We start from the raw sequence: 72,089 nt of genomic DNA on the forward strand, positions 1-72,089 counted from the left end.
CAATATAACCCTATGAGTTAGCTTTCATACAAAATTAGTTTCACTCAATTCGGAATTCTTTAGAGAGAGTTATGCTCTCTACAACACAGGCTGCTAGGGTGTATGCGAGCAGAAACATAGTGAACTTGCAGATAATCCTGGTACTGAACCAGAAATCCAAAAATTATTAAAATATTACCCAACATAACCTTATGAGTTATATTTCATACAAAATTGGTTTCACTCAATTCGGAATTCTGTAGAGAGAGTTATACTCTCTACAGCACAGACTGTTAGGGTATCTGCGGGCAGAAATAACCCAATTTTCCCCAGAACCTCAATTTCGCTCAAAATCAATTTTGCTCACCACATGTTAACACTCAACACAGTCTCTCAGTTCTGAATTTTCAAAGAAGTTGGGGGGTTCCTTCATGTTAAATCAACCTCTGTTATACTACAATTATACAAGGTAAATTCAAACCCTTACCTTCTATGAAGATCAAAGTCTAGGTTTTTTTCTCTTTTCTCCTCTCCTTGCTTTTCACGTGTTCTTTTTGTCTGCTAACTTCTCCAATTCTCAAATTCTGATTTCTCTCTTTCTAATTCTTCAATAGTCTTACAATGGGCCACACTCTCAACTACTCACTTAAAACCTAAAACCCTTATTTATCTATATCACATAATCACTTAATTACCTAATAAAATCACTTAATGACCTTATCATCTAATTAAATCACATAATCACATAATCATCTAATTAAATTACATAAATTAACAAATTACCATATAACATAATAATAATTAAAATAAAATAATAAATAACCTAATAACGAAAAGTGGGGTGTTACGGATTTCCACGTGACAGGTGTGGTTCTGAGTTCTAATAGGAGTTTTCGGAGTGACAACGGAGACTTGGAAGCCTAGGGTACCTTGTCTTAGGATGAATTGGTCATTGGGAATGTCTTTGAGAGAGAACTTGAGCTATATTATTCCTTTTGGGTTTTCTAGATGGTAAGGGATTACGTCTAGGAATTCCAACTGATAGATTCACCTAGGTTAGGGATAGTTAGGTGGATAGCACTCGGCATCATAAGTGAAATGAATATTTACTTAAATGTTTGAGTTGAAAGCAATGAGAAGATTATGTGAATGCATTCTGAATACACTTTCTTCTTTGTTATCTCTGTAAGCCTTCTTTTACTGCTTCCATTTATATAAAAACCATAAAAATAATTTATCAAACATCCTTTTATCCGCTCAGATCAATGTTTAACCGGTGGAACCGATGTTCACACAATCTCTGAGGACGATAAATCCGTATTTGCTTTACTCAGATTGAATCATAAGGGTTTAGTTCCAAAGCAGTACAAACAACGAGGAAAAAACCTTTATCAATGTATATTTACTGTGTATAAAAATTTGAACTCAATTGAAAATTACATATAGAACATGTTTTTCATTGCTTATTTCATGATAAAATTACTTTAAAAAAAAACTCAATTATATTTTTTGTAAGTTGTTTGTGTATGTTTGGGAAGAAAAAGCATAAATATAATTATCTGAATATTTCTTTAAACTATTTAGAGTGTGTTTCTTTCATTTTAAAAGAATGATTTTTAGTTTTTTTAAAAAAGATTAATTTTTAGATATTTTGAGAAAAATATAGGTTGATTTGTGTTTGGCTAGACTAATTAAAATCACTTTTTTCATCTTCTCTCCCATTTATAATGATAGATTTTCCAGATAAATTGATTAAAAGTGTGTTTGTTTTAGATTAAAAAATAATGATTTCTAACTCTCTAAAAAAATATTAATTTATTTAGATTTTGAGAAAAGCATAAGCTGATATGGGTTTGGCTACAATAATTAAAATCACTTATTTTTATTGTGTCTTTCATCTATCATAATATTTTTTCTAATAAACTAATTAAAGTAACTTTTTTAAATAATTTGTTTTTAACTTTTTTTTAAATAATAATTTTGTAAAATGTTGAAACAAACATCTTCAAACTTAAGAAAAATGTTTTTTTAATTAAAAAAGTTCAAACAAACGCACTATGAAGTATTTTTTTCAATTAATTTTCTTTCATTTTTTTTTAAATCATGAAACCCGGATCTTAAAAATTTAGAAAAATAATTATTCAATAAAAAGATGTTTTTTTTCTAAAAATAAGCTAAAACAAACGTGCTCGTTTGTCATTGCCTAAAAAGTGATTCTATTTTAAGTGGTTTTTTTTTTAAAGTAGAAATTCATTTATGTTTTGTCTACAAATATAATAAAAGTTTTCCCTTTAAAATGTGATTTTAAATTGTTTGGGTTCAAATATAAATAATGGGTATCTTTTTATTGTGTAAATTTTTTTAAAAGCAAAATATATTAATAGATAATGTTGGGAAATATCCCCTCTCAATATTTTTTTTAATAGGCATATCCCCTCTCAACATGAGTACTGTAACCTAACCAAGCCAACAACAAGTCGCCAAAAACCCAACCAATATAAAAAACCAAAAACCCCACAATGGCAAATCCCATAAGCATGACATGCCTAAGCGCCTAACAACACCTCAGGGTGACAAGATCGATCCGAGATCCACATCCTCTTTAAAGCACGAACCACAGTACTGGTAGGTGCAATTATAAAACCCAATAAAAGAACCATCAAAGAGCGTCAAAAGAAAAGCGATAGCGAGGAGCGACAACAAACCAAAACCAGCAAGAAGCACGCCGAACAAGAGATAACAACCCAAAGGAGCGAAAAACCCCGGCAAACCAAGGCCAACAACTACTCAGATGTAAACTGCCTCACGTGAACATAAGCAAAAGGAGCAGAAAGAAGCGCCATCAAATCCAAAGAAAACCCACAACACCAAGCGTCCAACAAACCTGACGCACCCACTCCACAGAATTGCCCTCCTCACCAGGGCTACAAATCAGCCACTGCAACTTGTGGAATGGCCTAGAGGGACCCTAACCACATCTAAAAATACCAAGCAAAACACACTGCCCCAACCAGAAATGCATATAGAAGATGAAATGAGACCCCACATACAATCTTAGTTACCGCCAAAGGAAGAAGAGAGCCCGAACCCACCTCCTCATACCACTCAAGTAAGAAACGACCACCACAACCATTGGCTTCCTACTTCCGATCGTCAACGGATCTGAACACAACGAACTAGAGAGAGACGCTTCGGAACATGGAGGAAAGCAAAAAAAAAAAAAATAGATATGAGAACAGCATGCCACTATCAAGAGAGTGTTCTGTTATATTTTCTTTTGTTCCATCATTTTCCTCAAAACAAAAGTGTCGCATTTCAACAGTCTTATATATTGTTTCGTTCAATCTTAAAAACATGACAAACAGAAAAACATAATATGTCTTGTTCTATTCCCTTCTCGCCTCTCTACCAAACACTTAGGTGTGTCATGACTCATGAGTGTCAACAAAACTTCAGTCAACACGTGTGTGAAAGCTGAATTGATGTATCTTGATCAGCTATAGTAGGTAGGTCCGTAGGTGAGTGCTTGACTGTTGACTCAGAGAGGTTTGGAACGCCATGCTTTGACTTGTGGCATGCATGGCATGTACGGGTGTGATCAAACTATCAAAGTCATGTTTGTACAAATATATACTCTGTAGACCCAACACTAACATGCATGTGCATGCATATGCATACATGTGCATGCATATGCATCATATGCATTATCAATAAACCACTGCATGTATGGCTCATGTAGTAACTGCTATTGATCACCAATTCACGGTGGGACATAATTGTCTGCGCCTGTCAATGTATACAAATTGTTGTTCTTGACTTCTTGCAGTCGCCGCGTTTGTTGATTTTTAATTTGTTTCAATTGATAAATTTGAATTTGTAATCTCAGAAGTCAGAACACGAATGTAATCGATCGAGGGCTGTAGTGTGTGATATGATATTGTTTACCTCTTGATACGATATTTGGGTTTTCCCACTAGGGTGGACCTTTTAAAAATTGGTCCAGTGCACCGAGGGCTATATCAGTAATTCATAATATATTAAAATATATCGAAAAAATTAAAGATGTTGATTCTAGTGGTAGAGCAGCTTTGTCTTCATCGCACCACCGCGACAACCTTCACGCGCGGCCGCCGCCGAGGTACGACTGTGTCGCCATGCCTTCATCTCTCTCCCTCTTTCTCTCGTATGTTTCCCCCTTTCTGAGTTCGGGGTCCTTTTATTATTTTTTTATTTCTGGAACTTCAAGCTGTCACCAGTCACCACCGTTCTTAGCTTCAAGATGCAGATCCATCAACAAAATCAAATCTCTCATTTTACACAAATTTGAAATCCAGAAGTAGGCATGCGTGGACCACATCTTCCATATTTCAAATATATAAACTTGGATGTCAACTCCAGATTTATCATGCTGTGGAAACCAAAGCTTCGATCTCATCCTTTTCCTTTTTATGGTGGACTCAAAGGACAATCAAATGAATTTGCAGATCCATTAAATTTAAGAACATCACGTGCAAAGCTTTCAACATGCAAGTAGTGACGCGGTGAGGCAGAGCGGTGGGAGTAGATCTCGATTGAGTGATTCAAACCCAGTTCTGAAGGGAGGAGTCAATCAAACACAGATCTGAAACCACCGATGCAATTCCTTTTCCTTGAACATGTTCAGTTTTTTAAGGTGTAGGACGATTCTCTTGTTGCAATAGAACTTGTCGACGTGGTTGATGCCGAAGAGGAAGATGAACGAGAGCTGCAGCAAGAATGGGTGTGGAAGAGGATGGTCAATTTACATTTGTACCCTTTTCTTGTTCACTCAATCTTAACCATCAATTTGAAGAATATTCTAAGAATCTTAGATCTAACGGTATTGAATCAATGGTGCACCGGTGGACCATTTTGATACTTGCCCACCCTAGTGGGCACCCGATATTTGGCATATAAAGCACAAGCTTTCTTGAGTACTTTTGTCATGGTGTATTGATGTTGTTTGCGATTGAATTGTATTTTAAAATATCATTAATTTAGTAAACATTCAACCTGATGGTCAAAATTGTTGAACATATGTTGTGGGGTTTCAATCACATCAACGTGTAACAATCATGTTTTTAAAGTACCTGTTCTCACTCAAAATGTTTGATTCTCACTAATGCTATGTTTGGTTGGAGGGAGGGGAAAAGAAAGGGAAAGAAAACACGGAAATCGATGAGTGAATTTGGTCTAAGGTTTAATCCAAGTTCACTCCTCAATTTCCGTGTTTTCTTTCCCTTTCTTTTTCCCTCCCTCCAACCAAACGAAGCCTAATGTATACTCCATCATAAATTTAGAAAAAAGAGAGGTTGAATTCAATATTGTTTGAATGACAATGTATTGTATGACGCAAGCTCTCTGCACTAAAAATAACACAATTGACCGGTATAAGATTAATCTTCTTGAGACTCTAATATCTTATATATTAAGTAAGACGACATATTTTATAATAAACTAGTGTTTTTTACCCGTGCGTTGCACGGGAAATATGTCTATTGTATTTGATACATTAATTAATACTTTGATTATTAAAAATATATTAAACAACGAATGAAATAGAAAAGTCAGAATTGATGAGTAAAGTGGACATAAATACTTCTCTTCTAAGCCCGATTGAGATCAAGAGGAACTCGTTTCACATTCTTCGTAAATATGAAGACGATAACACAAATCATAGATATAAGGAATTATCAACATATTAATCTTAAAAAAAATTAATGTGATAGTAGCACAAATCATGATTGTGTAAGATATATCATAAAGTATAACATTATTGTGTTTATTCCAACTAAGTAGGGATGACAATGGGTAGGTACTATAGTACCATCTCCATACCCGCGTTTTTAAAAATTACATGTACCCATCTCCATACTCACGTGGGTAGCAACTCGAAGCTCTCCACCTTTAGACAATTCAATGTCATTATAGGAAGCTATCCATCTTTGCCAAAATCTAAATCTATGAATGACAATGGGTATCAAAATCATAGGGTACCCGCAAAAAATACCCACTATGGGAATGGTAAAAACCGCTAAATGGGTATGAGGTTGAGTATAGATAATTACCCGCAAAATATAGAGGGTATGGGTGCGGGTATGGGCACTATAGTACCCAACCGGCCCATATCCGCACACACATGTTATCATTATTATTATTATTATTATTATTATTATTATTATTATTATTATTTGGGAATATATTAACAAATTAACTTAAGCTATAGCTTTCAAACTCACTCTTTTTAAAAAAAAGTTTGGGATATATTAATTAATACTCTAAAAATAAATAATAAATAAATTAAGATAAAATCAAGAAATAAACCACCTAAATCATAATCAAATCTAAAATTTTAAAATGTATTTTTTTTACTCTAAAAATAAATCAAAAATAAATTAAGATAAAATCAAGAAATAAACAACATAAATCTTAATCAAATCTAAAATTTTAAAATGTATTTTTTTTTATGAGAATTAATCTGAGAATGACACGTGTTATTTTTTTTTTTTCCAATTAGTGAATATTCTGCACCCTAGAAGATTTTCTTTTCCTCAATCCTTTTGCTTTTGATAAAGAAGAGAAAAGCAGGAATCCTTGAAGCATATGACATCTTACAATTAGTTGAAGAACAAAATCAATTCATGAAGAAGATTGAAACAGAAACCCAAAATGAAGTCTTGAAGAACAAAATACCCTCCTTCACCAATTTGAAAGGACTGTGGTGAAAGAATTGTATTTAGTGTATTTGTGAATCTTGGGGTGGAACCCTTGTGAAACAAAAAATTAAAGGAACATTTCAGTCAAGAGAAACAAAAAATTGTGTATTGCCCCATATGTGCGCACCCCAGCAAATTATTTATATATGTGAGAAAAAAACAAAATAATTCTCCCACCCAAAATAATCATGGTTACTTCACCAATAAATTTATACTAACAATCAATTTAAATTGAACTTAAGGAAATATATAAAGCAAAGTAAGATAAGTCACCCAATTGGCATACTAAAACATGAGTATATGCAAAACTAATGAGTTTGAGGAAAACATGAACCAACCTTAAGAATGGGCTAAACATACTCATGAAGATTAAATGTGAGCTCTTCATATGCTTTCATCAATTTGACTGACATGTGCATCATTAAAAAAAAATTAGTAAGTTGTGCATCATTCACATACAGTGCAAATAGTATGCTTATACACACAGCTCAAACATGATGAATAAAAACGTGTAAAATTTGAGAAATGAATATAAATTCAGGCTATCCTAAGTTTCGTAAATTTCTATAAATTATACCAAAATATGGTTTAGAATGACTTCACACGCATGGATTTCTACAAACTATACTAAAATCTGGTTTAAAAAAATACAAAAGCGGAAGAAGAACAATAGAAAAGACATTACATCAGAATCAAAACATTACGTCTTCAACAATGATTCGTTAAAGGGTCTATGCAAAAATTTGTAAACTTTTGTATCAAAACACACAAAATATGTGAAATTTAAGAATCCATGATTGAATTACGAACAAAGGATAAACTGAAATGACACAAACCATCAATCACAACATGATAAACTCTTCTTCACGTAACATCATCTTACGGCATACCTCTGTCCTGATCGCGACATGTGGCAGAGGTAGAAATAGCAGCTATCAAATCTCTGCGTGTCCATGGTAGCTTTGTGGACCCTCAGCACCAAATCAACTCCATTTTCTTAGAATTAGCATTAAATAAATAAGAAGATAAATTAAGATAAAATCAAGAAATAAACAACCTAAATCCTAATCAAATCTAAACTTTAAAAAGGTACTAAATAAAGATAGATAAAAACTACCAAAATCTAGCAAATCACAATAAAAAACTCATAAAATACTGAATTAAATAAAAATATGAAAATTCAATAAAAATAGCATAAAAATTCATTTATACTCTAAATGTAACTCAAAAATAAAATAAAATATTTCATGAAATAAAAATTTAATAAATAATAAATAAGGATAGATAAAAACTATCAAAATCTAGCAAATCACAATAAAAACTCATAAAATCCTGCATTAATTAAAAATCCAAATATTCAATAAGAATTAATTATTATACTCTATAAATAAATGTAAAATAAAATAAAATATTTCCTGAAAGTAAAATTAAATAAATAATAAGATAAAATTAAGAAATAAACAACCTAAATTCTAATCAAATCTAAAATTTAAAAAGGTACTAAATAAAGATAGATAAAAACTACCAAGTCTAGCAAATCACAATAAAAACTCATAAAATCCTGAATTAATTAAAAATCCGAAAATTTAAGAAAATTTAATTAATATACTCTAAAAGTAAATCTAAAATAAAATAAAGTATTTTCTGGATTTAAAATAAATAATAAGATAAATTAAAATAAAATTAAGAAATAAACAACCTAAATCCCAATCAAATCTAATATTAAAGATGGTATTAAATAAAGATAGATAAAAACTAACAAAATCTAGCAAATCACAATAAAAACTCATAAAATCCCGAATTAATATAAAATTCGAAAATTCAATAAAAATTAATCAATATATTCTAAAAATAAATTTAAAATAAATTAAAAGACCAAATCTTATCTTTTAAAATAATATCAATCAATTATTTTAGAATATATAAAATTAAAACATATATCAATTGAAAATTATATCTTATAAAATAATATCAATTAATTATGTTATAATATATAAAATTAAAACATGTATCAATTGAAAATTATATCCTCTAACAAATTGACACGTGGAATAATTTTATGAGAATTAATCTGGTGCTGACACGTCACTAAGAATTAATCTGGTCCTGACACGTCACTATGTAAGTTCTTCTTTTCTAATATATATTGATATTGATATTGATTGATTGATATTGATATTGATATTGATTTTTCTCTATACATATCGCTCAAATATCATACTTTAAATTAAGTGCTTAAAAAATTTAAATCTATCAACCGTGTTGGAGCTTTGATAAATAAATCACTAGTTTCAAATAAAAAACTTGATGCTTTTTTGGTTCCACACATTATTTTTTTTTGGTTCCTAGAAAAAATAAAGAGTGGGAATGTATTAGTACTCCCCAATGTTTGTTATAAAATAGTTACTTGTAAATATATATATGTTTGCTATTTTTCCTAGATTACAGGAGAATTTTTATTTGAAGAATACATTTTATTACTAAACTGATACAAGTAGTTCGAGTTTAAGATGTTTTTTTTTTCAAAAGATATTTTAATAATTATTTTTTACTTAATTAATCATTCATATCCCGCTCTCTGTTTCTCCCAATAAAATGGAAACTTAATGTGGGTTCATATCATGCTCATGTGTTTTCCAACTCCAATGAGAAAACTAAAACCATATAGTTCCTAATTTTGTCTCTGAGAGATAATTCAAGTGGTAATTAAGAGCTAGACAACATAAGGGTTGAGTGGAATGAAGGGTGAAGGGTCAGGGTTCGAACTCTGATGAATGACTAATTTAGTAATATTACTAACAACTAACATTTGTCTATGAAAAAAAATATAGTTCTTAATTTTTTAAAAGTGAGAACTTCATGTACCTTGATGAGGTAAAAATCTGTTCTTTGCCATTATCAGGTGCAATGAGAAAATCAGTTTCACACAATTAATTCTGAACTTTTTAAAGAATGTAGAATCTTAAGCAATTTTTGTTTTAGTTTGATCGAGTCCATTTGGGCCGCGAGGATGAGCCAAGAGAATCCTTAATAAAACCTATAACCCTGCAGAGAATCTAATTCTTTTTGTCACTCTTTTTTAATAGGGGGTAATCAAATGAAAATGTTTTTTGAGTCTTATGGGCCCAATCGTGTTCATTTGTATCCCAACTACAATTGAAAAAAAAATGAAAAAAAATCTATATTGTTCTAGATCATCAATAAATGAACCCTGGTGATGTTAATGACCTTTTTTTTTGGTGCTAGAGAAAAAACAAAAGAAGCAAAAGCAAAGAAAACAAAAAGAAACTAAGGCCTCAAAAAGGCGATACCAAGCGCATCCGTAGTCAGGAGCCCACCCAATGACTTAATGGTTTCTTATGATGTTAAAGATATTATTAATTATTAATCCACCATTTTAAATTCAGTCACACCACTTAATTTATTTGTAAAAAAATTAGATACACAATTAAAAAATTTATTGGCCAATTAATTTATGCATTCATATGTTGTTCTTTTTTTTTTGGTCGAAAAAGTTGGACAAAATATTCTAAAAATAAAATGTGACAAGAGGTCCAAACTCCAACCTAATCAGAAATGTATTTTTGCTGTATTTTTATTTAGAGAAGGAAATAGAAGAGTTGGGCCACAAGGCCCAACTACCCTCCAACAAAAGACTGAATCATCTAAAAATATATTGTTTTAATAAGCAAAAGAAAAGAAATGAATAGGGATGTCAAAATTACTCACACCCGTGAATACCCGTGGATAAAAATCTACTATGGATAAAATTACCTGCACCCACGGGTATCCACGGATTTATTTAATGGATATCTTCACTATCCATTTATTAATGGGGTGGGTATAGATATTAATATATTCATACTATAGATACCCACCCGATATATAAAATATTAAAATATTATATATATATATATGTATATTAAGTCTAATATCTAATGAATTTCTGTTTGATTTATAGTTCTTCTCCAAGCAAACTTATACAATGATAATGGTAAAAAAACCCTTGGACTCAAAATAAGTAGAAAATAAGTATTTTCTTTTACATATTGATTGAGTGTAAAGTCCAATCTTAAATTTTATTTTTAATATAATTTTATTTTGAACAAATATATGTGAATCCATTTATGTTCATGAGTGTCGGGTGCTCATGGATATTCACTGATATTTTAAAATCCGGTTAAACCCACTTAATAGATATCCATGTGAGTATGAAGCGGGTACGAGTATAAATTTTTACATGTGGAGTGGGTGGTGGGTTTATACTATCCACACCCACCCGTACCCATTGACATTCCTAAATGAATCCATTATTTTAAAAGAGCAAACCCTAAAAGTTGGAAGTTGGAATTGAACAGTTGTTTTTTTATATACAGTATTCCATTGTTGACGGTCATAAAACTAATTTCGAGACTTTAAAAGTAAACAATTCATAATAAAATTATTTTCATTACACACCACATATATATCAATCGATTAAATGCTTAAGGAGCTTAGCCCAACTATCTACGACACCACTTAGTATTATGTCAAATAGAGGAGTCAAATTTGTGTTTGACTTTATTAATTGGTAGTTAAAATTGAACATTTCACACATGTCAAAATCAATGAAATTATGTTATGAAAATTAAAAGATACTACTACAAAATGAGTTATCTAAATGACTCAAGAGAAAGTTTGAGTTAAATAACTCATCATTCAATCACATTGAAGATAAATGAGATGAAATTTCTATATTTTATTCATAAAAAATCTGATTGGTCTATTGAGTCCTGGGTTAATATCTCACATGAGTCATTTAGAGAATCCCTACAAAATATATGATATCTATAACATAACAAATTTTTAATTAACATGAGACAATTTAACAAATATGTAAGGAATAGCTCAAGTGGTAGGAGTTGGGGACATATGAGTTAGGTAGGGGGAGGTTCAGGGATCGATTCTTGGCGTATGCAATTTATTTTTTTGATGTAAAAGAAAAATAAATATGTAAGGAATAAGACATTAATTGAGAATGGATGATTTTTTTACACACTCACACTGACCTGGGTTGTACAGGGTAGGCGACGAAAATGCTAATGGCAGTGTTATTAAACTCGGCTCGAACCGGCCGGTTCGACCAGTTAAACCAGGAACCGGATCCTAGACCGGTTCGAGTCGAGCATCAGATCGACCATGCAATCCACTCGGTCTGAACCGGATAGAACCGGCCGATTCGGTCAAAAAATCGGTGACTCGGCCTTATACCCGTTGGACCAGTAAGTTAGTGAAAAAATATTATTTGGTTCTCAGATGTCGTTGGACAGAAAAGGGAAAAAAAAGCTGCAGTCCCCTCAAAACGCAGCGTTTTACACAGGCATCTCCATTCTTCTGGTCGCCGCTCCGCTTCTCCACCACCACGCTTCGTTCTTCTTTTCCTTGCAAGGAGAGCTACAACACTTTCATCCACTTTGCGACCCTGTTGTTTTTTACACTGAGCTCTGCAATATATTAGCTTGTAGATGAAGAAGAATAAGAAAGAGAAGGGGATGAAGAAGGAAAAATAATTGTGGCTTTCAATATATTATATCTGTTGCAGAAAAAACGAGAAAGCAGGGAGAAGAAAGAGTGGCACAACTGCACAAAGAAAGTTAATTGTGTTAGGCTTAATTACAACTTTGGTCCCCGACGTTTACCAATGCCACGATTTTGGTCCCCCACCTAATTTAATTACATGGATGGTCCCCGACATTGTAGGTCATGTGCAACGTTAGTCCTACCGTTTATTTCTTAATGGAGGAGGCTTACGTGGACGTCTAATTGGAGAGAAAAATGAGATTTGAGGAGAGAGGGAAGCACGTGAGTATCACGTGAACTCACGTGAACCTTATATGAACTCATTATACCCAAATCTGAAACCCTAGGGATCTAAATCGCGTTACCTTCTTCGTTCCAGGGAGGTCAGGGGTTTGGGTATAATGGGTTCAGATAAGGGTCACGTGATACTCACGTGCTTCCCTCTCTCCTCATACCTCCTTTCTCTCTCCAACTGGACGTCCACGTAAACCTCCTCCATTAAGAAATAAACGGTAGGACTAACGTTGCACACGGCCTACAACGTCGGGGACCATCCATGTAATTAAATTAGGTGAGGGACCAAAATTGTGGCATTGATAAACGTCGGGGACCAAAGTTGCAATTAAGCCATTGTGTTATTGTGTAGGCTAATGTATTAGCTTTCTAGGGTTTTCTATTTTGTGGGCTAGTTAGTTTGGGCCAATCTTATTTTTTAATATCTATTTTTTTAAGCGTGAAGTTTTCTGTGGGGAGAACCATAATATAAAGCATTTTTTTTATAAGTACCCCTAAAGAATGATTCAAATATAGTATACATATTTTCTTAACAAATATAGGCCCCGTTTGGATAAACAGCTTAATTAAGCGCTTATGATCATAAGCGCTTATGACATAAGCGCTTATTCATAAGCTATTTTTAAAAATTTATTGAAATAAATTAAAAATAAGCTGTGTATAAGCATAAGCTGTTTTTCATAAGCTATCCTGAGTAGCTTATGAAAATAAGCTGAAAATAGCTTATGGCAGACCATAAGCTGTTTGCATAAGCTCTCCCAAACACTGGCATAAGAGCTTATGCTGTCAGATAAGCTCAAATAAGCTCTTCCAAACTGGGTCATAGTATATATATTCGTTAAAAAAAAAGAAGTATATATATCACCGTAAAAAAAATAGTATATATGTATATATATAATATTTTAAAAATGAAATTTAGCATATACTGAGTCAAACGGTTCAACCAGTAACCCAGTGGTTGAACCATTGACTCATTGACCCAGTGTCTCGACCGAATCGATCACCGGTCCGAGTCTGATGGCTAATGGGACCAATTCAGCCATTCTGAACCAAACACGTGTGTACCCTCCAACTTGGTATATCCTATATCATTCTATTCTTATATCACGAATATTATTATTTATTGAATAATAATATCCCATAATATAATACTAATATCCATTTTTCTTCTCTTTCATGCTTATAAATAGGACCGGAGGGAGTACTAATTTCATTTCATTTAATTCATATATAACAAAGAGAGTGTGTGATGGATGTGAAATATACCTTACAGAGAAAATAGCATCTTAGTTCTCGATTCTTCGCATCTTATCACAGATCCCACCTCATTTGTCTCCTCCTCCACCCCTTAAATCTCCACTCTCTTCCCTCATTCAATTCATCTCATCTCATCTCATCTCAAAATGAACATGTTGTTGGATTCCCATGTCGAGGCTCTTGCCTTCAACTACCTCAACTTCGCCGCACTCACCATCCTCAACAACCTATGGACCTGGCTCGCCCTCCTCACCGCCGCCCTCAGCTTCTGGAGAATCCGTTCCTCCAGCCACCCTGTTCCCAAGCACAACAACCCGGTTGCTGAGCCGTTGTTGTCAGAATCCCAGCCCTTAGCGGCGGAAACAGAGGCACCAGCACCACGGAAAATATTGACGGCGGTTGTTAACGGTGGATCTGTTGACGTTGACGGCGTTACGAAGGGGAAGTTCACGGTGTACTACTACAACGAGGAGGAGGACATGCAATGCAGTGGCGGCGAGAGGGAGGAGGTGTTGGCAGCGGCGTTTGACGGCGGAGAAGGGTGTGAAACGGAGTGGTGGAAATGTTGGGAGACGGTGTTGAGGGTGAGAAACGGTGAGAGCGAGAAGGGGTGGTACACGTGTCAGGATTTGACGGAGCTTAACGGCAACGTTGTTAGATTATGGGACGGTGGCCGGTTACGGTTAGGTGTTGGCGGTGGTGGTGGTGGTTCATTCACGAGGGAAACGTGTCTGAATAGTAATAGCATGATGATTAGATGTTAGGTTAAGGTTAATGTCGTGTAGTACTATGTTTCTGTTGGACCAATTGAAGCTCTCAATGAGAGATGATTGAGATTTGAAAATGTATATATGGTAGTAATTTGGTAGTGGTTATTTTGAATTTTGGATGATGAGATTAATATTAAGTTATTGTCATCTCTTTCGTTCACGTATGTGTGTCTCAAATTGAGACGCAAATGCCAGAATAAAGCAAGCTTTTTTGTGTTTTTGAATCTCTAGCTCTCTTACAATTCTTTCTCTATGTCTATGACCATATCCTTAAAAATATACTCCATCCATCACTAATTGTAAAACTTTATTAAGACAATAACACTTACTAAACTACATGTAATAAAGTTAATTAATGTATTATTTTTTTAAAATTGATCCTTTTGTATATAAATTGTACTGATTTAGTCATGATATTTATGAGCTAACTTTTAGAGATTGAAATGTTTCTTTTTAACACATGGGAGACAAACAAATGTGCTCACCATCTTGCATCTATTGATGATAAAAAAAAAAACCATCTTGCATCTATTGGGCATTCTGCCCTGATTTATACTTTAATTCAAGTCAAGTTCCCTCCTCTTTTCTTTCTTTTGTTAGGGATGATGCAATGGGAATTGCTTTTCCTAAGCTAGTATAATTTCTCTGCTTTTGGCAGTTGCCTCAATGTTTAAAAAAAAAAATTATCCACGTTTATCCTTAAGTAATGTATTGAGTAGTGTGAAAAACCATTGTTGATTAGTGATAATCAAAATTTTAAAATTACAAAAGCATAATAAATAAAGGGGTTGTACTAAAAAAATAATTAATATTTCTAGAATCTAATAAGAGCATCGATCAACAACAGTGGTTACTTATATGAGGTTCTTACTTCTTAATATTATTTATGTGGATTCAAAATGTCGTCACATAGTATTTAGCAATACATCATACATATTTTACTCCAATGACAATTTCTTATTTTTTCTATGAGCAACTCATATATTTTTAATTTTTTTATCCTCACTAAATGTATGAGAGAATAAATTGATAATGAGAGAGAGAGAAATAATATTATTTAGTAATAAGGTATGAAATTGGTTGTAGAAACACAAATTGATACTCATAATTAAGATACTTTCGTTGTGGATGCTCGACGAAGGGGTTTTATATAAAGGAACATCAATTATTCTCTAAAATGTCTTATTATTAGGGATGGAAAAAGTAATATATATAAAACCATAGTATTTAATAGTTAAAGTTTTATTGGATAATTGGTACAGTGATCATCATATTATAGCTTATATATATATATATATGACCAAGTGATATAGATTTTGATCATTGTTGCCTCATTATTCTAATAATCAATTGAATTTCAGCACATGGTTAATGAACTCTTAATATAAAATTGTTACGTGTCATTCATCCAACAACTTAATTAAGTTTAAGTTAATTTTTTGAATAATTAATTCATTGATAAATGGTATGATCGAACTAGTACACACAGGCACATATCCAAGTTAGAGGGCGGGGCAATTGCCCCGCAAAGTTTTTATTGTTCTATAATTCAATATATATTATGTGTATTATTTACCCTCACCAAACTCTTTATATTTTATTACTTCTTGTTTGTAAGTATGCGTATGTACATTGACGTAGTAGTTAAGCTCGTAATTGTTTTTAAGCAAGTGGTTGAGTTCAATTATCAATTATTGTGAATGGAATAAGGCATTCATCAATCCCTACTGCTTAGTATAGTGATTATTGTTAGAATTTTGGGTCACAAATGTAACTTTTAATTGTGTTAGGGCCATTATTTAATTAGCCAAAATTAAAGTGGTCTATTTAATATTGATCTTATGGCTAAGGGCATATGTGTTATGAAAAGGTATTGTGCGGATACCATAAGGCAATATTCTAATTTGATGAGGGGCCAAATTAGAAATATTGAAAACAGAATTGTAACTGATGCAGTTACTTATAGGGCTATGGTCCCCAATTGTAGACAACACAGTAACGTGAAAAGTTTCTCCTCATCCCCATCAGAGGAAAACATCAGGAAACCCTAAGGGTGATCTACAATTGGAAGATCACAACCCCAGATCCTTCAGCGATTCTCATGGCTCATTCAGGTACGCTTCCGCTCTAGATCTTCATCATGTTTTTCGGGTATGGGTTAATCAAGTGTGGTTTAGGATTATGCTCCTATTTTCTATATGGGTAGAAAAGCATGTGGTTAGGAACAAATCCTTATTTGCTAGAAAACCTACAAGTGGTATCAGAGCCACCCATGCCTGATTCATGTATGAAATTAGGGTTTCAATTTTTTGGGTTATGGATTTCATGTTGTTTTTTGCCATCGGTTAAATTACCGATTAAGGATTTCATCTATGTTTCGTTGGGAATTGTTGGTATACAGAAACAAAATTGGTAACAATTTGATATTCACGTTTTATATGTGCCAGTTTTTTTTTTTGGGGGGTTTTAAGTTTCGTTATCGTTACTTGATTCAGTTTTTGAATGAATGAATATTAGGTCTTTTTAATTCAGCGATTCATTGAAACAACCAGTGCTTTAGAAATTTTTCCTTTTCACGTGAATTACACATTCGACATGTGTATGATAGTGATATCATATCAACCAGTGCTTGAGAATATGGCAAATTGTTTCTAATTCTTGATCTGATTGTTTAGAATTTATGTCTAGAGATATCAAATCAAAGTATCCAATTCTAATGTCAGACAGGATTAAGATTTTTAGATTATATGTTTGTTACGGAAATATGGATTGGATATATGGAAAATTATTAGTGTGTTCAAATTTTGGCTATAGATTGTATTTTTATACAATTGTTTAATATTTTAAATGAGTTGATTAAAATAAGAAAGTCACAAAAGTGACATCTTTTTATGGAGATTACTCATAAGAAATATTAAAAGTTTGTGCGTGTGTATGTTTATCCATGCGAGTATTAATGGACCCCAAAGGAAAAGTTAATGCTTGGCCGGATTTCATACACATCTGTGATGATAAACATGTGATAATTTTAAGGGTTTACATGTGAATGATAAATCAATCCAAAGAAGGGTTTGTTATTTGACATGATTTATTATCAATGTTTGATCATTACAACAAAGAGTACCACTAGCAATTAGTATTACTGTCAAAAGACATGATATTGATGGTGCACTAGGTATCTTGAGATGGGTTATGCCATTATTTGAACGTATTGATGATTCAATTTTTCTTAATGTGAGTATATTTATAGCATTTGTTTTTGTTCTATTTTCAGCTACTATCGGTTCGATATCTGCTAATCTGAATTCGGTTCCGATCCTTGATGGAACAAATTTTAAGGATTGGAAAGAGAACATGGAAATTGTTCTTGGCTGCATGGATCTTGACCTTGCACTAAGGGTGGAGAAACCCGCTTCTCCTACGGAATCTAGTACCTCTGAACAGAGGAAAGATTATGAGAAGTGGGATCGCTCCAATCGCATGAGTCTTATGATCATTAAGCGCGGCATTCCTGAGGTCTTTAGGGGTACTATCTCGGAAGAGATAAAAGGTGCCAAAGATTTCCTTGCTGAGATTGAAAAGCGCTTTGCAAAAAGCGATAAGGCGGAAACAAGTACTCTTCTTCAGAACTTGAATTCCATGAAATATCAGGGCAAAGGAAATATAAGGGAATACATTATGGGCATGTCAAATATTGCTTCAAAACTTAAGGCGCTAAAGCTTGAGCTGTCGGATGACTTGCTCATTCATTTAGTATTGCTTTCTCTTCTTGCACAATTCAGTCAGTTTAAGATATCTTATAACTGTCAAAAGGAGAAATGGTCTCTTAACGAGCTCATTTCATTTTGTGTACAAGAAGAGGAAAGGTTGAAGCAAGAAAGGAAAGAAAGTGCTCATTTTGTTAGCACCTCTAAAGACAAGGGCAAAAGAAAGAAAACTGTTGAGCCCAAGAATGAAGCTGCAGATGCTCCAGCACAAAAGAAACAGAAAGAGGATGATACCTGTTACTTTTGCAATGTGTCTGGGCATATGAAAAAGAAATGTCCTAAATATCACGCTTGGCGTGCAAGGAAAGGTACATTTATGAGGTCAATTTAGCTTCAGTACCTAGAAACACTTGGTGGTTAGACTCCGGTGCAACTACTAACATCAGTGTTTCAAGGCAGGGCTGCCTGAACTACCGAAAGTCAAATGATGTTGAAAGATACATTTATGTTGGAGATGGCAAGTCGGTGGAGGTGGCAGCTACAAGGCATTTTAGATTATTATTGTGTACTGGATTTTATTTGGATTTGAAAGATACTTTTGTGGTTCCGTCATTTAGACGGAATTTGGTTTCAGTTTCTTATATGGACAAATATGGTTATTTATGTTCATTTGGAAACAATAAATTCAAGTTGTCTTTTAACTCAAATATTGTTGGAACCGGTCCACTTATGGGATATGATAATCTATATTTGTTGATACTGTAGCTACTATAGTGAATCTCTGAATGTGGAATCGTCCCACAGTACACCATGCCAGGGTCACCTAGCATGAATGGTGTGGCTGAAAGACGAAACTGGACTCTTAAGGATATGGTAAGGAGTATGATTTGTCATCCTACCTTGCCAGAGTCACTTTGGGGAGAGACACTAAAGACTGCAGCTTACATTCTAAATAGAGTGCCAACCAAGGCAGCTGCCAAAACACCTTATGAGGCAAGGTCTTATAGGCCAAATGAAAAGAAATTGGACTCCCGAACAGTGAGCAGCTACTTTATTGGTTATTCTGAAAGATCCCAGGGCTATAAATTTTATGATCCCAAATTAAAGACAATTTTTGAGACGGGAACAGCCACGTTCTTTGAGGATATAGAGTTTGGAGGGGAGAATAAGATTAGAGACTTTGTTTTAGAGGAAGAGTCGGTAACAATTCCAAAACCGATTCATACAGTTGCTTTTGATGAAGCAAGTACGGAACCTCTACAAGACATTGTTGTTGAATCTCCTCCTACTCAAGGTGATATGGTGGTTCATGAAGAACAAACTCAAGATCCTCAAGAACAAGTGTTACAAGAACCAATACCTTTGCGGAGATCCACTAGAGAAAGGAGAAATGTTATTCCAGATGATTACATAGTCTTTCTCCAAGAACATGAGGAGAATAATGGTATGATGGAAGCTGATCCAATCAACTTCCAGCAAGCCATGCAGGATTCCAACTCTGAAAAGTGGATTGAAGCAATGAAGGAAGAGTATAAGTCCATGCAAGACAATAAGGTTTGGGAACTTGTCCCATTACCGGAAGGTGTGAAACTCATTGGTTGCAAATGAATATTTAAGACCAAGCGGGATTCTAATGGTAATGTGGAGAGGTATAAGGCTCGTCTTGTGGCTAAGGGTTATACTCAAAAGGAAGGGATTGACTTTAAAGAGACTTTCTCTCCGGTTTCATCAAAAGACTATTTTAGGACAATCATGGCTCTTGTTGCACATTATGATTTGGAACTTTATCAAATGAATGTCAAGACAACGTTTCTCAATGGAAACATTGATGAGACAATCTATATGGTGCAACCAGAAAACTTTGTGTCAGGAGACCCAAAGAATATGGTTTGCAAATTGACAAAATCCATTTATGGACTAAAGCAGGCATCTCGTCAGTGGTACCACAAATTTCATGAAGTAATTCTCTCATTTGGTTTCGAGGTGAATGTTGTTGAGGATTGTGTGTATCACAAATTCAGTGGGAGCAAGTATATTTTCCTGGTTCTGTATGTTGATGATATACTGCTTGCCACTAATGATATAGGCATGTTGCACGAAACCAAGAGATTTCTATTAAGAAATTTTGAAATGAAAGATCTTGGGGATGCTTCCTTTGTATTAGGAATTCAAATACACCGAGACCGATCTCGAGGTATTCTGGGATTGTCACAAAGGAGCTATATCAAAAGGTACTTAAAAGGTTTGGCATGCAGAATTGTAAATCAGGGGATACTCCAGTTGCTAAGGGAGACAAATTTAGTCTCAGTCAATGCCCAAAAGGAAACTTAGAAATTCAGGAGATGCAAAAGATTCCTTATGCATCAGCTGTAGGGAGTCTTATGTATGCCCAAGTTTGTACGCGTCCAGATATAGCGTTCATAGTTGGGATGTTAGGCAGATATTTGAGCAATCCAGGAATGGATCATTGGAAAGCAGCCAAAAGGATTATGAGATATTTACAGAGAACAAAAGATTATATGCTCACATATAGGAGGTCAGACCAATTGGAGATCATTGGATATTCTGACTCTGATTTTGCTGGATGCCAAGATAGTAAGAGATCCACTTCAGGCTATATCTACATGTTGGCTGGTGGTGCAGTTTCTTGGCGTAGTGCCAAGCAAACTCTCATAGCTTCATCCACCATGGCAGCAAAATTTGTAGCATGTTTTGAGGCATCTAACCATGGGATTTGGCTGAGGAATCTTGTCACTGGGCTGCGAATAGTGGAAGGAATTGAAAGACCGCTTAAGTTATACTGTGACAATAAATCAGCCGTCTTATTTTCCAACAATAATAGGAGCTCGACCAAGTCAAAACATATTGACATCAAGTTCCTAGTTGTTAAGGAAAGGGTACAAAGTGGACAGATTTCTATAGAACACATAGGGACAAACACCATGATAGCGGATCCTCTTACAAAAGGTCTTCCGCCTAAGGTCTTTCATGAGCACACTGCTCACATGGGTGTTTTGCAGTGTGAGGAATGCTTAGTTTAGTGGGAGTTACTCATATATAAATTTTGTGTTCTATGTTTGGTATTATGCATGCATACTCTAGTATTTGGATATTTTTTTGGTTAATTATAAAGTTTGATATTCTGTTATTTATGCTTTGTACAATAAGGTTATTGAATGATCTCACTAAAGTAAAGTAGGATCAGTTGAAAATTGACAAGTACAGGCCACCTTCTTGTGATTTTCATGCTGCACATTTCATAATGAATCTATGTCATTTAGTTATGTCAGTACTAGTAATCATTGATGGGTTTAGTTATGATTGATATAACGAAAATCACTTTGGTTCTATGTACTGGCATGGCTAATGGACGAGATTATTTGGATATGCTTAAGGTATATAATGGCATTTTTGAGCTCATAAAGTCTAACACATGTGTAGAGTTACATATGTGACCAGTGGGAGATTGTTAGAATTTTGGGTCACAAATGTAACTTTTAATTGTGTTAGGGCCATTATTTAATTAGCCAAAACTAAAGTGGTCTATTTAATATTGATCTTATGGCTAAGGGCATATGTGTTATGAAAAGGTATTGTGCGGATACCATAAGGCAATATTCTAATTTGATGAGGGGCCAAATTAGAAATATTGAAAACAGAATTGTAACTGATGCAGTTACTTATAGGGTTATGGTCCCCAATTGTAGACAACACAGTAACGTGAAAAGTTTCTCCTCATCCCCATCAGAGGAAAATATCAGGAAACCCTAAGGGTGATCTACAATTGGAAGATCACAACCCCAGATCCTTCAGCGATTCTCATGGCTCATTCAGGTACGCTTCCGCTCTAGATCTTCATCATGTTTTTCGGGTATGGGTTAATCAAGTGTGGTTTAGGATTATGCTCCTATTTTCTATATGGGTAGAAAAGCATGTGGTTAGGAACAAATCCTTATTTGTTAGAAAACCTACAATTATGATCATGAGGCCTGCAATTAGTATGGCATCTATCCGCTATATAGAATCGATTCTTCTCTGTGCATCGATTCTTTTCATCTTCTCTCTGGATTTCCAGATCGAGCTTCTTGTCTTCGCGATTTGCTCTGTTTCATAGCCATGGCCGCCGATGCAGTTTCTCCATATCATTTCACCGTGCAGGATGCTCAAACCGTGTCACATGCGTTCTACATTCATCCGAATGAGAGCCCGTCGACGGTTCTTGTATCGCCACCGCTATCGGAAGGAAATTACCACAACTGGGCGCGCGCTATGAGGATGAGCCTCATGACGAAGAACAAGCTAGGGTTCATTGATGGTTCGATCGTGGAGCCTCCTCTGAATCACCCAATTTATCCATTCTGGCAAGGTAACATGATGGTCTTATCTTGGATCATCAAATCCATTTCCCCTGAAATTGCACAATCTGTTCTCTGGCGTGACAAAGCTACCGATGTATGGAATGAATTGCGCGCGAGGTTTTCTCAAGCAGATTTGTTTCGAATTTCTGAGATCCAAGAAGAAATATTTGGATTACGTCAAGGGGATAGCTCAATTTCGAAATTCTACACCTCGATGAAGACACTCTGGGATGAATTGGACATCCTCAATCCTCTTCCGGTATGTACTTGCAATCCATCATGTTCCTGTGGAGCTCTTAGGAAGATTGGTGAAGAGCGCAATAAAAATCAGGTTGTTCGATTCTTGCGTGGTCTAAATGATCAATATTCTGGTGTTCGTTCTCAGTTGATGCTTCTTGATTCCCTTCCGAATGTCAATCGCGTTTTTGCCATGATAGCTCAGCAGGAAAGGCAATTTGTTACAGAGAATGTTGCAGGTGCTAATGCCATGATGGCTTCTAAGGAAACTACCATGAGCAAGCCTAATTCTTCTAGTAATTCTGGATCTGCTGGCAATTCTGGAAGGTACAACTCTAAGAAGTGTACACATTGTGGGAAGATGGGTCATACCATTGAGGAATGCTACAGAAAGCATGGGTTTCCTCCAGGGTACAAGTCCAGGAAGTATCCTCCTAAATCTGCTAATTGTGTCCATGTCAATGAGGACGATCCAGCTGCAGATCCTCAAGATCAACCTTGCAAATTTGGGTTCACACAAGATCAGTACAACACTTTGCTAGCTCTCTTGCCTTCTCAGGATTCCCAAACAGCCAGTGTGAATGCTTGTTCCAAGATTGCCATCACCACCAAGAATGGTAAATTTTTAATTTGGGTTGTGGACACTGGAGCCACAGATCATATTTGCACTAATCTTGCTTGTTTCATCACTTACAAGAAGATTTCTCCTGTCAGGGTGTCTCTTCCCAATGGCACTATATGCATTGCAACAATCAAGGGCACAATTAGAGTCTCAGATACTTTAGTGCTCACTAATGTGTTGTATTTGCCAGATTTTACCTATAATTTGATATCAGTTTACACATTGGTTAAATGCATGAAGTTTAAGCTGACTTTGGAAAATGATGATTGTTTGATACAGGATTCCAATGCTTGGAAGATGATTGGCACAGCTAAGGCAATTAGAGGGTTGTACATCTTCAGAAATCAAGCCAGTGCTCCCATCATTGATGCCCACCTTGCTTCGGTCAAGTCTTCCAACTCTATCCATAAATCTCATGTAAATAGCTTTGTGAATAGCCTTGTAAATAGTTCAGTGTCTAATAATTCAAACCTATGGCACTATAGACTAGGACATCCTTCTTGTGTAAAGGATCAGTCCATTAAGGACCTTTTTCCATATGTTCATTGTAATAAAACACATTCTTGTGACATTTGTCCAATTGCTAAGCAAAAGAAGCTTCAATTTCCTTTAAGCACTAGCAAGTCAAGTTTTCTGTTTCAGCTTGTGCATTTTGATATTTGGGGCCCTGTTGCAACTGTGTCTTTGTCTGGCTTTTCTTATTTTCTTACTGTGGTTGATGATTTTTCAAGACACACATGGATTTATTTCATGAAATCCAAAGCTGAAGTGAGACCTCTCATTAAGACTTTTTGTGCTTTTGTTAGAACTCAGTTTGGCACTTCAGTAAAAACCTTAAGGAGTGATAATGGCCAGGAATTTCTCATGCCTCTTTTCTATTCTTCTGAGGGTATCATTCATCACACCACTTGTGTTGAAACCCCCCCAGCAAAATGCCATAGTTGAAAGGAAACATCAACATGTCATTAGTGTAGCTAGAGCCTTGCTTTTTCAAGCTCATTTACCAGTTACTTTTTGGTCCTATGCTGTAGCACATGCTGTCTATCTCATAAATCGCCTACCTACACCAGTGCTAGACAATAAATGTCCATTTCAAATCCTTTACAATACAGTCCCTGACCTCACTAATCTCAAAAATTTTGGCACTTTGTGTTTTGTCTCAACACTTACCAGTCACAGGAAGAAATTTGATCCTCGGGCTACTAAGTGCATTTTCCTTGGTTTTAAACCTGGCACTAAAGGTTTTGTTACCTATGACCTCAAAAGTAGAGTCATTTCCATTTCTAGAAATGTGACTTTCCATGAACACATTTACCCCTTCAAACCTCTTGATAGTGACTTAACTCCAACACAAGCTTTACCTACTATCCTTCCTCCTATCTTTGATGATGACATACCTGTTCCAGCTACTGTACAAGCTCAGGAACCACCAGTTAATAACCAAAATCAGGTTATTGCTCCACGAACATCACAAAGAATAAGGAAACCACCATCTTACCTTCAAGATTACCATTGTACTCTCTTGTCTTCTGATAGTGTGCCAATTACTTCTTCAAGCACAGGTATCACTTATCCTTTATCCAAAGTATTGTCTTATGATCATCTTAATCCCAAGTATCAATCTTTTGTAATGAACATTAGCTCAAGCTTGGAACCAACAAGATTTTCGGAGGCAGTGAAACATGAGTGCTGGAGAAAGGCTATGGAACAAGAGATTGAAGCCTTGGAGAGAAATCAAACTTGGATTTTGGTGGATAAACCTCCTGACTCTAAACCTATTGGCTGCAAATGGGTGTATAAGGTCAAATACAAGCAAGATGGGTCCATTGAGAGGTATACGGCTCGTTTGGTGGTAAAGGGTTACACTCAAGTTGAAGGAGTGGACTTCCAAGACACATTTTCCCCTGTTGCAAAAATGACAACTTTAAGGGTGATTTTAGCTTTGTGTGCTTCTCAGCAATGGCATCTCCACCAATTAGATGTAGACAATGCATTCTTACATGCATCCCTTGATGAGCGGATCTATATGACAATTCCTCAAGGACTAGTTTGTAACAAAGCTAACCAAGTCTGTCTTCTTCAGAAATCCTTGTATGGCTTAAAGCAGGCCAGCAGACAATGGTTCAACACACTTAGTGCTTCTCTCAAGAAACTAGGGTACAAGCAAAGTAATGCTGATCACACCCTCTATATTAAAGCATCCTCAGGTTCTTTTACTGCTTTGCTTCTATATGTTGATGATGTTCTTCTGGCTGGAAATGATATGCATGAGATTCAACTTGTCAAATCTTCACTTCATGATCAGTTCAGGATCAAAGACTTGGGTGAGGCCAAGTATTTTTTAGGTCTTGAAATTGCACGGTCCACATCAGGCATTGTTCTCAATCAGAGAAAGTATGCTCTTCAACTGATTTCAGATTCAGGACATTTGGCTTCCAAACCTGTTTCTACTCCCATGGACAACTCACAGAAACTAGGAACAAACATTGGCACTCCTCTTACTGATATAGGGTCTTATAGAAGACTAGTGGGCAGACTCTTATATCTTAATACTACAAGACCTGACATCACGTTTGCAGTGAATCAGCTCAGTCAGTTTCTTTCTGCTCCTACTGACATTCATGAACAAGCAGCTCACAGGGTTCTCAAGTATCTCAAAGGATCTCCTGGATCAGGCTTGTTCTATCCTGCTTCATCTTCTACAACTCTAACTGCCTTCAGTGATTCTGATTGGGCAGGTTGTATTGATACTAGGAAATCTATTACTGGCTATTGCTTATTCTTAGGTGATTCTCTGATTTCTTGGAGGTCTAAGAAACAAAGCACTGCATCCAGATCTTCTTGTGAATCTGAGTACAGGGCCATGGCAACAACAGTGTGTGAAATTCAATGGCTACACTACCTTCTTCAAGATCTGAATCAGCCACAGCTAGCTCCTACTTCCATGTTCTGTGATAATCAAAGTGCTATGCACATTGCACACAATCCCAGCTATCATGAGAGGACCAAACATATTGAACTTGACTGTCATATAGTCAGAGAAAAGCTTCAACAAGGATTAGTTCATCTCTTGCCTATTTCTACTACTCTACAAACTGCTGATGTATTCACAAAACCTTTGACTCCTGCACCTTTCAAGACTTGTATTTCCAAACTGGGCATGAAAGACATTCACCTCCCAGTTTGAGGGGGGCTAATAGATATGTAATAGATCAAGGACTAGTTTGTAATTAGTATTAGTTAGAGTCCTTGTCTTTAATTAGAAGTTAGTTAGTTGTGTTTTCTGTTAGAAGGTTATCTTGTTATATAACCTAGTATCTTCTATTCTGAAAACTACTGAAGCATTATCCTTCTGTATTCTTCTTCTTCATTTCTTGATTCAATGAAAATTAGTTTCAGTTTTGTTATTTATAGCCCCCACAACTCAAACGATGGATCCATCACTGAGTTCACATAATTTGTTTTTACTTTTAATCACGTATCACGGAATTTGGAAAGGGCACAAAAAGTGGTAGGGTGAGATGGGCCGGTGTGGGGCGGGTAGGGGCAGAATGCTGAACTGTGTATGGACAAGGAGTGTGAAAACAACGCACAAAAAGGGCATGGTACATATTGAGAGGTTTAGGTGAGTAGGGCTAAGTGCTCCTTATATTATGAGTCGTTGTCATATTTGTTGCTAGCCACATGTTTTGAGCTGTGAACTCATCCATTAGCTAAGTTGTGGTCGGCTATCCAAGTAAAATTTTGATGATTTATTTCATTTCATTAGTACATAGCCAAGATTGGTACGAGAAAAAACAGAATTAGTGAATAAATAATGATAGGCACAATGGTATGTGAATGTGATTGGTATTTTTTTGGTCTCTTATGAACTGAAGGCTGACAAAAGCTGGAAGGTCACGGCTGATGATGTATCCATGGGATTACCACAGGCCAAGAACAAAATTATCAGTAATATTCTCAATCATTCGAGAATATGCCAATACTTGCTATAACTACCCTTGCTGTTTTAGATTTTTTTAACATTATATGAATAAAGAAAGAGATAATTACAACCCCTTAAACGAATATTGAATTGTCAAATAAATTTAATATATGAATATCCATACTAATATAATCATATTCATCTTTCGCTTACCAACCGCTCCGTCGCCATCAAAGAGTGAAGCCGTCATCAGCGATTTACAGTGTATTTTGTGTAATTTTTTTTATTTGTTTCAAAAATTAGTATTTTAATTGTTAAATTTGTGTTCATCTCCTTCCCCTTGTGTAATATATTTCTGAAATTTTGGATATTTTTGAACCAGTTTTAAATCTCTTTTCTAGGTTTCTTTGTATTGTTGGATCTGCCTGTTCATTGATCTGTTCTTCCCTCTTCTTTTAACGATCTTTCTGTTGCTGAATGGAAAGAGAAAAAATAATTTTTTTAATAGCTGCAGCAAGTTAAGGAGCGTTGCTTATTTAAGCAATGTTGCTTAGCTTTGAGTTGTTAGCAACGCCACTTCAGCAAGCTCCAATGGAACAGAAAAATAATGAACGCATCTTATTTTAAGCAACCAGGTTAAGCAACATCCGTTGGAGTTGCTCTAAGAGAGTTAACCCCACCATGTTCTGAATGTTTTCTGGCTCGAACAAAATTTCCTCTAAATGATGATATATACCTGTCTCAGACCACAAAAAAAATATTCATCTTTCGCTTTCAACTAATTACTACCAACTTTTTTTCATTTTTTTCTTAATTACACTATTTATTATATCTCTCAATATTTGTCTCTCTTTCTAAAAAGAGAAGTGGAAAATAGTGTGATCAAATTTCAAAAAATTAAATTTATTCAACTTAACTTTCTTTTCTATATGGTGAAAGTGAAATTAGTGTAAATAGAATATTTTTCCATTACAATAGGTCAGTCATATATTCATCATGATTGATTGGATAATTATATCATGAAGAAGAGAGATAGGAAGAAAGGAGAGAGAAAGTAAAGATGTGATATGTAATTTGATTGATAAAGAATAGAGAAATAAAAAAAATGAAGGTGAAAAAGAAGTCGAGAGGTGTGTATATATCATAACTCTGATTGATTCATTCACGCATTCTTTAATTTCATTTAGATCTTTTTTTTATCACATATCATTCATGATATAACTGCTCAAGTCTCTCACTTCTATTTGTATCCTACTATGGATATGGATATAGGGCAGAGACGGAGGTAGGTTGAAGGGTCTGAGGGCATGTGCCCTCACATGCCCTCACATAATTTTAGAAAATAATTATTAAAAAAAATTTAAGTAGTAAAAGTATGTGATTTTTAATGGTCCTTTTGATAAAAATTGTCTTCACTTATTTGCCATATTGTTAAATGTCTTCACTTGAGTGTAAAGACATGTGGTTTTTATGGCTCATTTGGTAAAAAATGTATTACTTATGTTTTATTGGGTAAAAAATGTTTTCACTTTTAATAATATTTGTTAAATTTTTTTACAAATATATATTGCTCTCACAACATGAAATTTCTGGATCCGTCACTTATATAGGGTGAAATTAAATTGAGAACTTAGCTTATTGTTTTCCAACATTTATCCATGTGATGTGTGGACATTGATATATAGACGTCGCAATCTTGACGTTGGTGAGTGATTGTGGTCATGAGTGTGGAAACTGTTGGCATGCAGCTGTTACATCATATGATTTAAGGTGTGTGTTTAAATATTTTGAGTGGAGGTAACAACTCTCGATTTATATTATTTTTCTAAAGATTTGTTTAATTGTAAATTATAAAAATAATTTTATATTTTTAAATTAAAAAATTGAAAGATTTGTTTATCATTGTTTTTAAAAACTGTTTTTGAAAATTATTCATATTTTCATATAATCATATTATAGGATAAATAAATGAGTAATAGAATAGGTCATGTTAGTTTTTTAGTCTCAAAAACATCAACTGATGTTAACAAAGTTGCGGGTGTGTGTCTCGTTAAGTGTCAATTTGATCTCTAATGTTGCCAATTTAGTCCAAACGAGTTGATCACCTTCTCCTTGTCTTCTTATCCCCTTTCCCTCCCTCATCGGTAACCACCACCACTCGTACGTCCCTTCATCTCTACCCTCACCTTTGTCTTCATCCCCACCCCCACCCACCCACCACTCTCCCCATCCCCTCCCCTCACCCCCACCTCCATCTCTCTTTCCTTCTCTGCTCCATCACCACCACCGCCCATCGATCCTTCTCCCACACCTCCTCTCGTTTTCCCCACCATTTTTCAGAGAAATCAAATAGAATGAGCTCAAGAGAACCACCGCAATCATTTTAAGAATGGTTGATGAGAATCAAGAACCGATCATCGCAGAGAGCTATGAGGAGCAACAACAACAACACTTTCATCATTTGATGGACCCCAACACCTGCCTCCTCAAACATGCTCCATACACATGTTCTGCCTTTTTTACTTGACCATCAACTTCTTCTCCAGACACTACGCAGAGCACGAAAGAACAAAAATATGGTGCAGAACGCCTAAAATTTTAGATTTAGGGTGAAATCCTTGAAATAAGATATGAGTTTGTTAATGTTAGGTGAAATAGATAAAACTATTGATTATCTTTTTATGTGTTCTTTTCTTTACTTTCTACAACTTAGTCAATGGTCGTTGGGGAGGGGGGGTGACAGAGAGCGAGGAAGTTGGCGGGGGGGGGGGATGAGAGAGTGGTGGGTAGGAGAAAGGTGGGTGAGTGGTGGAGGAGGTAGGTAGGAAGGGAGGTGAAGGGACGAGCGACGGTGGTGGTGGTAGTGGGAGTGGCTGGTGGAACAATGGAGGAGGGAGAAAGAGAGGAGTGGCCTGGGAGGGAGGTTGTAGTGGTGATGGGAAAATGGGTAAGGGAAGAGAGAGAGAGAGAGAGAGAGAGAGAGAGAGAGAGAGAGAGAGAGAGAGAGAGAGAGAGAGAGAGAGAGAGAGAGATCAACTTACAAGCAATGACGAATCCATGTTAAAGAGGACGGAGGCAATTGGCCCCACAACATTTTCATTTTTACTACTAACAATATATCATCATAATAATAATATATTAGGTACTAATATAGTAATATTGCCCCCATGAAACACCATATGCCCCCACACATTTATAAGTCATCACATTAATCAATTTTTATTGATAATTGTGCAGCTCTAGACGTTTAACTACCCGAAGCATTGAAATGTTTTTATGTGAATTTTTTTCCATGTTTCCTCATATTAAAATTTTGTATCTATCTTCACATGTATGTATTAAATAGGTATATGTGAAATCTTTAAAATGTTTATGTAGAGAGAGATTAACAAAAATATCAACATGAGAGAAAATATAGAGAATTTTCATATGAGACAATCATAATCTTATCTTATCATCTTTCATGAGAACCTAATAGAGTAACTAACTGTTAGCTAAAGAACTAATTAGCTGAATTTTTATATTAGTTGATCATCCTCGGGATTGTAAGAATGAGTTTCATTCAAGAGTTTGTCTTTATGACTTTCGTTTTTTTGACCTTTGGTCTCTTTTAACACGAAAAAAAATGATGTGTTAAAAATCACAAGTAATATTACTCCCACAAAGTATAAGTTATGAATCCCTCACTACTCACAAGGACTAAATTGACATTCGGTTATCTTTTTACTATTTTAGAATTGAGGAACTAACGTGATCAACATTTTGCAAAACTACAATGAGTACACCATCCGGTCATTATTATAAACAAAAGTTTAATTTTAAATTCATTTAATAAATTTAATAAATGATGTATATAGTCCGGAGGGTGTATTTCCTAAGTTGATCGATGAACTAATAAACTTCATACTTTCTGACACCCATGTCATCATTGAGTCAAGTATTATTGATAGATAATAATGGCAAGTAGATGGACTCCTTTACTTTCATTTATTTAATTTAATGTACGAACCAATCTCCCCACCCATACCCATCACAAACACTTCATTCTATACTAACTCACTGCCATACTACCACTGCTCTTCTGTTTTCAGATCTACACAACACTGAACAAAAATGCAGCACCACCACCCTCTCACTCTCACACTCACCACTCTCTTCATCTTCCTCCTTTTCACTTTCTCCTCCTCCCACGAAGATCTAATCCATTCCTCCTGCCTCCATGCCAGGTACCCGACCCTCTGCCTCCGAACCCTCTCCAACTACTCCGGCCCCGCCGACACCCCCTTGGACGTCGCCCGTGCCGCCCTCAGGGTCAGCCTAGCCCACGCCCGCAGAGCCTCCCACTACCTGCATACCTCCAATGGCGGCGCGAGCAGTACCAGCAGCAGCAAGCGGCAGCGAGCGGCGCTGAGTGACTGCGCGGAGCTGGTAGCGGACTCGGTGGAGGAGCTGCGGAAGAGCTTGGAGGAGCTGCAGCACCTGCGGCCGGAGACGTTCAGGTGGCAGATGAGCAATGCTATGACGTGGGTCAGCGCCGCCCTCACCGACGGCGACACGTGCCTCGACGGCGGCAGTGTCAGGCTTGATGTGAAGCGCAGGGTCACCGACTTGGCAATGGTTACCAGCAATGCTCTTTACATGATCAATCGTTTGGGCCAAGGTGGGCCTGGAAAGCCCGTGCCTCATTCTAGGCCGGGCTTGAGTGTTAAGAATTGACTTATTGGGAGAAACAAATCGAGAGTGTGTTGTAGACTTGTAGTGCTGGATTTAGTTAAGCATGTTACTTATTACTTTAACTGCTACTTTTTTTTTTTACATGTCATTTTCTTTTTTACTTTTTAGTTTTTCTATATCTTTATATTTTTCCTATTACATCACATCAATTTCTCATTTCATACCAGTATTGGTGGAGATTGAAATGGAGTGTCGAGAGAACATTATTGATTTCGAAAAGTACTATGTCCACGCTCAAAATCAAACTCAACCTAAACTGATAGAAGAGAATATAAAGAAATGTGAGATGTGATGAGTGATGTGATGTGAAAAAGAGAGTGAAAATGAAATAGAAAAGAAAATTAGGTGTAAATGAATCTAAACCTTCTACTGAAGTTGTTACTATGAAGATTATGTTGGTACTCATCCAATAAAAAGATAGAATAAAAGAAGAGATTAATTTTTATGCACCGACACCATCATTTAATCACAATCTTCTATTTTCTATTTTAGATATTATTAAATTCAAAATTAATTGTGAGCTAACAAAATGGAGGGATGTGATTGAATAATGGTGTAAAACTTATTTACACCGTCGGTGCATAGAAATTAATCTCATAAAAGAAAGACCACTTGTTTTTTGAAACCCAAAAAAAAGACAAGTTAGAGATAGGTGAATGATGTGATTAGAAAAAAGAAAAAAAACATATGTTGAGGAATTAAGTGAAATGAGATGAAAAAAAGAGAGTCGGAGTGAGTGAATGTATAAAAGTTTATTTTGGCAAAGCCAAAGTATGTATAAAAGTGATTACATACCCCACCAATGAAGTGTGTTTATAACGTGGGACGAGTAGTACTACTAGTAGTAGGGGAGTTGGGTGTACAGAGGACCTTGAAGTCTTACTAATTAACAGCTGTCACCATGTGACATATTTTTGGTTGCTGAAAAATGTAAATCAAATGTTGGTGTATTATGCTGTGATAGCTCTCTTTGCCTACTTAAGCTCTCAGGTGGAGTGTGTGTGTTGTATATACACAGTACACACACAGTGGAAAACCTGGAATAAATGTTGATTAATACTGCAAGACATTAATCTCACGTTTAGCTTTGCACACACTTCACTATTCTCACCTTTAAAAAGTAGATCCCTTATAAGTGGATATATTAAAGATCTCATCAAATAATCATCTCTATTTCTATATTCTTCAATTTCTGTTTCACACAAGCAATGGCTAGAACTACCATCAAGAGGTCAGAGGACAGTGTGAAAATTACCTGAATAGGTTTTGAATGTTGGTCACTCAGTAGAGGTAAAACACAGAATCTAATCTAATAGCTATTGCTATCACATATCCTCAGTATGATATTAAACAAATCTGGAGGCTAGATCCACGTTGCAGAAGACAAACTGCTCACTAAATTGAAATCACCCTCTAAGGCTTAAACTCCAGTAAAAAGTGTTATCTAACCTATTGCCAGCTCAAAAAAAAAACACTACAATCAATTTATCTTCATGTCTTCATCTTGAATATGGCAATAAAACAATGTCCAAGTTCCATCAAGGGGTTGTGTAACAGTTACATCAGCGTCAACTCCTACTCTAGTAATTCATGGTTAGATAGGGGATTTCAGCAGCTGATAGACTCAACTCTATCTCACTGGAAGCACCATACAATCTCTGGAAGTTTTGATTCTAGAGGGTCATCTCATCAATGTTTGGACATTACTGATCATCCAAGTAAGCAATTCACAGCACATCCATTTTCACTAAACCAAAGAGATGGTGTGAGTGGGATACATTGCCTGGTCACTCAGCAACTGCAAGATAAGAAAGTCTTAGAATAGAGCAGAAAAGAAATGAAGGAAATATATTCTTTACACCCCACAAATACCTTCTTTATAATGAAAGTAAGGTAATACGTTTGAAATATGTTTCACTTATAAGGGGCAAATATGATTGAAGAGTTGTGGCCACCAAAACCAAATGAGTTTGACAAAGCCGCCTTGATATCCAGTCTCTCTTTCTTTGATCCCACAAGCACATTGGCATCCTGATTTTTGTTCAGTTTATCAAATTAGATAACTTGGATGAACCCAATAAATGTGAGGACATAAGAATTTCAAAACAAAGATGGTGCAACAAGTATCATACCACTCCTTTGTCGGGGTTTTCTAGATTGATATTAGGATGAACCCACCCTGTCCTTATTGCCTGCATACAGGAAAGGAAAGGAAATCAACTTCTTAGTCAGAAAGCTCGGATTATTATTACAAATTTCATAAAAAGCGGTACAGTAGTTTTCACCTGTACTGTTGCGACGGCTTCCACACCACCAGCTGCCCCTAGTAGATGACCAATCATAGATTTTGTTGAATTCACTCTTAGCTGCATAAACAAGAGATCTAGGTAAGTGGTTACCATAACAATATCATAAGCAGCAGCATATACTGAAACAAATAAAAGGGCAAAAGATTAGAATTACCTTTAAATTGGTCAGGGAGAGTAAAGAAATAAATATATATGAAAGAATGTTCACCTCAGGATTTTGGCCAAAACAATGAATCAGAGCCTGGTACTCCTTAAGATCTCCAGCCGGTGTGGATGTGGCATGTGCATTTATGTAGTTCACATCCTCCCTTGACACTCCAGAATGAGCTAAAGCCTTTTCAATGCAAAGTTTAACACCACCTCCTGTATGGGATGTGGAATAAAGAGATATAAGTTCAGCCTGTTCAGGCATAATCAAGATAATGATTTGCAGGCATATATGGAACCAAATTTTCAGCAAATTCACGATTCAGGTGCTTACCAAATATCGTTAGCAAAGTGCATAGAAAGACACTTCATGGGATTTTGTTTTACTTTGGAACCAAACAGATGTAGCAGGAACATATTAAATATCTACCAATTTGAGAACCGTCATGGCCAAAGTGCAATTGCATTTCTACAGTTTTTAAGATGAGAGACAGGACTTGCCCAAATTCTTAAGAGTGACATGAACAAGACCTCACTTGGTCATAGAGGCTTTTACGTCATGTCATGAATCAACTATCCCAAAAACTAAAGCTATTAGGTGGAGACACATGAATGGTTTTATGTTATATTTCTATCAATTACCGAATTACGGAGACATTGCGAAGTTGAAACCGTGTGATTCTGGTGTACGCTTTGGTGTCGTCCTTCCTTTTTTTGTGTAATTGGATCCTCTTATGTTCAAGTTGTGTCGATTGCTTATCAATGTCTACATACAATAATGGGACTAAGGTTAAAGGCAGACGCAAAGCCCCTGTCATTGTCACCACTTCTTCGAAACTCATCAATATCAAACTTTATAGTGATGGTGAGAACCATATTGAGTGGAATTATTTGTTGAAGTCAGTCTGGGAGGATTGTTATGAGATTTTGGAAGAAAATACTGAAGTTGAGGAGCAAGATTAAAATGGTTAGCATGTGAGAGAGCTAGACATTGAGAGGTCTGGCATAATTTGGATTGTGTTTTAAAAATTTGGAGATAAGCTCAAATTCACAGATTGATGTCGATAAGCACTATGGGATAAAATGAAGTGAAACAAGTCAGTAAGAATAGCGATGTGCTTTACCTTAAATAAAGGCTGAAATTGAGAATTGAAGTTTGAGCTTCTTAACACATTTGAGGGAGATTGGTATCATGAGTCAAACATGAGGAGGATTATTGTGTGTACTACAAACAGAAAGGGAGGTCAATATAATTTCCCCCAAATCAATTTGTGATTAACATATACTAGTGTCCTGCAGCCTAGGTTACTGTCATCAAAATATTAATCTACCTATAGAAGTTGTTGGTAAACCTATCAATTATTGTTTTTTATTTTAGATTATCTGAAAGCAATAGGCCTTAAAGAAGATCTAATACTTTACCATCAGGACGTGGCTCAGTGATATGATATGCATCACACGTGAAGCTTCCACCAAGAAACTCTGCATATATGTTTGCACCCCTTTTCTGAAACAAAAAGTTGGAAGACCATGTCAGTTGCTTGAATCATATTTGCCAAATCAATGTAAGGAGAAATCATAGGCAGAGCTAATCGCAAAAGAAGTGTGACGCATGATTCTAACATGGGATAGGAGAATGGATGTATCAATGAGTTTTATACCAATGGAAGTCGGAACGAACTGAAGAATGAGATAGATAGAATTAATTGTATACCTAAGTGTTACAGTAAAATTCTACAACATGATGTAAAGTTCCTTTTTAAGGTGTTTTATTCTCACATTATTTTACTAGAATAGAAGTACCTTAGCATGCTCTAATTCTTCTAAAAGCAAAACTCCAGCCCCTTCTCCCATGACAAATCCATCACGATTCTGTTACCAAGCAAGTAAAGTCATGGTTAACATCAGAAGAGAAGGACAAGATGAAGAAAATGATAAACAATAAAATTTCATATGCTATAACTTTTTATTGAAATATGCTGTAAAGTTTGCCCATTTTAAGAAATGAATAAAAAAAATTCATTATCATTATTCAGTTGGATGCCTTCATGGTTTCTCTTTTTTTATCTCAAGAATCCCCACCCCCCTCAAATTATAGATGTCAATAACTTTTGATTGTTATGGTTCCATTAAAAAAAAAACCTTCTTGAAGTGTCTTTCGCATCCTGTTTGTATGAAGAAGATTTAACAATGCTTTTGGCATTTCTGATACATTATTTTTGCTCATAAAAGATTGTCAGAAACTTTCGGACGATATAAAGTTGAGTTGATGAATCTTGAAAAAAATGCACTTTTTTATAGAAGTAAGCTTCCTTGATTTCTTTTAAAAAACAGGACATGCTCATCTAACTGTAATGGTGATATAGATTTATAGTTTGTCAAGTATCCTATTTGTATGAAGAAGATTTAACAATACTTTTGGCCTTTCTGATAATTTTTTATGCTCATAAAACGTTGTCAGAAACTTTTAGAAGATATAAAGTGAGTTGCTGAATCTAGAAAATATTGCACTTTTTTATAGAAGTAACCTTCCTTGATTTCTTAAAAAAACAAGATATGCTCATCTGACTATCAATGGTCATATAGATTTATAGTTTGTCAAAATATGTAATCAAAACTCAGAAATAAGAGTGGGAAAAAGAAACAAGAAAGCAACAGGATTTCTATAGTATTACAGTATCCCATGGGCGTGAAGCTTTGGTTGGATCACTATTTCTCTGTGAGAGTGCCCTGCATGCTACAAAACCTCCCAAACCTACACCAATAGTTGTTGAATTGATATCAGATCAAGCCCAAGACAACTTCATTCAAGCCAGAAAGAGTGAGAAAAAATAGGATACCAATTGGTATTATAGCAGCATCTGAGCCACCACAAAGCATCACGTCCTGCAGGTGAACTCAAATTTTGAGCGCCTTTCAATAAAATAACTATCATTATACCAAACTTCTTTTAAGAAAAAATAAGTTGAGAAAATGTGAGAAATCCAGTATCTTACAAGAAAATATTGAAGTGAAATACTTACAGCTTCACCTCTAATGATATGGTTTGCAGCATTCAATATACAAAAATTACTTGTAGCACACGCTGTAGAGATTGAATAATTAGGGCCCATCCAGCCCTACAATTTTATAAAAGAAATTATTTGTCAAAAGCTTAAGACAAAAAAAAGGCACCCATATTTGCTAAGTTGTGTTTGATCAGACCAGATCCATTGCAAGCATGGCAGAGCCCATATTTGTTGTTGCAAAGGGTACACAGAAAGGATTCATCTTCTTATATGAGATTCGTAAAGCTTCAATAGCATCATGGAAAACCTGTTCAAGATAAACATGAAAAATTAAATAGCCAAAAAATCAAAGCAATGAACTTGTGAATATAATAGCCTTCTCGCTCCATCTTGGATTGCATGTGGTAGTAAATTCAATCTACAAGACAATAGATAAAATATCTCCTACGTATGTTATGAAGCTTCTACATATAAAAAAAAATGCTGAATGTGACAACAGTATCTGTTTGCACAAGCACATTATCAGTCATTACCTGCATGCCACCCATTGCTGATCCAATCAAAACACCACATTTTCTTTTATTTAACTCATCCATTACATCTTCAGTAATTCCACCGTCAACCAAGGCCTTTTTTCCCGCTGTCAGCAGATACAGCATAAATTTATCCATCCTCTTTGAAAGTTTTGGTACTACCCAGCCATCAGTCGAGAAAGACTTGATCTCCCCAGCAATCCTCTGGAGATAGAGAACACGAAAATCAGAAGCTAAAGAAGGCAACAACTGCGCTTAAAATTAGAATGAAATATCATTTACCGTTGGAAACTCAGCGCAGTCAAATCTATCAATCTCACTTATCCCACTGACACCATCAAGTAAATTATTGTAGAAGACATCTGGATCATGACCAAGTGATGTAACCACGCCCAAACCAGTCACAACTACTCGTCTTTCCTTTACAGGAGGTTTTCTCCTTGTTGTAACTTCTTGAGCAGGTTGCAAAGCTACAGCCATTACTTTACCTTGAAATTTTACAAAAGTAAGGCATTATATGGACAGTTGACCACAAATCAGACAAAAAGCGGCTTCCTTCAATATCAGCAGTACTTTGGAGCTCACAGTTGGAGTAAAATTCCTACCACTCAAGAAAGGAATGCCAGCAGAACTTTTGCAAGAATGTGAATGCTACTGCTTATTAAGATGCGTAGTTTTTAAAGGCAACGAATTGTAATCCTAAAGCTTCACATCAATATAGAGCAGGGAATGTAAGTTTATGTAACCACAAGCCAAGAATAGAATAGATATGCTCAGGTTTAAGGAAACTAAGTCCTATAAACGTACAAAAGGCAAAACAAAAATGCCACCGATTATCAAACCTTCATCACACAGCAGAACATATACCCATTACATAGAATGATAAGTTGATCAAAGTCAAAACACTGAACCAAACATACCAAGCTGCAAGATGCATGCAGAAGATTTCAGCATAGACATGTCCAAAGAGTTCACATAGTTGAAACAAAACCACTCATGATGTAATATCTGCCACAAATTTATATATCTCATGCCCTTAACTAATTTTTCTTTAAAAAAATCTATTGTAGCTTGTTATTAACATACAGCCAATATAAGATAGCATAGGTGGTGAATTTTTATTTTACATTATGAACAAAAGCAAGGAAGCCATGGGAAAAAAATAATAATAATGAAATTAAAACCAAGTCCTTATCTATAAAATTGAGCATGGTTTTGATGCTTAACTGTGATGAACACTCCTCAGTCCTCATAGTAGTATCCATATGAATTCAAACCCTGTTTATTTAATTTCTAATGGAACAAAGCAACTGAAATAGGTAGCAGTAGATTGAATAAGGAAAATGTTTATACTAATTTGAACAAATGAATACAGAAATGAAGAAGCACACACAACAGTAGTGACGGAAAATGCATCGTGGTACAGAGAGGAAAAGGGAAAGGCAATAATAAGTTGAATCGAGGAAGTTACCGGAGCGGGGCGGAGGGTTGAGATTGGTGGTGGGCGTGCGATTGAAAGAGGTGAGTTGGGAGTTGGAGAGGAGGTTCCGGCGGCGGCGAGAGTGGTGGTGGGAGAGAGACATGCAAGAGGAGAGCAATGAAGAAGCCATGGTGGAGAGAGTGAAGGAGGAAGAAGAAGGGTGACGTGGCGGTGGTGGTGGTGGTGGTGGTCAGGAATTGAATCGAACAAGGGTGCATTTCATTTTCGTCTGCATTGTATATGGTGGGAGAAAGAAGACATATTCTATTCTGTCCACAACCACACTCACTCACCACTGTGTCTGTGCGTACTCCTCTCTGCAAAAATAATAGTACCAATAATAATATTATATGTAATTTTAATTATTGTAAAATTGATAGTATTTTATTTTATTTGTTAGTCTTTATTAAATGTCTTATTTTAATTTCTATTTTTCAGATTAGGCAAGTTGCATCACTTTAGTACTTATTATTCATTAATAATTAATGAAATAGTGGATAGAATTTATTCCGAGAAATGGTAGCTCAGTTTGTGAGCTAAGGAAAATGAAGGGATTTGCAGGGTGAAAGACCAAGGTTCAAACTCTGACGAATGAACTAATTTACTAATAATTAACAACTAACATTTACTTATAAACAAAATATCAAAGTTATTCACTAATTAATGCTAATATTCAAGTTAGAGATAACACAAGTTTGAATTTTGAGAAAAATATTTGTTATAAGAGACATGTAATTATTTTTTGAATGAGTAATTTTATCCGTCAAAAAGGAAAAAAAAAATGTATGAAAATAAAGTGAACTATTTTTAATTTTGACCAACATATCTTAATCTCACCATCAATAATCGTGAGACTAAACTCACCGTCAAACACATTAAAGACATAAAGTGATGAAGTTATAAACCATTAAATAAACTCACTTACTTCAAGTGAAACTATTTATTGTTTGCAATTGATGTTGGGTTTAGTGATTTGCAAATGCTTCTTATTTTGTTAAAAACAAATCTCGTATTTTTATTCTATTCTATTGAGTAAAATGTTACAAATAATAATCATTATGTTTTTTTTTTTTTACCAATGTATCCCCACAGCCGATAGCCGTGAGACTAATCTCTCACCCCGCGGTCAGCGCACTAAGCGGTAGAGGGCTGGCCAAGGAGCTTTTTCTATTCGCAAGAGTTGAGATTCAAACCCCCAACCACTTGCTTAAAGGATGAAGTGCTGAACCAATACACCAACTTACTTGTTTATTGTTTAGGTTCTTCGTTTTAATAGCAAATGAACAATCCATTCTTTTAATAAAAATAAAACAAATTAGTAAATGTGATAAGAACACACATACACATATGGCTGCGAACTCGACGACAATGACACCCCATGAGTTCCCTACCTAAGATATATCCCTCCCGTCCTGTCTCACCGGACCACCGTGAGTGGAGAAAAGAGCACCATTCAATTTTTAGTTTTTTATTTTAACATATTAATTTTGTCGTTGAGTTGATTTGATTTGTTTTTTATATATTGTGTTCTTTGTGGTTGATCTAATTTAGATATGTGGTGTATTTTGGTCATCTAAATTGAATCAATTGATCTGGTTACCTATTCTTGAACATTTGGTGTCTTGTTCTTATTTAGGCGTTTTGCTTTCCTTGTGTCTTGAATTTCCCGTATTAATTAATTATTTCAAAAATGCTAAAGGCACACTTCAACCCACTTTTAACTATTGACTCATTTTTTGGAAAGTTAATACGTTTTTTAAAAAGTGAGAGAAATATGTTGAATTTTTTAAAAAAGTAATTCACCACAATGATTGTGCTAGAGTGTGTCCATAAAATAATGTGTTAAAGATATCATAGTTAATCATGATTGACCACTCCTCTATTGATGGTCATCTTTATGTGAAAATAGGTTGGGCTATCTAGGTTAGACTTTGTTTAAATAGGTCAGGTCTATTTAAAAAATTCAAGATTTGAGTCTGACATGTTATCTGTCATAGGTTTTTTCCCGGTTTGAGTCTTAATCTTTTGAATGTTTGTCTGGTCTGGCAGCTTATTTAAATGTCTGTTTTATCATATGACATTCAAATGTATCAATAAATCTATTTGAAAACGTGTCAACACACTTATAACTAACGAGAAAAATATAATAATATCATTATATGTCTAATTAAGTCAAAGTAAATAGGACACCCGTCTCTATCTATATATCGAGGTTTATATGATTAAATAAATATATAGTCTAAGATGCTTAAACATATCAATAAGTCAATGAGTACATAATTTTTATATATTGTAATAGAAATTCAATGTAAAAATAATAAAATAAATTTTTATTTATTTATATAGGCCGACCTGTTAGGCTTACAAGACTTTTTTAATGGCATAAGTCTGATTTTTTTAACTAAAGATATTTTTAAAAAAACTGGGGCATAGTCTATATATTAATTTGGCATGATCTGGCCCGAACCTGATGTAGACTATGGGTATGTTTGTTTTTCAGTTGGGGCATCCAAAAGTACTTTCAGGTCTTATGTAACTTTGTGCCACTATGTTTGGCAAATTAAAAACCACATTCACCCAACCCACTTTTAGCCCCAAACCAACTTTCATCTCAACTCTCCAAATTGTCACTTCTACATTCATCCAACATACTTTCAATCCCAAACTCTATTTTGAAATAAAAGTATCCAAACATAAATCACATTACAACCAACACACTTTGATTTAAACTTTGTTTTGCAAACCCACATTCACTCAAACTCTGTTTTGAAAACTGAAATTCAAATACACACTATGTTATATGCTCATGTCGACAGCTTAACCAGTGGCGGAACTAGAAAAGAAAAATTGAGGGGGCTAAAATTGATTTACTTTTCAACTTTCATTTCTCTATGAAAGAAAAATGTCGATGTAGTTCATTTTGAGCTTATATGGTAAACGTACTAGTAATTACTTAAATACTCTACAAGTTAACGTTATATATATGTAAAATAAAAAATATAAATCCCAAATTAATATTTAAAGAGAAATAGGGTGAGAGTGAGAATTTTTAACTGTGTAGAATTTCCTATATACTAATTTTTTTTTTGTCAATCTATATACTAATTTGTATATCAAAGTTTATATTCCATTACCAAAAAGGTCTATATGAGAAAAATTGAGGATCAGCCCAAAAATGTAAAATTATTGCTAAAAAAAGTAAGGAGTGGGATTCGAACTCCCATTGTCCTGGTAAAAAGAAAGAGCGGCCGCCAGTTAAACTGTGCAGCAATTCATGTTTTGCTTGCAACAATGTTTATATATATCAATTTCTATATGAAAAAATTTATATATGATATATTATGGAAATTTCTAGAATTTTGGGGGGGGCAATGGCCCCCTATGTCCCTTCATAGTTCCACCACTGAGCTTAACCTACTTTCACATCCCTATGTGAATCCCTTCCTCTATACATATCGGGGTAAAATCACTCCTAATTACATTCTCGATACATAACATCACATTCATGATTTTTCAGCAATTCATAACACAATATCATGGATGCTATTTGAGGTTCAACTTCCTCATATGCCTTGATTGCGAAACCCAATCACCAAAGGGGATCAATCTCGCGTATTGTAAGAACAAGTTTGTATTTAATTTAATTATTCACAATAACAAATGTCTACAGAAAAAAACAACTTTGGATATAAGTTTTTTTTTAAGTGTTGAGATATGGCGTAAGACGCAGGTCTTTGTCATATTTATTTTCATCTGAGTGCAATAACCATGCGAATATGCGGATAAAATTTGGAATGAGCAGATGAAGTATGCAAGTAGAGACAAGTTACCAGCACCACTACTTCCAAACCAGAATCATTAATTATTCTAAGTATGATTTGTTTTTATTTTAAAGACGAGGATCGTTGTATTCACGGCCTGCAATTTCACCATCATAAACTTCTCATTTATAATTAATGTAGTAACTTTGTTTTTAATGCTTGAGATTGCCATTACTGCAGACAGTTTGAGTATATCTAGTGGTCAATGTTACTTGTATAAATGATGAAGATGGTGATTAAATTGGTTTCCTTATTGCTCTAATGGGCCGCATTTGATTTTGCAATTTTTGGCGATTAAGAAAGTGACATGGTTTTTGCTCAAAATAAAGAAAGAAAGTGACATGGTTGGACCAAAAGTAGATTTCTATTTTCTAGTATACGCTGCATTTTGTGACAGTCTAACATGTTCAAAAATATTTTATTTTATTTTTTTGAAACAAAAAATGTTGTAATTAAATGACACTTATAGACTGCTAATGATTATTTTAATAGTAGGCATTCATTAATTACTAAACAGTATTTTTTTTTTTTTCTTTTTCGGCCCAAGTGCTTTGACTACTACTACTCAAATATATCAAACACGAATGGTCCAGGTCCATATGGGTTGGTATCACATTCATTCCAGCTCGTGGAGGCCGAAGTGCTTTATTCACCAAGTTTTTTTTTTTCTCTCCTTTACTAGCTAATGCTATTAGCTAAGTGTATGTTTGATTTTCAGTTTTAAAGTGTTTCACCCAACAGTATTGTAAGGGTAAAGTATTTTTTAAAGTTCTCTTGACTTATGGGTGGAAATAGATTCTAAGGTTACTCATTAGTCATCACTCATCACTACTCCCTCCGTTGTTATGAGCAAAAAACGAGTGAGGCCAATGTGACGTCCGCGCAGAGGTGGGGGATTTCCTCCGATTTGCACTAAGTTGGGCCAACGAGACCCAATCTCATGCGTGCGAGGGTCAACTCCTTACCAAGCTCTTTACCACCTCCCTGTCAAACTCATTACATATGAGACTTTTGAAATACACCAAATTTTCCAACACAAACTATCGTCATAATCATCCTCACATCTAACTAAACATGTAATTTGATTTTTTTCCCCCTTCTTTTATACAAAAATTATTCTTACAAGTATAATTAGTTAAACATCAAAGATTCGTGTAGATTATTAGAGAGATATGAAGAGATAGGTGGTGAATTTGATATGCGATGTGATCAAAAGAGACATGTAAAAGAAAAAAGACGTCACAAGGTGTATGCGCACTGTTTAGTGGTACACGTATTATTACTATGTTTTTTATTTTTCAAAAGTTATTTATTATTCAATCTGATCTCTATAATAAAAAATCTTGAATGAGTCTTTTTCAACACTTTTATTGCGTGTAAATTAATTTTCGTAGTATTAATTAACCATTTATCAATTAATTTTTGGTCTCTAACATTTATCATTTGTTATTACAACATTAATGGTTTTCAGCGTATTGGGCTGTTGTATTCTGGTCTGAAAAAGACCAACCCATGTGGTCTCAATTCAATTCAACAGTTCTGAGTTCTTCTGACAAATCTATTGAAACCTGAGAGAGAAAAACTCCTTAATTGCATTTGTACTCAGCTACCCACCCATTCACCCAACCCAACCACGCACAATCGAAAACGAACAAGTTTTGCTGATCACTAGTTCCCAAATTCAACTTCTGAGCTTCTTGTTGTTGCCATGGAATTCAAGTCCCTGTCTCTGCAATTTCTTCTCCTTCTACTTCCTCTTCATGCTCTCGCTTCCAATGCTGTGAGTATATATGCTACTCCTTTTTCTTATTCTTCTCAGAAATTTAAACGTGAACCCTTTTAACCATGCTTTGTTTTGCTTTTGCTTTGCAGACACTCAATGGGACTTGTGGTTCTTTCAATACAGACCCTAAAGGTATGATTGATTTTTGCACCTTAAATCTGCAAAATAACATTTACTTGATGTAGTTGCATTTTACTATATAGGACTATTTACTACCTGAATTAACAGACTATGGCCCCGTTTGGAAGAGCTTATTTGAGCTTATCTGATAGCATAAGCGCTTGTGTAAGTGTTTGTGAGAGCTTACGCAAACAGCTTATGGCCTACCATAAACTGTTCTGAGCTTATTTTCATAAGCTACTCAGAATAGCTTATAAGAAAGAGCCTATACTTATATATAGCTTATTTTCAATTTATTTCAATAACTTTTTTAAAATAGCTTATGAATAACCGCTTATGCGCTTATGTGACATAAGCACTTATGACCGTAAGCGCTTAATTAAGATGTTTTCCCATACGGGACCTATATAAGTGATCTGCTATTAACAATCAAGTTAACTACCAAGCTAACTAGTACTTGTTGATTTTTATAATGAAATGTGTGTGCTTGAAGTCACATCTTGATAATCATTTCTCTACTGTGTGAGGATAGGCTTTGAATACTCATGCTCTAGTTAGTAACCGTAATCCATGTATTACATAATTTAATTTTCTTTGTGCAGCACCATGTCCAATTGGCTGGGTTATTGACCCTAATAATAAGACCAGGTGCTTTCTCCATGTTGAGAGTCCTCAATCTTGGAATGACTCAGAGACTTGTTGTGATAAATATGGTGGACATTTAGCATCATTGACATCACTTCAGGAACTACACTTTGCTCAAAGTCTGTGTGGTGAGTCTATAAATAGTTGCTGGATTGGTGGAAGAAGACTCAACTCTACGGGTGGTTTTCAGTGGATGTGGTCTGATAATTCTCAGTGGAATAAGTCCATGTTTCCTTTGGTCAATTGTACTGGAACTGGACTATCTTGTCATGTAAACAGCACATACAATTTATGTACAGTGGTGACTAATAACTCAAAATCTCTCATTAGTGAGAGGTGTGACAATCCTCATGCTTCTCTATGCATACTGGAAATAGGTGTGCTTTTTGTATACATTACTTGTCCATTCCATTCTCATTTTACATTCCATTCTCATATTTACCAATTCTTTTATTCTCTTTCCCAAAAGTTTTGTTTTTTGTTACCTATTCTTGAGAAATATGTTGCACTATTGCTTATTGTAACTTTTTTTTTCCTTTTCTTTTCTTATATCTCGATTACACTTTATGTAATTTTTTAATAATCATTGCCTACTTAACTATTGATTCTGTTTTTTTTTTCCTCATCTCAGATACCAAATGTAAACATATGCACTGCCACAGGGAATACCTTATCATCCTTGCAGTGGTGAGTGCATTGATACTCTCCACAACATTAGCAGTGGTACTTTGGCTTCTTTTATGTAAACGGGGCAAGAAGAGACGACGGTCTAGAAAACTATCTGATCCAGCTTCTCTTCCATCATGGAAAGTCTTTACCAAAGAGGAATTGAGGTCAATTACTAAGAATTTCAGTGAAGGTAACCGTCTTGTCGGGGATACGAAGACTGGTGGTACATACAGTGGGGTCCAACCAGATGGCTCAAAGGTTGCAGTTAAGAGAATAAAGAGGTCAAGCTTTCAGAGGAAAAAGGAGTTCTATTCTGAAATAAACAGGGTTGCAAGGCTTCGTCATCCAAATCTGGTGACTGTAGTGGGGTGCTGCTATGGTCATGGTGACCGCTACATTGTTTACGAGTTTGTAGCCAATGGACCCTTAGATAAATGGCTGCATCACATACCAAGAGGAGGTCGCAGCTTAGATTGGGCTATGAGGATGAAAATTGCAACAACACTTGCTCAAGGAATTGCGTATGTCCAAAATATACTTTTTCTTTTATAACTTTCTGCGTGTTGATTTATAACTTTTTCTTTCCTTATTTAGATACATATTTTGACTTGATTAGTAGAAGATTAGAAGTGTTCTTATTGTGCATCTTGAACTTTTTTGGTTGTAAGTTGTAACTAACTGTGAGCATTTAGGTTATTGACATATTAGTAAATCCCAGATAGCGGCCAGCCCCAAAAGTGGAATAGCGGTATATTGCATAGCGGGATGGCCGCTATGCTGATTTTTTATATATAATTTTATATACTTAATAATTTAATACTATATACATATAAATACTCAAATTATAAATATTACCTAAAATTCATAACACTGGTTGTCGAAGACACAATGGTTGCCAGAGAAGGGGGGGTCGAAGAGGAGTTTCGAGAAGGAATGCTGGAGCGAGTAAAATTAGATGCGTGAGAGTTATTCAGTGGGCTTTGACCTAAATTTTCCCTTGAAGTTCCAATTATGCCCCCAAAAAGGTCACCCAACAGTTTAAAACCGAGGGCTTTGTGTCATTTTCCTGCCTGTCACATTTGCGCCGAGATTTCCCGCAAATGGCCGCGATTTCTATGCGCGATGCATGAGACACCTTTTAGTGGCAGGACTCCGCTATAGTGGTGCAATCGCGAGCTATTTACTAGTGAGTAGTGCCAACTCTGGGTTATTCTCCCTTGGTCTTTGCAGTTTGTATGCATTCTGTATAATTTGTACTGCATTGCCACTTTGAATTATTTATCAAATCCAGTTAAGAATTATCATGCTTAGGATTTCCAAAATGCAGCTATCAAACCAACCATCCTCATATTGGATTTTAATTTTATATTCAGATCAATAATCATCATCTTCCTCCTGTCTTTTGATGAGACAGGGGTCTCCACTTAGCCAATTAACATGTTATTGGAATAGTAGTGCTAAATTAGTTAAAATTGCTCAGCTGATGTATGTAGTCCTCAATCTCCTCTGAGAAATAAAAATTCTGAGTGTATTTTTTGGGTGGATAGGATAATGTTAGAACCAACCATTATTTATTTACGTCCATTAATTTTGCTTTTATATCTTTCTCTCTATGACATTATCCTGTCATGTTATCTTTGTCTATTAGAAAAGAGGAAATAGTTAAGGTGCTTTTAATCAGAATTGTCAATAGCCGCTTTTGGCTTAAACTTATTGGTTACCTTGAATTTGCTAGTATTTACTTGTATGATTTTTTAAGACACCTATGACTTTTTATTGTTAATTATAAATGTGATTTTTGACTATCCCCCCCCCCCCCCAATTTTTTAGCATTTTTATATGTATATAGTCTAAAATATAAATTATTTACACTGTAAAAATTCATCATAGCGGCCATATATACCGTTATAGCATTTTCTGGATCAGCCGCTATCCAGGATTGATAATACTGCTCGTAATAACTGAGTTTCATATTCATTAATTATGGTATGTGCTATCTACAGTTTTCCTAGTCCAGCACCAGACAGTTGATTTATTTGGTCGACACACCAGACAGTAACTAAATCAGGATTCTTTTTCTTACCAGATAAAAATAATTTAGTTTAAATTAACCTTCTCTTGTTGTGTTCATCTGTTGTTTAGTCAATATAAACTTTTTTTGTGCACTAGGCCTTTCAACTTTGAAGGTCATTTAAAACATGAAAGATGTATCACTTGGCATAAATCTTTAAGGAAATTTTCCTGGATGGATCAGACGAATTCCGTACTTCTTTGTTTCACGTCTATTGTGATGTTCAACAAATTATTGATAATTTGTGGTCCTATGGTAGCCCAAGTTCTATCAACTAATTGACTTATTTATGTTTCTTATGATGCTACCTTTTTATTATATAAAATATGCATGGCCTTGTATCCGGATCTAGGATATCATGAAGAAATCTGTTAGATTTTGAGATTTCAGTGTCTTTCCGACCACTACTAGATATCCAAGTAAAAGTTTGTGAAGTATAACATAGTAGAAATCTATCAACTACATACATGCCAATAGGAAAGAGTGGTGGGGAGGGGATGGAGAAGAGAGGACGGGTATATAAATTAAAACCCGTGCCCTAGCCTCCTGGGGAACCACACACATTTTTTTTGTGTTTCTCGTAATGCTAATTATAATTTTGATTCCCTCAAATAACAGTATTTCCTGTGACTTCTTGAATTTTCTTACATGCTTGATTTATCAACAAGAAAAAGGACTCCATAGTCCCATAGCATTTTAAACTTGGTGGATATATTAATAAGTTTTTTCCTCCCTTTCCATTTCAACAGGTTTCTGCATGACAAGGTTAAGCCGCAAGTTGTGCACCGAGACATACGTGCTAGTAATGTTCTGCTGGATGAGGAGTTCGGAGCACACCTCATGGGTGTCGGTCTGTCCAAGTTTGTGCCATATGAAGCGATGCACGAGAGGACTGTGATGGCAGGTGGAACCTATGGATATCTGGCTCCAGAGTTTGTGTACAGAAACGAGCTCACAACGAAGAGTGATGTTTATAGTTTTGGTGTCCTGCTACTTGAAATAGTGAGTGGACGTAGACCTGCACAGGCAGTTGATTCTGTGGGATGGCAGAGCATATTTGAATGGGCCACGCCTCTGGTGCAAGCTCATCGCTACCATGAACTCCTCGATCCTCATATATCTTCCTCGTCTTCTAGTATCATCCCGGAGGCTAGTACCATCCAGAAGGTGGTTGACCTTGTTTATTCATGCACGCAGCATGTCCCTTCAATGCGCCCTAGAATGTCACATGTTGTTCATCAGCTACAACAGTTTGTCCAGCCACCTACAAAGTGAAGTTCATGTAGAAGTCTTACCTTCAAGATTCTGTATCTTTACTTCAAAGTGGAGATTATCTTTTTGTTTCTTGACGTAGAACAGATATAATATGTACTTTAACCTGCCCTTCTCGAGGGTTGAAATTAGCTTTGCAAAGTGGTAAGCAGGAGCTAAATTTATAGTATGTTTGGATCAACTTCTATTTCCTAGGAATCAATTGTGAAATCCAGAAGATACTCAAAGGATTCTCCACAGAATTGAGTCTGGCTTTGAAATCAATTGTAGAAGATTTTCCAAACATCAAATTAGACTAGGTAAATACTGGAGGCATACATGCACTGTAATTTGTATAAGGTACTACTGATATTGATGAAACTTTGCAATTTCTTTTCCATTATTTGCATAATTACGAAAAGGATATAAAAAAGGAAATAGGACATTTGTTCTTTACAAGCTATAGAAGCAGCTTATTGTGGAAATGAGATTGGGATAAGGGTTGGGGACGTCAAACTTTACAAACAGTTCAGTCTTGGAAGGGCCCATTTGGTTTACCGTTAGAAAATATGAAAAAAAAGATGAAACATTTTTGTTGAAGTAACAATTACTCAGTCCTTAGTGGTGTGTGGTGTTTCTAGTTAATATAGGTGGATGAAATGCCATATAGTCAGAATGCAATTTCCTTTTCGTAAATCGTAAGATACACCTTGAGTTTGTTGTCTGGCCTATAAGATGATTATAACTGCTCTACTTTTGGTTGTTCAAGGAACTTCATTTACGCGAGTAAGATAAATATTTTAAGGAAACTAGCACTAACTAAAGAGCTTCCTATATTAGGTGAGGAAAGAAAGAATAGTTAAAGAATTGCACGAAAATGAATAAATATAAGACATACATTTACAAACATTGAAATGGATTCCTGGTAGCTTATACACTTTCATGATGAATTACAATGTCGACAACAAAAAGCTACAATCAACATGTACAAGACGCACTTGAAGGCTTGAAAACCAACAATGAATAGCTAGCTATACTGCGAGAGTGCGAGGGGTATAAACTTGCACTTCCAGGTGCTGCTAATGAAGTAATAGTAATACTAATATTTGTTGGGATCTGAATCGCCCTGGAAGAGATATTTTGATTGATGTTTGTTACCTTATTCCACTCCCTGTCCCTGCATCATGTGTTCAAAATCCAGATTAGCATGGTTATATAAAATCATAAAAAATGCAGCATAATAAGGAACCGAACGTTCAAATTGGTGCTCTGGAAGGAAATTACAAATTTGTCTTCTTGAAAATTGATTTTCATTTATATCTACGTATCTATCTAGTTCACTGACCTCAATCTATGGATTCTGTTGTTTGAGAATGTTGCTCCTCAAATAGAGTTTGTATTCTCTGCAATAAAAATCAAACCCTGATACTTAGCCAAAAGAATATGACAACTTACAGAAATTTACAACTAAATCTTTTTCCTTTTATCTTTGTCTCAGGGAACTTGAAGTTTTTTTTATAAGCAGGGAACTTAAAGTTAATGTGATTAATTATCGGCAGATAACAATAGTAAATGCTGCATTTAGTTTCTACCTTGACAGAACTTCCAACTTCCTCTAGTTTCTGCAGTAGTAGCAGCTCCCCAGTAGGAGTAGAGTCATGCCTCGCTGACTTTGATGGAGACATCTACAATGACAGAAAACAATGAGAGGAAGAGAGACAACAAGTAACCAACATGAACAATGAGTTATGACTTCAATTATTGATTGCCCAGAATAAAAATGGAGCCCCAAAAGAAGTGGAAAAATTTGAACTATTTATTCCCAGTCCATAGGACTGGTGAATGGCCTACCATAAGATGTGGAGCATCTTCTAGTGTAGAAACCTGCCTCGAAACAATCTCATTTCTCATGTTCGATAGGCGCATCATAACAGCCTGAAAAGTTTGAAGCAATGCATAAAAGCAGTTGTATACAACCCATGCTATCATCTTCAAAATGAAAGAAGAAAATAAGGAAAAGAAACACACACATCCACAAGAGTGTATGCAAGTGTGGAGGGGAGAGTGATCACTGATCAGACACTATTGAATAATGAATACCTTCCTGAAAGCGTTTGGATTCGCAATGCCGAGGATTTTAACATCATCACTTGGTGGTCTTCTAACTCCAATATTTTCAATTCTAAGAGAATATACACCGAAAAGCGATTGCAAGTACCCTATGTAAAGACATAATTAACAGGTATCAGAAATTAAAACCACATGAACATAGAACCATTGCCAAGGATTGGAAGACTTATACCAAGGAATAAAACCCAAAACAGATAGTATGAAACTCGAGCTAGAAAAGAAGCAAAGAAGAAAACTGCACCTTGTTCAACCACAACATCAGACACAGAACTCAACAAAACATGCTTCTCTTTCTTCAGCACCCCAAAACATGGGAATGGTACCGGCCTTGTAACCTGAACAGATAAACACATATCCATATAACATGTCATGAGATCCTTAAATTCAAACATCTACATTGACCTAATAAAAAAACAGTAGCAAGCTAAACTTATCAAACAAGCAATCAACCCCAAAACTTGTTTAAGGGTCGAATGAATGATTTTTATATTATCTTCTAACACGCCCCCTCACAAGTGCTTAAATTCCACATTTTAATTAAAAAATGAGGAGGCAAAGATCGAACTCTAGACCGCAAAATCAGGCTCTAGGCTCTGATACCATATCAAACAACCAATTATCCAAAAAACTTAAGCTATTGTGTAAGAGTCGCATGAATGATTTTATATTATATTCTAACAAAAACACCCAAACCTATTTATCCATACTTTATCCCCAAAACCCAAGTAACAATTTCCAAAAATTCACTCCAAAAAATAACATACTCCCTCCGGTCCTATTTATAAGCATGAAAGAGAAGAAAAATCTTGGTCCTTTTTATAAGAATCAAATGAAAGTTTGAGCTATATTAATTAATTTTTTCCAATGATGCCCTTATTAATTCTAACTTGTAAAATGTGTCTCATTAATTATTCTCTCTCTTTTCCACTTTCCAACACTAATAATAAAGGGTAATTTTGGAAGTTCATTTTAATTTAAGACAAATTTAATGCATTTTATCTAGTTTAACTACATTTCTTAAACTGTGCGAATTTTTTTTTTGTTGCTTATAAATAGGACCGGAGGGAGTAAAATGAAAAAAAAAAACATGCTAAATTGAAATGAAGAAATCATCAACTTGCCTTATATACAATAGCATTTGGTGTGAGATAGAGTGTTCTAGACCTTATATCCTTCCTGAGAACAAACCTCCTGATTGGAAGATACAGCAACATGAAAACACCAATACCCCATGCCAATATCAACAAAACTGAGTTTACCACCCACTGCATCGTTTGATACTTGACAAAACTCTCCTCCATCTCTCGAAACGACGCCGCATACAACACTGCTTCATCTTCTTCCAACAAACTCTTCTCCAAGCTCTCAATTTCCACAACCTCGTCTCTGTTACTGTTTCCCATTCACACCCACCAACCTCACTCTGAAACCAACGTTCATTCAACCGAAACAAACAAAAGATTAAAACTTTATCAAATGGGCCTTGGAAATTTGGGCTTTGAGGGTGGAAAATACCCGGCCCATGATTGAGACTCTGCAATTTGCAATGTTTTGAAAATCAGACCGATCATTGAACCATTCTAAGCACCGATTTAAGGTTTAGAGGTTGAACTGAGATTGGACAGAGGTCAAACCGGATATTAATTAAATAATATTTTAACTATTTTAATATAATTTATATTAAATAAATAATATTCACATGTTCTAATAAATTATTGATACAATTTGAACGACACCCTGGAACTTATGGATAGACAGTGGACCTTGTCTGTGATCGGAGTTCGTCGGGAGTGCATGATGCCAGCTGATTGATTGGCCAAGCTTGGAGCTGCCTCCACCACAAAATCACTGTGCCTTATGGAGTCTCCTCCTCCGAAATTAGAGATCCTTATTATGAAGGATCGTTTTGCTGCTTTGTAATTGCGTAGTTGTATTAATTTTCCGATGAAAAAAAAAAGTAAAGTTCTTACAAAAGAAATCACAAAAATATTACAATAATTTAGGGACTATATATATAGTTATATACTAAAATTTGTAAAGTTAAAAAAAAAAGGTATGTGAGAAGAAAAATTGTTACGCATTCAATTTCAATTTTGGTTTAAAAAAACAAAGTGGGCCAATAAATTAACAATGGTATCCAAACGTGTAAAGGCCCAACACACTTTCTTTTAGGGTTAAAACCGGTTGCTCCGGTTCACGACCGGTTTGATTTTGTCCGGTTTTCTTACATATCGGACCGGGCAATACTGCGGTTCCCGGTTGAACCGATTGGCAATTTGATAAACCCTAACAAAGAGGGTTTTGAATTTTGATTGAGAAGAAGATGATGGAGACGAAGAAGAAGATGAAGAAGAGTACACAAGTGGTGCAAAGTAAAGATTTTGAGAAGAAGGGTGTTGCTGGCAATGGTGCTAGGAATGGAAGCTGTGGAGATAACAGTGTTTTTGCTTCTTGTTCGTTCTCAAGCCTTGGCCTTCATTCCAGTTTGTGTGACCAACTTCGTGGTATTGTTTTAACTCTCCGTTTGTTTCGTGAATTTGGCTGCAATTGTTCATGGGCAAGATGCAATTGTCCAAAGTTTTAGTCTTTTTGACACTGTTTTGTTTAGTTGATTCATTGGGAGTGCTGAGAAAATTTTGGTTTTTTACAGATAGGTTAGGCTTTGAAGCTCCAACTTTGGTGCAAGCTCAAGCAATTCCTGTCATCCTCTCCGGGCGCCATGCGTATCCTTTTTGTTGTTGTTGTTGTTGTTGACTTGTTGTTGTTGTTGTTGTTAACTCAATAACTCTTCATTTTGTTTTTGAAATTGTGTTCTTTAATGAGAAGCTTTTAGCCTGGTTAATGCGGCCACGGGCACAGGGAAGACTATTGCCTACCTGGCTCCTATCATTCATTACTTGCAGAGTTATGATAACCGAATCCAGCGTTCTGATGGAACATTTGGTGTGTCTTCTTTTCATTTTGAACATGATTTAGTTTGGTTCCATTATGTAATTACTTTTCTTCCCCACAATTTTACTGTTTGTTCAGACTTGTACCGTTCCAGACTGACTATTTTTCAAACTGTTAAGATAATGAAAAAATAATTCTTTCTTCAAAGCTGTTGACTTTCATATTACTTGTTTAGAGGAAAAGATTTGTGAAGTTTAAATTTTGATGACCAGCTCTCCCAAAAGACAAAATCTTATATGAAGGCATATGAGTGTTTTTATCTCTAGCACACTACTCATGCGAAAGTTCTTTTCAATTGAAGTGTGAAATTTGAACCCACCCGCTTTACCTGTGCTTAAGTTCAATGTTATTTAGTAGAAGAATGGGGACAACAAGGATTGAACTCTTGACCACTTGGTTACATAGACTCTAATACCTTGTAAATTATTAACCTTCCCAAAAGCTTAAATTGTTAAGGGAAGACAGATGAGTTGTTGATTCGGCATCAGATACATATGCCAAACTGTATTCATGCATATTATAGTATGTCTTCCCTTAAATTGTTAAAGGAAGACAGATGAATTGCTTTACATCTCTAATATTAAAGATGATTCTTCATCAGATACATATGTCAAACTGTATTCATCCTTAGTAACTAAACTTTTTGCTGAATTGTTTATGGTATGTAACTAATTCGATTTCACTACTTTGATTGATTTATTGGCAATAGCGTTGGTTCTTGTACCGACGCGAGAGCTATGTTTGCAGGTTTATGAAATTCTTGTGAAGTTACTGCACCGGTTTCATTGGATTGTTCCAGGATACATTATGGGTGGTGAGAATAGATCCAAGGAGAAAGCCAGGCTGCGCAAAGGTAGAAACCATGTTTATTCATCATTAACAGTCCTCTGCTGACTTTATCTTTAAAATTTGTTTTGTTTTAGTTGTCCAACAATCCAATCAGAAATATGGTGGGAATGAAATTATAAATGAAAAGAGATTAGTGTTATAGTATCCTTTGGGATGACTAAAAGAAAATTTGTTTTTTACAGAAAGGAAATTTCATGTCATGATGAAAAACATTGTTTGATTGATTATATTTATAACCTTGGTTGTTCCTATTTAGGTATATCAATTCTTATAGCAACTCCTGGGCGCCTTCTAGATCACTTGAAGAAGACATCATCATTCGTATACACAAATTTGCGCTGGATAATTTTTGATGAAGCTGATCGGTATGGTTCGCATCTACTGCTTCAGCAGAAATTACTGTTTGTTGGCATATTAAATGTGGTACTGTTTTCTCAATGTGTTGTTTTCTTTGCACTATATAATCTCATGAACTAACAAGCTTCATATTTTTTTCTCCAGGATTTTGGAATTAGGATTTGGAAAAGATATAGAGGAAATACTAGATCTTTTAGGTTCAACGAGAACCGGGTGTGATGACCAAGAGAATGCAGTTCCTGGAGCCTCTAAAACTCAAAGACAGAATTTGCTATTGTCAGCCACCTTAAATGAGAAAGTAAACCACCTTGCCAAAATTAGTCTAGAGAATCCGGTGATGATTGGTCTTGATGATAAAAGCATAGAACCAATTTCAACAACTGCAAGCCTTGATCACGCAGAACCTGATGAAGACAGTGAAGAAAAGTATTCCGGTAAAATACCAACAGTTGGTGATTATAAAGTTCCTGTACAGTTGATTCAGAGACACGTGAAAGGTTTGTGAAGACTATTAATTAGAAACATCTGCAGTGAGCCTTCTACGTTAACATAATGTTTTCAATATCCTCAATTTCTACTTTGATTGCTTTGCAGTGCCTTGTGGTTCACGCCTTCCTGTACTTCTTTCAATTCTAAAGCATCTTTTTGAAAGGGAACCTTCACAAAAGGTAAAGCTTAGCTTTAATCTTCAGCCCCTATGCCTGGAATCTGTTTCTTAGATGGGTTGAAATTAGTAGATTTTGCCATCCACACATTCCTCTCGTTGTTTACAATGGTTAAATTATTGCTTGCCAGTTGTCAATTGGTGTATAATAGCATGATGTATGTATCATGTGGTACTCTTGGTGTAATTTTGTGAGACATATGTAGATGAAGACAAAAATATCTCTTGGTTAGTATGCTAATATAATATTAAAGAGTGTTAGTTACCAAAAAAAATTCCATATTATTCTGGTTGTGGGACTGAAACTTATATTAGCAAGAATGAATCTGCATCTATCCTTTCCCTTGCTAATCAAAGCTATTACAAGTCAAAACTCAAAACATTATACTTCATTATGGCATCATTCATCTATTTTTGATTTCACAGGTTGTGGTATTCTTTTCAACATGTGATGCGGTGGACTTTCACTATTCACTGTTAAAATCATTCAAATTTTCGTCATATCCACAAATAGAAGAAGGGGACAAACAAATGTTTCTGGGATGCAAAATTTTGCATTTACATGGTAATATGGAACAGGAGAACCGAAGAACAAGTTTCCAGGCCTTTAAAACTGAGAATTCTGCTCTGCTTTTATCGACTGATGTTTCTGCTAGAGGTCTGGATTTTCCAAAGGTTAGATGCATCATACAATATGATTGTCCAGGGGAAGCTACTGAATATGTGCACAGGTATCTGCTTTTTGCTTAGTTTTTTGTGTGTGTGTGTGGGGGGGGGGGTTGCTCATTTAATCAATCATCTCTTCTTGTTCCGATTGTAACCTAAATACTGCTTGGAACATATGGGCTGCATGATGTATATTTTTTTAAAGAAAATTGGGTTCATCAATTGTGGTTACTTAGTATGTGCAATGTTGTTTAAGAAGAGTATTTGCACACATAATCTGTAAAGTTTTCCTTCAAAAGGTACATTGATACATGTCAAACATTCATGCATAATTTAGACTCAAAATTAAGCATCAAAGTCAATAATATTATAGAAGCTAGAGTTAGGAGGCTTTTGATTAAACTTATTAAAATAGCTTTTTACCAACGGTTCTCAAATTTCTCAGATAGGCTTATGAATGAGCGCTGATACTTACCTAGTCTTTTGAGCTTATTTAAATAAGCTTATAAATAAGTGCTTATTAATATAAGCGCTTAATTAAGCTATTTATCCAAACACATTAAATATGTATGTGTGAGGGAGATTCATTAACTTATAAGAAACAATAGTAATCATATCTTCTATTGCTTTAGGATGGTAAAGGACTGTAAAATTAATCAATATCATGAATAGTTAAATGATCCCCATCTTGTTCCAAATTTTACTTGTGATGCTTTTGAGCAATTTTTTGTTTACTTCATCTTACAATGATTTAATGATGAAATTGAAAGAATTTTTATATTTTTAGAAGCCTGAAGGTTTGTTTTGCACTTCTATGAGTGACTTTAACAATCATTAGTAATGGAGCTTGTTCCACTGGATAGCTAGTAGATTCAAAGTCATATTCGCTATTCTTCCTTTATGAATACCTATACTATAATCTTCCAATATGACTGGAAATGCTATCTTATCTGAGCCATCATGAATTCATTATGCAGAGTTGGTAGAACTGCTCGCCTGGGGGAAAAAGGAGAGTCACTATTATTTCTACAACCAATTGAAATAGACTATTTACAGGACTTGGAGAAACATGGTGTCTCACTAACAGAGTATCCTCTCCTCAAAGTGTTGGATTATTTCCCCCTACATGGACAAAGTAAACACTTAAAGAAATCAGTTTTCATAGACTCGCATCCCTGGGTGCTCTGTCTACAGAAGGCACTTGAATCCTTCATAACATCCAAGGTGATTTTCATTGCTGGTCTTATTGTTACATTTGTACTGATTATCTATGTCTTATCCAATAGAATGTCATTCAAAACGTTGTATTTTAACTTTTGATTCCTCTTGAGTTGAGTAACATGCAATTTAAGTTCATTTTGAATCATCATAGATTCATCTTTTATATGACAATTAAACATTAAAAAAAGTTCCCCTAACATTAAAAAACATTAACATCTTGCATACTATTGTGCTGCCCCGTTGTGTACTTTTTTGCCCCATTGGGTCATTTTGCCCCGTATATAACTATGAATGCTAATAGAAATGCCCCTAACAAAATGACCCAACGGGGCAGCACAATAGTATGCAAGATGTTAATAGATTGGTTTAAAATCCACTGATAAACCAAAATAACATGCCAAATAGATTTGATTTGTTTGCGCTGTTAGGAAGTTTTTGAGAATAGAGAAAGGGAAGGTTAGAGCAGGGAAATGAGTGGGACTTCCATCTGTTCACATGCTAAAAGTGAGGAAATACTTGATTACTTTAGAGGCCGATTCCACAAGTTGAACTTATGATTTCTTTTGTCCACAATTTGGGATTTCAAACACCAACACAAAAGCTTAAACATTTGGTTAAGACTGATCTTATTCTTAATAATTATCAGTCAAGCACGCACTCGGTCAAAGATCTAAGAGCATCCTGCATATCAGTAGTTTCCCCCCCTTCCATCTTCAATTGTGGTGACTGGTTTATTCCTTATGATTTCACTAGACATCAATGTTTTCCATATATGATTTTACAAGAGTTCTTTGTTTCTTCTATGTATTCATAAACCGGTTGTTGCCTTGTCTTTTTCAGCCCAAGCTGGATGAACTTGCCAAGAGGGCATTCTGCTCTTGGGTCCGTGCATACACAGCCTATAAGGGTGATCTGAAAAAAATATTTCTGATCAAGAAACTTCACTTGGGGCATGTAGCAAAAAGCTTTGCATTGAAACAACAACCCTCCTTAGTTGGAAAGTCATTCCAAAAGCAAATTAAGAAGAGAAAGAGATATGAGAAGAATAATGGGCTGTCAAATAAGAGAAAAGTTGCGAGGGTGACATAATGCAGACCATGAAAATGGCTGATGCCATGATTTTGATGAAGCAAATGATGTCAAATGATGACATTGGATGATGGATCCTGTGAGACCAGAATCCAAATCATGCATCAACAAAGTGGTCATTAATATCGTGTTTGAATTGGTGATGACATACAATCTAAAAAATGGTAACTCTAGAAGCTACCTTTGAAGCTTCTCCCTATAATTGATTATAGGACTTTCACTGCGGAACCAAACACACTACTACTGCAGCATCAAGGCCTTTTGGCCCTGTTCATTCTCAAATTGCTAACCTGGGTTTTCTTATGGCTGATGCTTGCATGTATACACTAATCTACAATGTGCTTTTAGTTGGTTTGGTAATTTAGTATTATTGTCACATGGAGCTGAGTCAATTTGTTACTTGTTAGGTTCATAATCCTTTCAATAGATAACTTGTGGCTCAGTGGTTCTTGTTCATGCAACTTCATTATTATTGTTATTTCGATCTATAAAAGATAATGCTTTCTATGTATTTCATTACAATCACAATCTGATCATTACCACATCTCAATCCTAATTTAAAATTCTGATGAGACTCATGTGAAGCCACAGGCATGTGCTACCATATTACTAGTTATTGAATCCATTATTAAATCTCAAGCTCTTTTTTTAAGTTATTGAATTATATATGTAGAAAGAATATTACAGCCTGCAACTGCATGTTTTCCATTGTCTCCAATTGGACGGTTTGTACAACGGAAAGAAGATATGATATGCCTAATTTAATAGAAAACTAGCTAATTAAACTAAGAAATTGTGACACAGATTATAAAGAAATTGTGATTCTATGACAAAACGCAAGTAATGGACGTGTAATGACTATAATTATAATTGAATACCCTAACCTTAGTTCAAACTATTCCATAAAAATATAAGTGATGAGCTAGCCATGAAATTAAGAAATAAGAACTCACTAATCATCACAACTCCATGAGAAGTAAATAATAGTATCATTAGGATGTCATCAGTACATGCATGTCGGTGTTGACAAATAATCAATTTAGGAGTCTAAGTTCTGCCCTTCAAAAATTATTTATTTCTTTTTTTATGATAATGATGACAATAAATGTTGAACCTAAAATCTCATGCAAACTATCAAAACCTTTTTATTTTTAACCTTTTTATTGTTGATTTATAGGAACCAGGCTTAATTTGTGTTGTCTATGTATGCATGTGGTAGTTGATAATTTGAAAGAAGGATGCTTGTGGGTGCATGTGTCTTATAATGCACAAGACATAAATAGAAGAAATTGATATTGTGGCCTTCAAAGGCTTTATATATATTGATTAAACTAAGGACACTTGGTAGGGAAGGTTTCCTCCAACATTTACTTGTGCCGTGAATCTCGCTTCTTGGTTGCTTCTAAGGGCTCCATGGATGATTTTGTACTCAAAGTTCATTGTACACATTTAATTGGGAACTTATATAAATATTATTTGTGGCAGAGGTTTTTTTTTTCCTCTCTTTTTATATTGATTTGTCAAAATTGGTATTGTCAGGCTCCATTCGGCATGTTCTATAGGTATGATTTTTTTTTCTTTTATCACTAATTGAGGTTAATGTTTTCCTTAATTAGTCTCTTTATTGTAATAACTAACCATTGAATGTTTAACAACATGTACTATATTTTAATGTTAAGGTTAAGGTGTCACACTTCAAAACCTCCTCACACACAAGCCCACATGAATCTCTACATGCCTAGCTAGCTAAGATTCATCACATACAAATCTAGTCTTTGTCTGCAAGAAAGAAGTTGATTAATTGCATTGAATCCCTCCTTTTTAATGCTACCGACTGTAATTGGACCCACAGCAGAAAACATTGTGACCATTCTTTCCTAACTGGTTAATGCTAAAGCACCACTTGGAGTCTTGAGTCTTCCCTTAAAGATATAGTTGAATCACCTGGATGGTGACCTTAGCTCTCTCAAGGATTCACATGCATCTCAAAAAAAAAAATAACTTAGACTGGAGTAAATCAATTTTTACTCATGAGCTAGTTTCGTAGTAGAATTTAGACTTAACCTCAATTCCAAAATGGTCACAATAGTAATTAAACTTCATGCTCCCTTTTTAATTGACTCAACAATAGTAATTAAAACAAACAAATTAAGCAGCTATTAAGTCTAAGACTCAATTATATATCAATTAAATATGAAGATATGGCCCCCTGAAACTCATGTTCAAAAAAAATTAGCACACAAACTGTCTTTGAGCTTCCGCTAGAATACCCTAGACAAAAGCAATTAAGCAAAACCTAAGTTAGACTGAGATGATGTTGGAAAGAAAAGTCTCACATCGGTGAGCTTACAACTAAAATCGTAATATATGGTTAAGCATTATAAGTCCAAAAAAGTTTTATTAAGACATTTTTGAACCCAACTATACTCACACCTAGCCCATAACACTCACCTAACTTGAAGCAATATTATGAGTTTTGACAAAAAAAAGATATTATAATATATATATATATATATATATATATATATATATATATTAGGCCTACGCTTTCCTTTTTATATTTTTTCTATATAATATATATCTCTTATCTTTTCTTTTTCATCAAAGGTATATATTTTGAAAGGATGGAGGGGAAAAGGGATTGTGCAACTAGTTATCATAACTAATTAGAAAAAGCACCTCATGGCATCTTTTCCCTTTACCTTTCATTACTAGGACTTTCACAAACTTATAAAAAAAACTAGGACTTTTCACAATTTCAACACCCACAACTCCATCACAAATCCTTGCATCCATTAGCTAATTGAGTTTCATTGTTTCAAGCAAACATGACTAATATTCCAGACTGGTGCAAGATGCCCGGGGCATGCAACACAACAAGAATCACACTATGTGTTGTCACCCTGAGAAAGAATACAAAATATATGTAACCCCACCCATTGGCCCTTAGGCTCTCTTGGTTCATGCCAAGTTCAGCAGTGTAGGGACACCTTAAAGACTCGTGTTTAATGGGGATGTAACTGGATCCATCCAACAGAATGTGCATGTCATGTCATTGTCTGCACAAATACTAACATCTCATGCATCAAATTTTCATTCATGTTTACAGAACAAGTCCTTAATTGAAGACAAAACTTTGTTTAGTGGCGAATCATCTTGATTAACTACCTTAATCAAAGACATTATGCACCCTCATTAATTAAGAAAACCAAGTACTTTAATTAGTCATCTCCGTGGACCATGGGCATACCCATGTGGATATATGCCTTACACCATTACACGCATATATCATTCCATTGGCGTGTCGAGTGCCAAAGCCTACGGAATTGTGAAAGAGAAATTGGAATCATTCTGTTTGCTTATGCTTCCAGTTATTCTTAATTAAGTTCTAATAGCTAGAATTGATGGAAGGATTTAACATATTGGTTAATCTTATAAGTGTACAATATGAATGTACGTCTTCTAATTTATCACAATTCACATGTATTGAAGATCTTGGGGGTGGATGATTTTGGTAATGGCAGACAATATTCATCTTTTTAATTAATCAACGAGCTGAATAAGCAAAGTTTTGTTCCTCAAAATGGCAAAATGGCTACCCTAGGACGTAACCTTTGCACAATTTGGTTGCAAGATCTTATGGTTATGCGTTTAGTTGTGTCACGTCTTATGAGCTGGTGCGCTTGGTTTTCAACAAAGGCATCTTTTACCATTTATAAAGATTTTGGGCATTTTGATAGTAGATCACAGATGAATCATATTTTTACAATTAACAATCAGTACATGAAAATTGGAATATTGTTCGCGTGCTATAGTTAATTTGCTGAGAAATTTTCTTAACTTGTGAACCATGTTTTTCATGGCCAACGGTAGACAAAGCCAAAATAATTAGGACACTTCTATTGTGAACCATATTAAAGATTGTTCCACTATTGAAACATATTTTTACAACTAACATTCAGTCAGTAGTGCATGTTACTTGCAATATAGTTCTTATGCTCTAAACCTAATTTGCAGAGAAACTTTTTTAACTTTTGAACCATGATTTTCTAAGTCCATAATAGTAAAATCAAATATTTAAAGCAATTCTACTCTAGACCATGTTAAAAACTAGCCCACCATGAACCATAATTTTACAACTAAGTGTTCAATACATATTATTTGCAATATAGTCTTTTTGTGCTAAAACTAATTTGTATAGATCAAAGCCCTTTTAACTTGTTTTAGCACATAAGGGCTATAAGTGAGTGCAGTAATGACCACTATAAAGAAAAATATCATAATCGAGCGTTAGTTTGTTTTTGAAAGTATTAAAAGAGTAGTGATGAAATTTTGTTAAAATGATAAGAATAAATATGAGAATAAATATTAAAAAAAAGAATAAATTCAATAAATTATAAGTTTATTTTTTACATCAATAAACTTTGAGCTACATATATACTGCAATAAAGCTTTTTTACAAACACTAATAAACTTATCAAATTAGCTTTAAAACTAGTTGAAAAATGTTCTAAAAGGAGCCTTAATAGGGGTGGGTTCCTATAAGTAGGCTGGATTCTTACGGTTTGTCCTTCTGCCAGCAATATCTAAATTTAATCTGGATTCAGAAGATATGGTGAAATCTAGTCAAATTAGAAATGGAACCTGATTCTTTGCTTGTCGTTTATAACCAAATTGCACATATACCATCTTAATTGCTATAGTTATAAGTAACAAATGGCCTATCTCGAAACTCACTTAAGTGTGTGGATTAGTAGCTAGATACATATTATATTATATTAGGGTAATTTTATTTTAAGCAAAAGAATGCTCCTCCTTAAATATTTATCAAAGGGGGATATAATTAAGCCACACGCACCTTATCAGAAGGAGCTAAAGTGGAGCATGCACTTTTAAGGAAAAAGCTAGTTTTTATAAATATAATTAAGCATGCATTTATAAAGTTTTTGTTGATTAGATACCTTTAAGAATAAACTGGAGATAGATCATTTAGCGTGCTGTAATCAGAATAACTTTCAGTAGAACATCATTGATATATTGACTAATAACACAATGACGGCACTAGCTAATTTGATTCCAATACCAATAACTGACGAAAATATATTGCTTAGTAGTATATTTGATAGGATATGCGTTTTAATTTGAAGTTTTTAATAGAATTAGGAAGAGATCTAACTCAATCTAAAAGCAAAATCTCTAGTAAATGTGAGACTTTTAACACCCTCCACAACAAATGGATCTAGGATAACTCAGATGCTAGATTAGAATTAGGGAGACCTAACTCAACTCAAAAGCTAGCTCAAGAGTTGAGAGTTGCTCTACCCTTAATAAACATTTGTTTGGTCATGTCTCTAGTCAAAGTAGAACTTCTAATAGTTGTAGTAGTATTTTTTTGGCTTAATTCCATTTTGGGCCCCTGATCTTTCAAAAATGTGCGATCGGAGCCCCCCATGTTTAAACGTAGCGGTCAGGCTCCCTGATGTCTCTAAAACGTGCGATCCAAGCCCTTCCGTCTGTTTCCGTTAGTTGACCAAACAGAGCTTCATTTCTCATTCTTCTACTCAATAACAACAATTAAACACAAATCTAATTACTCTTCTTCTTTTTTTACATTATCTCATCTTCTCCCACCATACAAAATCAACAAAACCCATGGAAGAAGATGCATGATTGTCTCTATTCCAAAAAATTACCCAAATCCAGAAATTGTCCAAATGCTTAAACTTCAAATCAAGACCAAGGTCCATGGTAGCCCAACCGTAAATCTAACATTCTAACCCTAAACCCACCACCAGCTTTTCGTTCTTCTTCTCCCTCACCCCCTCACCCTCACCCTCACCCTCCCTCCCCCAAACCCCAAACCAAAACCAGAGGTCGATGTTGAGAGTTTCATGCCACATATCTGTGCGTGGTAGATCGCGAAAGAGAGAGTGAGAGGAGAGGAGTTGCAAAAGGACGAAGCTCCGATGATGATATCTGGGTCATGGTGCGGTTTCAATTTGATGGTTCAGATGAAGGAGATATCGAGTTGGAGAAGAGAGGTCATGGTGCGAAAGGACGAAGCTTCTGGTTATGAAGATTGGGGCACAATTTTGTTCAATTTTATTTTCTAATTTTTTTATTTCTGGTTCCCTTTTGAGATGTTATTTTCAGCACCAAAGTTGCAATCTTTTGGTTTCCCATCATATGGATTTCTGCTAGAACAAGGATTTGGGGTTTACAAATTGAAAAAAATTCTGTAAGTGAAAGAGATTTGAGATGAAGAATGTGAGGGTTAGGGGATGGGTTTGGGTTTTTGGGTTTCTGGATATATGATTCCTAGGTTTCAATTTCTGGGGTTTTTTTTTTTTTTTGCTATTTGGTGGAAGGTTGCTTTCAATTTGTAAAAGTTATTGCTTTCAATTTCTAGGATATCTGGATTTCTTATCTCATTTTTTGGCGTTGTTGGCTTTTTGGTTGTTGAGGTTGAAAATGATGGGATGGTGGTGGGGTTGGAGGTGTGTGTTCTTAGGACCTTGTCCCCCCTCTTCTCTCCAAGAATCACCGTTTTTGTTCTGGGGTTGGAGGTGGGTTCTTGAGGAGATTGTGTTGTGTTTGTGAAGAAGGTTAGTAGGTTGGTAGGTTGGGTTAATGTAATTGGATGTTGTGGGTTAGGTTAGGTTAGGTTAATTGTTGGTTAAATTTGGGGGGATCGGGTTTTACATTTGTGGGGGGAATTTCTTTGGTGAAAAAAAAGGTTTAAATAAAGTTTTATTACACGTGGACATGCCACGTCATTTAATGAATGACCTGGTGGCGAGCTCCGTTTGGTCAACTGACGGAAACAGATGGAAGGGCTTGGATCGCACGTTTTAGAGACATCAGGGAGCCTGACCGCTACGTTTAAACACAGAGGGCCTCGATCGCTCATTTTTGAAAGATCAAGGGCCCAAAATGGAATTAAGCCTATTTTTTTTATAGGTAATTGTTATTCGTATCCCCCGACATCTATTTGTACCTCCATTTTCAATTTTCGGTCGCACTTTGAAAGTGATTTGAAAGTGCGTTACCTACGCACTTTTAAAATGCGTTATGGACGCATCTCTAAAGTGCGTTATGGTCGCACTTTGAAAGTCGCATTTAAGTGTTTTTACACTTTAAATGAGGTTCAAATAGATGTGGGGGTCCGAATAACAACTCAATTTATATATATATATATATATGATCATGAGTTGAGGGTTGCTCTATGACTCTACCCTTTATTTTATTCACACTTTACTCTTTTTTTCATCTCATTTTCACTCTTTTTTTTATATCTATCTGCAATTTCTTTTACATCATAAATCATATCACTCATTTATCTTTTTATTTGCTAAAGATGGAGGTGAAAATAGAAGATGAATACAACATTATTCCTAAAGGTATCTCTTGCTTTTAACAAAAATGATTTAATGTAGTCATTTAGGTAGAGAAAAAAAATTCAGAGATTGACCATACGTACAAATGGGAAGGGAAATTGTAAATTGTACATTGGTCAGAGTTCATGTATGATACCAAAGACCAAAGCACTGTTATGTTCTGTAACCAACCATATATATTAAAATGAAGTGAAGGTGCACAAGGCAAGGCAAGTGAGAACCCCACGCAAAGTCGCAAAGTATCGCCGGTGAAAGTGGCTGACCCGACAAAAGCTGCAACAGTACTTTCACATCGATCAACATGCATGCTTCCACTCTCTGCATTCACTTTGGCCATGTTTGTGTTGTGTTGTAGCTCTCTCATTCGATACATACATATCTTAGATAGATCGATCTATAAATATTAAATATAATAAAATGACCAACCTGTGGTTAATTAGACCATGGTTAAACAAAAAATGTTTTGTTTACCCCTTTTCTACCCCACTTTTTCTCTTCCCAACACTCCACATCATCTTCTCTCTCCAATTCAACACTCTCTCAACAATTACCCACTCTAATGGTTTTACTTAACTCTCAACACCCTACCCCTCCACTCACCACTCACCCTACCCCACCACTTTTTTATTTCACATTTTTATTTAATTTTATATTTTTATTTTTATAATTACATAAAATTACAATTATCGATTTAAATTAAATTAAAACAATAAACACTTAACAATTTAATTTTTTTTTAAATATAGACTATAATTTTTTTTCTTAACAAATGCTAATAGATAGATAAATAAGATGGTGAGAGAGATAATAAGAGGGTGAAAAACTTGGTTTTTTTTCTGTGTCCAAATCAAACGAACCAAGTCTCTATTTATAGAGAAAAAAAATCATGAATTTTGGTATAATTTTTTTTTTTCAGAAAATATTTTTTTTGATGAAATAATTGAGTTCAAAAGATAAGGGTAAAAGAAATCCGGAGTCACGAATCAGAAGCTGACACGTGGCAAAGAAAAAAAAAAGGTTTCTCTTTCCTGCAGACAAGGCGCGTGTCTGCGCGTGTCGTGCACGCGCCAGCGGTGGCCACTGGCCTCGCGCCACGTGGCACACCGCAGGCTGTCCAACTTTGTTGAAAATGTTCAACATTTTTCCTCTCTCTCATCACTCTCATCACTCTCAACAAACTTCAACAACCACTACAACCTATCAACAAAATTTAACAATTTTCAACACCCAATTCATCTATCCATTGTAAATGGTTTTATGTTTGTTTAGAATTTATATGAGTTTACTGTAGGAGGAAGTGTAAATTGACAACCATGTTAATTAATGTTTGTTCAATTGTTTGGTTTATGCATTTGCAACATGTCATGATTTTTTAAAGTATTAAGTAGAATGTTAAAGAGTTTGTTTGGTTTGAGAAAACGTTTTCTATTTTCATTTTCATTTTTCATTTTCTGAAAACAATTTTCATTTTCAAATTTTTAAGATGTAGAAAATGTGTTTGTTTTGAATTTCTATTTTCTATTTTCAAAAACTAAAAATATTGGAAACATGTTTGATTTAACTATTTTTAATATAAAATTAATAATTATTGTTTTAAATACATTTAAAACAAAGAACAATAGTCCCGGGTTCCTTAAACATTTAGTTCAAGATTCGATATTTGAGCGGTGCGTATGAGAAATCTTCTATTTAAAGAGACGTATTCACTTAACGTGATCTCAGAAACTCAGGGGATTACTCTCATAGCTACCGATAATATTTTTTGGTATAAACATCCGGTACCATGTCACTCTTTGAATGCTGCCAGAGTCTTAAGACTCTTCATCCCTCCCTAGAGTGTATTGTGTGGGAGTCGAACCAGAGAGCTCTTCCCACACGTACACTCAGTCTGCGTTACCAACTGAGCTACCTCTCTTGGGTAGCTACCGATAATATATAGAATATATTGGAAAACCAAAATATAATATACATTTAATACAAATTAGTAATAAAAATAAACTTATATCTCATTAATGAATAGTTTATGAATAAAAAATATAATTAAAATAATATATGTGTTCATTTATCAAGTGCCCTGGAACTATACGTACCAAAAAAAAAATTCAAATAGAACTATGGAACGTACAAAGAAATGGAAGAGAGAGAAAGAGTAATGAGAAGGAGGCGGGTGCAATCAGATAACTAAAAATGGAAATATTTACGAAAAAGAAAAAACTTCACCATATTAACAAGTTTGCCACCGCATTTTCTAAAAGTCTGAAAACGTAGAAAACGTTGTTTTTTTATTTTCAAAATTGGGGCCATTTCGAGCACCATTTTCTCTGAAAACATTTTCTTTTTTCTGAGCAAACACATTTCCTACTTTATTTTCAGTTTTTAGTGAAAATGAAAACAGAAAACGTACGAACCAAACAGGCCTAAACTTTTTAAATGTTTAAAATATATATCGATCATTTACATTTATCTAAGTGGATAAATGTAAAAACATTTTGATTATGTTAAAATAAATCAATTTTATAAAAATTAAGTTCATTGATCAAAATGATTAAGGGCTGGTTGTCCATGATGAGGAGTGGAGTGAATAATAATGTCTTTTGTTGGTTGTTGCGTCAAAATTAATAACACATACAATAGAGTAAATGCACACTCTATTTGCTTAAGTAATATAGGAGGTGAGTCTCAATAATCGTACCCAGGACGAGTAAAACGTAATGAATTGTTTCAAATTATTATTCATTGTTTAGGCGATCAATATTTGAAATAGTCTTGTGTGTTTTGCAACATAATAGAAGAACTGGATAAAAGATTAGATAAGATAAGTCTTGAAATAGTTATGTATTTAATTCATATCCCTCATATTTAAATTGAGACTTCACAATTTTATGTTACTCGAGTGATAGAATGCACTTATTCAGTTTTTAACCACAACAAAGCACCTACATCAAATATATCTAAATACCTGCCCTTGTTTATTCTTTTATATTGAAATAAATATCTCCCACACACGACTCTATTTTTGAAAAACTTTCCACATCGTTGCTTGCCCAAATGATCCAAGAAAATGCAAGAAATATGTTGTTAGACTTTCTCCATCATAGCTCATTTGTTGCTTCGATGTTTGATTACTTTGATCCATGTAAGAACTATTTAGGGTTGCCCCTTGTTCCGGTATGGAACCACAGACTAAAGGCTAACCAGTTTAGAGAGAGCAAACGAAAGTAACAAAGTGAGTAAAAATGCGTGAAATGATAGGTCCCCACCGCTTGGGCGGTCCTCTTTTATTTATAGCTTGGGTTTTGGTCCGGCTGGACCATGGGTTGCCCGACCCATTAATTACATGATACTGATTAGCCCATTCGGTCCGCCCATATCAGTCCACAGGCCCACAAGACACTGATGTTTTAGAACTAAAACGAAAGTGTCTTATTGAGGCCCACAACTTCTGGTACGCCCGTGTACAATGTGAACCAATTTGTGAGCACGCAGGCTTTAATGAAATAAGGCTAATTAACAGAGTAAAAATATACTAGGCTAATCATTATAAAATAATTCTTTCTGCGTGACACGTGATGTCTAAGTGACGCTTTGCCCATCACCTCAATCACTATGCACCATATCAGTCCCCTTCCGGATTTTTGTACCTGCAACAATCATCACAAATATACTACAGATATCTTGGAACTTGTAATGTATAAAACCTACCTAAGCTATGCCATTCGCATTAATTGAAATGTGCATTTAAAATCCACTCATAGGGTAACTTTTTCCTGAAACGACTCTTCTTCTTCGAAACGACGCTTACCTGCCCACTGACACCCCTCTCTGCTCAAGCGTTACTTTTTCCAAACGTCACCTCTTAATGACGCGCCGGTTCACCGCCTCAACAAATTCAAATGTGTGGCCTGAAAGAACGCGTGGATTCACACAAACCACACGCATGCTCACAGTTTGCCTCAAGTATTTTTAACCACACCTTTTTGACACACCCTTTCATCTTCTACCTTCTCTCTATATATAGCAATCCTTTTTACCCCCAAACCACTTCACTCTTGCATTTCAAAATTTTCACCATTCCTCCGCACTTACCAAATTTCTTGCATTTAACTACAAGTGTTCTTGCACATTACCTGAAGTCCTCCAGATTTAACCGAGTTCATCACAGTCTTTTTCACTGGTAAGCATTCTTCACTCTATTTATTCATGAAATCTTACTTCCTTCTACACTAAAAAGTTTCATCTAAATTCTTCTTCTTCTTCATTCGCTTGTTTATCCAAACCAAACTCTACTTAAAATCTATTCTTCCCCACAATTCCAACTTACATTTTACCCTTTTATATTTCATAACCCTGGATCCTTTATAATTTCAGGAATTCTTTTGAAAATGGATGCAAAACACACCCGTAGGACCTCTAAAGCTCCTAAAACTTCTTCCATTGCAGTTGATACATGGGTCACTAGCAAAGTTAAAACTAGGTTCACTAAATTCTGCAATGTTAAAACTGTAATGGATTTAATCACCGAAAACACTTTTCGCTCTGATGGCCAAGATGTGTACCTTGACATAGTCCCCTGTTTACCTACTGAACCTTGTTGTTTTGGGGCTCCTGACCCTACCGGCAAAAACCACACCTATTTCTTTGAAAACATTTTCACCGATCTAAAATGTAAACTCCCTCTCTCAGATTTCACTTGCTCCGTTTTAACCTTACTAAACGTTGCCCCAACACAACTCCATTGTAATAGCTGGGCA

General features: G+C 35.1%; 6 protein-coding genes across 7 annotated transcripts; 4 read left to right on the forward strand and 2 right to left on the reverse strand.

Moving 5' to 3' along the window:
* The first annotated feature begins 13,822 nt into the window (after window positions 1–13,822).
* Window positions 13,823–14,817, forward strand: LOC130726727 (uncharacterized). Its single transcript, XM_057578026.1, has one exon. The coding sequence runs from the start codon at window positions 13,970–13,972 to the stop codon at window positions 14,585–14,587; it is 618 nt and encodes a 205-aa protein (XP_057434009.1). The 5' UTR covers window positions 13,823–13,969; the 3' UTR covers window positions 14,588–14,817.
* A 16,610-nt stretch (window positions 14,818–31,427) lies between these two features.
* On the forward strand, window positions 31,428–32,238 carry LOC130724009 (pectinesterase inhibitor 3-like). The gene has a single exon (XM_057575167.1). It carries the CDS (start codon window positions 31,556–31,558, stop codon window positions 32,156–32,158), a length of 603 nt encoding a protein of 200 aa, XP_057431150.1. The 5' UTR covers window positions 31,428–31,555; the 3' UTR covers window positions 32,159–32,238.
* Window positions 32,239–33,406: 1,168 nt separating this feature from the next.
* Window positions 33,407–39,965, reverse strand: LOC130723273 (3-oxoacyl-[acyl-carrier-protein] synthase II, chloroplastic). Of its 2 annotated transcripts, XM_057574259.1 has the most exons (15): window positions 39,645–39,783; window positions 39,401–39,483; window positions 38,456–38,661; window positions 38,174–38,377; window positions 37,837–37,947; window positions 37,656–37,751; window positions 37,473–37,518; window positions 37,308–37,387; window positions 36,436–36,504; window positions 36,055–36,139; window positions 34,694–34,848; window positions 34,462–34,542; window positions 34,309–34,368; window positions 34,049–34,207; window positions 33,407–33,974 (listed from the first exon to the last, which is right to left on the reverse strand). In XM_057574259.1, exons 3-14 carry the CDS (start codon window positions 38,651–38,653, stop codon window positions 34,091–34,093), a joined length of 1,302 nt encoding a protein of 433 aa, XP_057430242.1. In that variant the 5' UTR covers window positions 38,654–38,661; window positions 39,401–39,483; window positions 39,645–39,783; the 3' UTR covers window positions 33,407–33,974; window positions 34,049–34,090. The 2 variants fall into 2 exon arrangements, with proteins under 2 accessions (XP_057430242.1, XP_057430240.1); XM_057574257.1 differs by lacking the exon at window positions 39,401–39,483 and having other exon boundaries at window positions 39,645–39,965.
* A 5,004-nt stretch (window positions 39,966–44,969) lies between these two features.
* Window positions 44,970–50,413, forward strand: LOC130722798 (C-type lectin receptor-like tyrosine-protein kinase At1g52310). The gene is made up of 5 exons (XM_057573646.1): window positions 44,970–45,254; window positions 45,347–45,389; window positions 45,980–46,399; window positions 46,654–47,212; window positions 49,512–50,413. Exons 1-5 carry the CDS (start codon window positions 45,183–45,185, stop codon window positions 50,035–50,037), a joined length of 1,620 nt encoding a protein of 539 aa, XP_057429629.1. The 5' UTR covers window positions 44,970–45,182; the 3' UTR covers window positions 50,038–50,413.
* Window positions 50,414–50,891: 478 nt separating this feature from the next.
* Window positions 50,892–53,587, reverse strand: LOC130722799 (uncharacterized). Its single transcript, XM_057573647.1, has 7 exons — window positions 53,265–53,587; window positions 52,385–52,478; window positions 52,114–52,232; window positions 51,865–51,948; window positions 51,606–51,698; window positions 51,359–51,416; window positions 50,892–51,190 (listed from the first exon to the last, which is right to left on the reverse strand). Exons 1-6 carry the CDS (start codon window positions 53,544–53,546, stop codon window positions 51,360–51,362), a joined length of 729 nt encoding a protein of 242 aa, XP_057429630.1. The 5' UTR covers window positions 53,547–53,587; the 3' UTR covers window positions 50,892–51,190; window position 51,359.
* Window positions 53,588–54,442: 855 nt separating this feature from the next.
* On the forward strand, window positions 54,443–60,452 carry LOC130724035 (DEAD-box ATP-dependent RNA helicase 17). The gene is made up of 10 exons (XM_057575195.1): window positions 54,443–54,647; window positions 54,794–54,866; window positions 54,977–55,086; window positions 55,805–55,948; window positions 56,201–56,309; window positions 56,446–56,798; window positions 56,896–56,969; window positions 57,392–57,696; window positions 58,609–58,855; window positions 59,693–60,452. The coding sequence occupies exons 1-10, from the start codon at window positions 54,467–54,469 to the stop codon at window positions 59,939–59,941; spliced, it is 1,845 nt and encodes a 614-aa protein (XP_057431178.1). The 5' UTR covers window positions 54,443–54,466; the 3' UTR covers window positions 59,942–60,452.
* The last annotated feature ends 11,637 nt before the right edge of the window (window positions 60,453–72,089 follow it).

This window comes from Lotus japonicus, chromosome 6 (assembly GCF_012489685.1).
Source record: "Lotus japonicus ecotype B-129 chromosome 6, LjGifu_v1.2".
In the NCBI taxonomy this organism is placed as follows: domain Eukaryota; kingdom Viridiplantae; phylum Streptophyta; class Magnoliopsida; order Fabales; family Fabaceae; genus Lotus; species Lotus japonicus.

Excerpts from the sequence above, each read along its gene's own strand:
- LOC130726727 (XM_057578026.1), top strand. The coding sequence starts at position 13,970 with ATGAACATGTTGTTGGATTCCCATGTCGAGGCTCTTGCCTTCAACTAC.
- LOC130722799 (XM_057573647.1), bottom strand. The coding sequence starts at position 53,546 with ATGGGAAACAGTAACAGAGACGAGGTTGTGGAAATTGAGAGCTTGGAG. Across the intron at positions 51,699-51,864 it reads AAGATGCTCCACATCTTATG|ATGTCTCCATCAAAGTCAGC; the intron begins GTAGGCCATTCA and ends CTGTCATTGTAG. Across the intron at positions 51,417-51,605 it reads AAGTTGGAAGTTCTGTCAAG|AGAATACAAACTCTATTTGA; the intron begins GTAGAAACTAAA and ends TTTTTATTGCAG.
- LOC130723273 (XM_057574257.1), bottom strand. The coding sequence starts at position 39,783 with ATGGCTTCTTCATTGCTCTCCTCTTGCATGTCTCTCTCCCACCACCAC. Across the intron at positions 37,388-37,472 it reads TGCTGCTATAATACCAATTG|GTTTGGGAGGTTTTGTAGCA; the intron begins GTATCCTATTTT and ends CTATTGGTGTAG. Across the intron at positions 36,505-37,307 it reads CTTCACGCCCATGGGATACT|AATCGTGATGGATTTGTCAT; the intron begins GTAATACTATAG and ends GCTTGGTAACAG.
- LOC130724035 (XM_057575195.1), top strand. The coding sequence starts at position 54,467 with ATGATGGAGACGAAGAAGAAGATGAAGAAGAGTACACAAGTGGTGCAA. Across the intron at positions 56,310-56,445 it reads ATTTTTGATGAAGCTGATCG|GATTTTGGAATTAGGATTTG; the intron begins GTATGGTTCGCA and ends TTTTTTCTCCAG. Across the intron at positions 57,697-58,608 it reads GCTACTGAATATGTGCACAG|AGTTGGTAGAACTGCTCGCC; the intron begins GTATCTGCTTTT and ends TTCATTATGCAG.
- LOC130722798 (XM_057573646.1), top strand. The coding sequence starts at position 45,183 with ATGGAATTCAAGTCCCTGTCTCTGCAATTTCTTCTCCTTCTACTTCCT. Across the intron at positions 46,400-46,653 it reads TCTATGCATACTGGAAATAG|ATACCAAATGTAAACATATG; the intron begins GTGTGCTTTTTG and ends TCCTCATCTCAG. Across the intron at positions 47,213-49,511 it reads ACACTTGCTCAAGGAATTGC|GTTTCTGCATGACAAGGTTA; the intron begins GTATGTCCAAAA and ends CCATTTCAACAG.
- LOC130724009 (XM_057575167.1), top strand. The coding sequence starts at position 31,556 with ATGCAGCACCACCACCCTCTCACTCTCACACTCACCACTCTCTTCATC.